This window comes from Mchenga conophoros, linkage group LG4 (genome assembly GCF_057382185.1).
Source record: "Mchenga conophoros isolate Kocher_MC1m ecotype Shallow Benthic linkage group LG4, M_conophoros_male_GT1.1, whole genome shotgun sequence".
Lineage (NCBI taxonomy): Eukaryota > Metazoa > Chordata > Actinopteri > Cichliformes > Cichlidae > Mchenga > Mchenga conophoros.
Window position 1 is genome coordinate 34,790,243 of NC_140529.1, and position 66,596 is coordinate 34,856,838.

At 39.6% G+C, this 66,596-nt stretch overlaps 1 protein-coding gene across 2 annotated transcripts; it reads right to left on the minus strand.

Annotated features, from left to right (window-relative positions):
• Positions 1 to 3,190: 3,190 nt before the first annotated feature.
• On the minus strand, positions 3,191 to 50,232 carry mybpc2a (myosin binding protein Ca). Of its 2 annotated transcripts, none has more exons than XM_085272047.1 (27): positions 50,217 to 50,232; positions 42,089 to 42,172; positions 41,809 to 41,957; positions 39,842 to 39,959; positions 39,554 to 39,602; positions 35,511 to 35,567; positions 35,241 to 35,407; positions 34,899 to 35,031; positions 29,149 to 29,273; positions 25,313 to 25,418; positions 23,344 to 23,513; positions 21,638 to 21,803; positions 20,998 to 21,104; positions 20,867 to 20,896; positions 19,396 to 19,535; positions 18,994 to 19,153; positions 18,133 to 18,237; positions 17,779 to 17,967; positions 17,505 to 17,639; positions 15,584 to 15,751; positions 15,165 to 15,253; positions 9,239 to 9,434; positions 7,985 to 8,124; positions 6,363 to 6,522; positions 4,978 to 5,114; positions 3,878 to 4,064; positions 3,191 to 3,579 (listed from the first exon to the last, which is right to left on the minus strand). In XM_085272047.1, the coding sequence occupies exons 3-27, from the start codon at positions 41,896 to 41,898 to the stop codon at positions 3,545 to 3,547; spliced, it is 3,159 nt and encodes a 1,052-aa protein (XP_085128173.1). In that variant the 5' UTR covers positions 41,899 to 41,957; positions 42,089 to 42,172; positions 50,217 to 50,232; the 3' UTR covers positions 3,191 to 3,544. The 2 variants fall into 2 exon arrangements, with proteins under 2 accessions (XP_085128173.1, XP_085128172.1); XM_085272046.1 differs by lacking the exon at positions 50,217 to 50,232 and adding an exon at positions 45,757 to 45,777.
• Between the last annotated feature and the right edge of the window lie 16,364 nt (positions 50,233 to 66,596).

Sequence of the window (66,596 nt, forward strand, 5' to 3'; positions counted from 1 at the left end):
AGTGGCTCTTTCTAATAGCCAGCAGGGGGCTAAATCTGCAGTTTCAGAAATCTTCCTGGTTGTATGGAAGCTTTGTCTCTGTGACCGCAGTAAACCCTTTCGTAATGTGACAGTCCATTTTCCACAGGCAAAGACACTAAAGGCAAAAATGCTTAGTTTAAAGAACTTATTATGCTTTCAACATCTATGAGTCTGCTAGGATCTCCTCACGTTTGAGTGGCGTGAACTTCATCATCAGATGGCATGCACGCGGGTCAGTGCAAACATCCCAATGTCTGCTTGTTTTTTGTGGATAATTTACAACACAGTGTGCAAACTATGGACACTGAGTCTCCAGTTGTCTGTGTCCATGCCTATAAGAGACCATAATGAAGTTAACATCTTTAACCGCTACCCATCTTTTATATACAGTCTATAGCTTCTGAACTGGCTTCACTTTTCAGCCCAGAAAGCTGTATCTCTCATTTACTCATGTATAACTTGTGTATGCAAACATTTCCAAGCTTTACGTTTGTTTGCTTTTTAGTGCATAAGCGAGTCGAACCTGAAGTTGATCCGGCTGGCAAAATGCCAACGTTGCAAACTCTAAGCGCTCACCTGAGCTCTAAAAATGGGAATCTTCCTTTGCAGAGGTATGACAGCGCTGTGCCACCGTTAGCAGAAACAGAGCTGTTTCTGTCAGCCGCATGCAGTCATGAAGTTGTCATTATTGTGAAATGTGAGGGCAGCTCTCTACTTTATGCCCCCCACCCCCCTGCAGATACAGTGTGCTCATTATTTGGATCATGAGCTGCGGGAGGGTTCGGGCTCTTTAATCAATGAACAGAATGACACAGGGTATAAGTCACAGTGATCTTCAATAAAGCACACTACAGTAACCAGAAGATGAAGACATAAAGTCCATGTGGTGAAATGTACAGAATTACTGTGCAATAGCCTGGATGTAGATTAAAAGTAGCTGGCTGGACCTGGTGTGACGTTGAGAGAAAACAGGTGGATGGTCCAATGTAATGTGTGTGTTCCCCTTCTGTTTCATTTAGTTCCTATACTGCAATTACACGGATGAGACTCACTGCAAGGCTTTTTCCCTCCAGTGCTCTTTCTCTCTCCCTCTCTCAATCCAAGTCTGTGATTTCATGTATAATTACTTGCATAATTATAGTTCCCTCCGTTCTACTGTTTCAGGAGGTCTGTTTCTGTCTCTCTGGTATCGCTTGTCTTTCTCGAGCACTCACACATCCCGCGCACACAGACACAACAGTGCTTGCACCCTACTGATTCTCCCACCCTTTCCCTTTGCCTGGTGGTAAGACTTGTCTTGTCACTTTTCTTTGTTTAGTCGTCGTCTGAGGCAGGCCTGTTCTAATATTGGAAAGACAGCAGAGCAGATACAGTGTGCATGAAGAAGCTGGTGCTTTACTCCTGAGCTGCCATGCTTCCTCATTAATTATTCATCCAGACATCGCAAACTTAAAGAGCCTTAAGGTGTGTCACAGGGAATGAGGGGAAACAAAATGCTCTATAATTTTTTTTGTTCTTGCTTACAACTTAAAGCTTCCCGAACTGTGTGAGAAGACAAGAGGCGCACACGCGCACACACACATAAACACTGATCGTGGCATTGTAAACCAGCACCTTCTAATGTTTTTAACGTTTCCTACGGCTTGTGGATGATGCCAGTAGATACAATTAGTTTGATTGCTTAGCAACAGAACATCACTTTTGAGACAGGGTAAGATTCAGGTGGAGTATCGAGGTTACATGCTGTTTTTTTTCCCAAAGAATCTGTTTTTCCCAAAACTTCCATGCAAAGTAGCACGCGGTGTATCTTCAGTGCCGCTTTAATGTGTCAATCAGCAGAGTAACACACCACGCTGTGTCTCGGGTTAACTGACAATACGATTATATCAACACCACACATAATCCACACACACATACTCGCAGAGTCATTTACTGCTCGACAGGGTTCAAAATATAAGCTTTGTACCGCACTGCAGGTCTACTGTGTAACCAATCATGGCCTACTTTCAGGTATCTGGAGGATTTCCCCGCTTTATCTGGCCACATATGGCCTCATCCTATTTCAACTCATCTTTATGCTGCGATGTAAAGGAGGAAATTCAATTTCTTGTACTTGGAAGTGTTTCAGGATGAGTGCCAAGAGTTACGGGAAGATTGGCACAGTTTGGGAGCCAGGTTTGGCATTTCGATAAGCGGTGCATCAGTAATGTAATGATGCTTAATAACCTGCCACTCACAATTACAGCACAGACCCTAATGGTGGTCAGTTGTGTTCTTTGTCACTGTGCTCTTACCCCCTCTGCTGGAGAGACAAGAGACCGGGACCTGATGTACTCAGCGGTGGGGCAGGTCTCGAGAGTAAAAAGTACCTTCACATCTCCAAGGGAGGGTGATGTATTTGCCCTAGTTCACAAATGTCACACCTCACACTTTCACTCTCCAACTTGAGCTTTTCCTTCAGTCAGGTGAAGTTAGGGTGTGTGTGCGTGTGAGGGAGGGCAGGCACACTTGGGTCGGAGTTGCAGCACATCGGTGAGGCTTTAATTTGGTGTGCGAGGCGAGCCGCCGCGGACTCTCCCAGCAGAGACGGTGCTGTGTTTGTTTTGCGGGTGTGTAAATTAGCGGTAATTCGTTTGCTCAGTAATGACGTGGGAGAGCTAATTAGGGCAGTGTTGATGGGTGCATTAATTAGTCTCTAGTGTGTGATGCTAATGAGACCCTGATTTGGAGTGTGTATGTTTGTGTTTGCATGTGCATGAGTGTAAACCATGTTTCTGTAAAGGCCCACCAGTATAGGTCATGCCATGAGGAATGTAGTATGAGAGCATGAGGGAATGGGTAAATACTGCAAGAGAGTGCGTTGTGAGTCAACACTGGTACTTTGTGTGTGCGTGTGGTGGAGCAGCAGGGCTATATCTGTGTATGAGAACCTCTTTAATCCTGGTTACGCCATGATGTCGGCTATGCCTGACTGAATATTGATCCCTCCATTGAACCATTACAGGCCCCTGCTCACACACCACAGCGAGGAAACAGGGGCGTGCGTACAGCCGGTCAGTCACACTGCGGTGCTTTCAGTGCTGCAGCTGCATCCCAATCATAAATTCATACCAACCTATAAAAACGTCCAGGACACAAAACAGACAACACAGGGAGCCGTAATGGATGAAAGGCTGTTTTATAAGTGTGTTCAGTGACAGGTCCACTTCACAGATAAGAAGGATCCATCTGTGTGTGTGGTCACAGCAGGGCAGCTCTACTACTCTACACTGTGGGTTCTCTCAGTCAGGGAGTGACAAGGTGGCAGCGTGCTGAAAGAATTTATGGCATATTACTGATATGGCATTCATCATAGCAGCGGTGAAAGGCAAGCATATGCATTTAGGGGGGTGGGGGGTGCACGGGGTGGCTTTAGAGCCTCACAAGTGATCTATTTTAATCATATTTATTCATGACTATCCCGTTATACATAATCCATTACTATTCCTGTTCAACTGTATCCTCTGCTGTTTCGCAGTGCCGCTCATTTCTTCGCCTCCTCCCCTTTCTCTTGTAAAACTGTGGAGAAAAAGAGAAATTTAAATCAGCACGAGGGGCCAGCAGATCATCCTGTTTAAAGTCATCTGTGGCTCTGAAACTTTCTCTGACAAATACAATAAGGTGATTTATATTTAGCACAGGAAAAGGAATTCTGCTTTCGCCTGAACAACAGCTCAGGCAAAAGGGGTTGAGGGGATGGAGATTTGTCATGGTGAGCTTTATTGAAGCCTGCCAGGGAGAGACTTGCCCTGACTTCAGGTCATGCTTTAGCTTTGAAACTACATTGTTGTGGGAAGTGAAAACTACATCGACATACCTCGAACCTCCAGAGTGCACTCCACCTCGTCTTCCCCGAGGTCATTGATGGCCCTGCAGGAGTATCTGCCCCCATCAAACAGGCTTGGCTTGCGGATATTCAGAGTCAACACTCCCTGGTTGTTTTGCATCAGAAACTTGGGGTCTTCACCGATGATCATTCTGTTCTTCATCCAAATGATCTTTGGCTAAGGCACAGTAGGATGTTGGAGGAGCAAGCAAAATTGGTGGGATGCAGGAAAGGAGAGGAGAAGGGTGTGTGAGTGTACGCGTGGGGGGGATAACACAGCGAGGGACGTCAGGAGGGTAGGAGAGAGCAGAGGGAGGAGGGTAGGAGGTGAAATTAGGTCAAAGTTTCGCCTTGACAAATCTTTGCCGATTTTGTGTGATTAAAAAAAATACATGCGCTAAAAGATCTAGCTGCTCCACCTCTTGTTCTAGCTTCCTACATAAAAATACATTCCTGCAGCAAAGGCATCAAAATCCTTTCTGACTGTTCACACACTCACTGCTTGACACTCAAAACCTGTAAAAAAAACACAAAGCAGGAAATCTGTGGCAAACCCTTGCAGTGCAGCTATCACAGGCCAATCCAGGTAAAGTCCACACACGATGGTGCTGTAGTGTGTAGTATAGTCATTTGCAACAAACAGCTGGGGGTTACCTTTTGTGCATTCAGCACTGCTTTATTGACAGCCATGACTTTTTTTTTTTGTCTTAACACAACCACACTAGGACACATTGTACTCACTTTATTTCACATTTATTTTACTCGTCATGCATAAACTAGGAAGCACACTTCTCTATATTTTATCTTTAGGTTTTCTAGATATGTTTGAATCTGTGAGCCGCACACAAACTACCATCAAAATCCACATACTGATTGGTGTCTAAATACCTAACAGTCTAAATACCTTGTTGCTTGGTTTTACAGACCAATTTTTAAACCGATTTTTAAAAATTATTTTATATCTTAAAAATATAAAAAGACAAATAATTAAGAGCAGAAGGATAAATACCTTGGGTTGTAAATGAACTCCAATCAAATGCCCAAAAAACGACATCACTGACACACACCTGTAAAAAGTAAAGTTCAGATACCTTGGGGTTGCCACGAACGGCACAGGAGATGGCGGCACTGTATCCTGCAATGACACTTCTGTCCACCAGGGGAGCTGTGAATTTAGGACAGCTGCTCACGTCTATCTCTTTGTAGGGTGAAGTGTTGTAGAGCAAACCTGGACATGGGGTGAAGACGTTGAGACACACATACACTCACACTGCTTGATGCCAACACAGATATAATGAAACATAATCAAAGTCAACATATATGAAAATAAAGTACATATATCCATAAATAAATCAAAAGGCAGGGTAAAGAGGTAAGCTTCAAGTTTATGATTAAAGATTTCAACACGTCCTCCAGCAGACTGGAGCATAAAAGCTAACGCTGACTCCCCAAAGGTTTTTGTCCTGTGCTTTCCAGCTCTTTCTATGATGAATGTGAGACTGAAATAATACCGAATTTGCTTCCTTGTATCAATAATGGATATTCAACAAATTTACCCATTGATGGGTTAAGAGGAAATTCAAATAATTCTGAGAATTTTCTGAAGAATATGATGAAAAGACAGATGAAGGCCATGTAGCTGAAAAGGCTTACATAGTGTAGTGGATGAAAGATGTTTTCATTTCGGTGGGGCATGCCTCAGTTTAAAAGACGCCAAGCTAGTTTGTACCACGCTGTAAAAGTCGATTCTGTCCAGGAAATGTGTAACACATAGACTGAAATGCATAATTATTAACCTTCAGTTGTCACTGTCCACTATTTTGGGAATGTTTTGTCTGTAATATCCACGCCGCATCCTCTCACACAAGCAACTGTTCTCAACTGGCTTTTGAGTTATCGAGGCAGGAAGCTGACTTTTTGTTTTATGCTCAGGTCAGGTGGGCACCGCGATCAACAACCCTCCAAATTTTATAGGCCAGACTGATGCTTGGAACACAAAAGAGATTGGCTGGTGGGCTGCCAAGTCTTCTGGGAGAGTAAGCAAATGCAACAACACAAAAACAGTAGCAGCATTTGGCTGGTGGCAGGTGTTAATTTCCCAGCCTGGTTGCTTTCATAATATGCGGCCAATATTAAATGGTATTTAACACTCTGTCAAAGAATATTTCTGTTAAGCGTAATCAGTGTGAATTAATTTAGTTTTAAACCATGTTCAAGCAATTAATCACAGCCGATAATTAATTATAGGTAGTTCTAATGTCGTTACTGTGTTCTACAGCGAAAATAATACAAAGCTGCGTTTTATTTAGTGTAGCTTCTGTTTTTCACTACTGTACCCTTTACAAACCACAATGCTCACTTTATCTTTCAATTGAATACAATGTGGTCTACCGCTCAGCATGCGTTAGATGTTGCTCAGCATCAAAAGCAATACTATCATGTTACAGAGAGCAGAGCTCTGCGGGGATTTCATTACCTGTTTTGGTAATGACAGCGGTGTTCTTGCTGATGCCAGGCTCATCGCTGAGGCCACAGATGTTTTCGCTGAACACTCGAAAGGAATACTCGTTCCCCATGACCAGGTCAGACACAGTGCAGCTGGGCCTGCGGTTGTGCTCATAGACCGTGAACCACTCCTGATGTATGAGAGAGAAGGAGAGGTTCAAAGAGGCTTATAGCTGAGGTGGAGCTCTATATGCTGAAGAATCTCCAGTGCCCAACATCTATGTTCTTCTAGGCCGCCTTCCTGTCGATTCATTCAACATAACGACCATGGTAGCGTACGACGGCTTTGCGTACGACGTACGACGTTGGGTTTTTTGCACATTCGCTGAGCATTGCACATTCTGACTTTGGAGTAAATTTTCTAGGAAGCCAGAGTGGGAATGCCGTGTGGAGATGACATGTTTTTCACTTGTGAAAAATCTTTCTCACTTGGAATAATGGACTTCAAAGCCTCAAAACACCTTCCCAGATTGATGGGCAGCAAATATTGTTTCTTTAACATGATAGCTGATGTCTTTGCATCTTGGCAATGTATCTACACACCTGAACGCTCCAGACTAGCTTTTACAGGAGTGCTCTCACTTATCAACTATCAGTTAATTAAATGCATTTGATTATATGCACTTGTCTTTCGCTTTCCCTTATATTTCCTGTTGACACAGTAAGGGTGTACTTACTTTTTTTGCACACTGCTTCTGCATTTTGACTTAGTTTTTATTAAATAAATAATGGCAGGGTGTAATATTTCATATGTAATTTTACCCAATTTTAACACCTTCCAAGGATCTTTATTATGTGCTGATTGACAAACTGATTGAAAAACTTAGAACTGACAGTTGATTTCTTTTTTACCATGACTGTAGTGTAAAGTGGGCTTTTAGAGGTTTACTGCTTTCAAGAAATTGTTCATAAAATTGTAGGGGGGAGAGTAACAACAATGAGCAGAAAATGCTATAATTTTATAAATATATATATAATATATATATATATATATATATATATATATATATATATATATATATATATATATATATATATATATATATATATATAAACATTAAATTGATGCTTTTTTTTTAACATGAAACTTGGGTTAGTTCAACATAGAAGCTGAAAAGTGAGCTCTGGAAGTGATCCATAGGTGCACAAGGAGGCGACCCTGATGGGCAAAATGGGACAAATCAGGTTCAGTTTTTGTTTCTGTAGTTACAGAAAGTTTAAGCTTGCATTTTTTGGGGGTTTTTTACATTCTGTTTCTTTTCTGATGATCAGACACAGTGTGATCGTTCCAAATTTATTCTGCAGCAGCTAATGTCAGCAAAAGATCCCAAAGCAGGACTGATCTTCATGGAGCGTGCCTGGCTGTTTAACATTTAGCAAACCACAATATAGAAAATGTCAGGCAAAAACAATTAAATCTAATCCCAGTGACATTAAAAACAAAACACAGAAGAATTTGGTTCAACTTGTACTTGGATGCATAATTTAAAAGACACTGTTGCTCCGGAGTTGCATGCCTCCAGCACTATTATTAGCGAATTACCTTGCTTGACAAACCCTCTCAGTACCACCTGTACACTCTGTCATGCATACCTTAGTCTTCTTGTCAGCTTTCTGAATGGTGTAGCCAATAATCTCACAGTTGCCGTCATCTTTAGGCGGCTTCCACTCCAGCGCAGCATTGAAGCCCCAGATATCTGTGACATGCACGGCGATGGGAGGACCAGGCTTTTCTGGTGGGATTGTGAGAAGTGGCAGAGTCGAGATACAGGTGGAGGATTTTGTGTGAAACTATGAACAAGACAGGTTCATTAAACTGCACAGCTCAAGGGTGGTGAAAAAATGTTCCACACATGCATAGCTGGCTGAGATAACTCTCTTCTTTGCCTAGACATAGATGTTGGCAAGGCTTTTAGAGGCTGAGAGAGGGAGAAATGTACAAACAGATATGGAGCAGGGAAGTCCCAGTGAGACAAAGAAATCAACACTTGCAGCCGTAGAGATTTGACAGATTAGACAGATTAGAAAGATTGACAGATTAGCAGAGCAAAAGACAATAGGATCAAGGGAAGGCGGTGATAGCTGCATACATTACTAGAAAAACTGTTGGCATAGACGTAACAAAGAAGAAGTGAAATGCAGTGTATTTATCACTGATCCTTCTCTGTGGCCTTCACCAAACACAGTGCAGTAAAGAAAACAGTGCAACATAGTAGTGTGTGTCTCATTAATCTTGCTGTGAACACTCTTTTCTTTTGGAGTACAGTACAAACTGTGAGCACTGCTTCTGTTTTTCCCCTTTAATCCCTCCTGTACTGTCTCCTGCTAAACGAGTACAGTGACAGATCAACTGAGGAGGGGGGGGGATCAGAGCCTCTCATTATTAGCTCAACCTTCTCAGCAGAGGAAGTGACAGAATAGCCCTCAAAATCCAAACCTAATCCAAGTCTATAAGCAAATAATCTCAGCAGAGCCCCACCAAATAATCCACCCAGAACCCTGACCCGCGGAGACGAGCAGTAAGCTGGTGAATGAGCTGGCGGCCACAGAGGCAGGAGCCAGGATTATAACAGAGTGAGAGAGAGGACTGAGCACTTTGATGATTTGCTACTTTGAGTCACAGATCCTTCAGAGTATGAAATAAGGAATTATCATCAAATTTGACAAAAAAAGACTCTTGACATGTCACAGATTCAAGCTCGAAGATTCATCCCATTTCAAAAAGGTTATTAATCATGCACTTTGTGAATTACGTGCTATGTTCTAATCTTAATGAGAGAACATGAGGTGCGAGTTTACATTCTTTAGGTGAAGCTTAGAAGGTGTTGCCATGGTGAAGGGACTGACCTACAACCTGGATGTGTATGTCAGCGCTGTCTGACATGTTTTCAATCTGAACAGACAGTGTGTACTTTCCAGAGTGGACCCTCTCGGCAGAGCGAATAAAGAGGATGGTGTCAACTTCACTGGTACGAGTTCCCACTGTGCGGTCCTCCATGGGAACACCATCTTTATACCAGGTCACAACAGGACGAGGCTTTCCCTGTAATTAAAGGAAAGGAAAGGAAATGATTCCAAATATTTCAAGGAATACAGTCTTTCCAAAAATTGGGCACAACCCTTATAGCAAAAGAAGATCATAATTTCCATCATGTCAGACAATATGTCTCTATTGTCCCATGAGACCATTCTGCCCCGCTAAGCATTTATTTTAAAATACTGAGGCAGCAAAAGAAGCAGGAAGACTTCAGCACAGAACAGAGGAATCATCACTGTCAACAAACCTGATGTTACCCACATAGCAAAATTGGTATGGCCCAGATCTGGCCCACACAATGTGCTTACACATGGCCCACATACCGCAAAGAATGACGGCCCTTTGGTGGCCTAGATCAGGTTTGCCAGATGTGGCCCACGCATGGTCAGCAATGTGTCCACAAGTGGCCTTTTGCTGGCCCTGTGCTGGCCCAGAACAGTTTCAGCTCTGGCCCCAGATGTCAGCCTAATGTGTACCTTAATCAAGCCATGTAATAACAATGTGCATAATAGTGCAAAGTAACATGACAAAACTCTGTTCAGACAGTGAATGGACTGATTCTTATATAGCACTTGTCTACTCTGTCAGATTACTCAAACACACCACACTCACTTTCTCTAAACTGAGTGCTTCCGAACTACATTTATACATATTCACACTTGACATACAGACTGGAAGAGGCAGGGATCGAACCACTAACCTTGTGATCAATAGGTGAACTGCTTCACCTCCCAAACCAAACCACAATTGAGCCAGATATGGCATGCCATCACATAGTGCCATCTATGCCAGGCCTGGCCCATATCTTGATGTCATATGTTTTACCATGCCAGAAGTCAGCCAGCAGTACCGGCTTGATACCAGATCCAGGCCAGACCTGCTTGCTATGTGGGTAGCTGGGGTAGAGGTGGGTTACAAAGCAGCTTGCAGATACAGAGATACACAGCCTGCCCAAAGATAGAGATATGCCACTGAAGTAAATCTGAATAAAGATTTGTTGGCAAAGAATCGCAACAATATCAGATGGACTGCAGAGTGAAGGCAAAAGGGCCAACAAGTGCTCAGCATCTCTGTAATATAAATATTCTGATCCTGATTTGAACCTGCTCTTTTCTCCTGCCGTACATCTGATATCTCATCCCAAACCATCTCGACTGGGTTTAGGTGACCAAGGAGTCCAGGCCATCTGGCGCAGCACTCCATCACTCTCCTTCTTGGTCAAATAGCCCTTACACAGCCTGGAGGTGTGTTTGGAGTCATAGTTCTGCTGAAAAATAAATGATGGTCCAACGAAACGCAAACCGGATAGGATGGCATGTCGCTTCAGGATGCTGTGGTAACCACGCTGGTTCAGTGTGGCTTCAATTTTGAATAATTCCCCAACCATGTCACCAGCAAAGCACCCCCACACCATCACACCTCCTCCCAGCACAGATTTCCACTGGTCTAATGGCAATTCCTTGTGTTTCTTGGTCCAAACAAATCTCTTTGGGTTGTTGCTTTTCCTTAGTAGTGTTTCTTAGCAGCTATTTGACCATAAAGGCCTGATTCACAGTCTCCACTGAACAGTTGACGTAGAGATGTGTCTGCTACTGGAACTCTGTGTAGCATTTATCTGGTCTGTAAACTGAGGTGCTGTTAACTTGCGATTTCTGAGGCTGATGACTCGGATGAATTTATCCTCAGCAGCAGAGGTGACTTTTGGTCTTCCTTTCTTGGGGTTGTCCTCATGTACGCCAGTTTCGTCGTAGCTCCTGATGGTTTCTGTGACTGCACTTGGGGACACATTCAGAGTCAAATTTCCCAGACAGACTGACCTTCAGTTCTTAAAGTAACGATGGACTGTCATTTCTCTTTACTTAGCTGATTGGTTCTTGCCATAATATGAATTCTAGCACTTGTCAAATAGAGCTGTCAGCTGTGTACCAACCTGACTTATGCACAACACAACTGATGATCTCAACCCCATTAAGAAAACAACAAATTCCACAAATAAACCCTGACAAAGCCCATCTGTGAAGTGAAAACCATTTCAGGTGACTGCATCATGAAGGTCACTGAGAGAAGGCCAAGGGTTTGCAGCGCTGTCAACAAAGCAAAGGGGGGCTACTTTCAGGAATCGAAAACATAAAACATATTTAGAGTTATTTATCAATTTTTTCTTTGGTGCATAATTCCATATATCTTGCTTCATACATTTGATGTTTTCTTTTTATACCTACAATGTAAAAAATAGTAAAAGAAAAAAAAACATTAAATGAGAAGGTGTCCAAGCGTTTGACTGGCAGCGTATCAGAATAACTAACTCAGTAGCTGAGTCTTCAGCTGATATGCCATTATTTCATCTGACCTCGATCTGGGGGCCCACCTAAACTAATGCTTTGGTTAATCTGTTGAAAATGAAACAACTGACTTGATTACTCACTAATAATGTCCTTACTAGTAAATTGATCTTTTGATTAACAATAAATTGATCTTATAGAATATTTTTAAAAAAAATTTAAACTTTTGCACATAAAATATTTTATTAAACATGTCACTGATAACTTTAGTTATGGCCTGATATTACATCAGTGTAAAAACAGCCGCGGGAACACACTCAGTCCAGCTCGTGGATGAGATGACAGAACAGTCGGTGCTCTTTTTTCCCAGGAGAACACTATGTAGCCATGTTCTCTGTCTCAGAGAAGGCTTTTCATCTGCTTCTTCAAAAGGAGACCGAGCTATGGCTCGCTTTCTTCTTGTCTATTTTTATTTAGAACAATGGTTTACCCTTTACAGCTTATGGTTAGATTCTTTTTTACCACTGCCATAATTTGCAAGTTGCTGTCAAAAGCTGTAACGCTCCCTGTGCCTTTAGAACTCTTGTTCCCCTGTTACTACCAACATTAGCACATTAGATTCCAGAAGAGGACGATATGTTTTCAAGTAGCAGCCATGGGGAAATAAGGGCTTGGCTGTTTTTTCTTCAAATTACCACTCAAGGATTCACTTAAAATATCTACAATGTGCAGTGGGATTGAGCTTGGGTAGGCTTTGATACAAATGTTACCCCATTTTTAGATTTTTAGATGCCCCGGTGCATGATATAGCCATTTGTTAAAGATAACTAAAAATAGCAAGTTTAAAGTTAAGGTAATGTGGTATTTACAGATGGCCCCAAACACCAGAAATGTGAACCAATAACTTTTGGCTGGGGATTGCTTGACTAGCTAATCATGTTTTTCTGCCATCTTTAGGTGAAATTGCATTTTCTAGTGGAAATAAATTTAGAATAGCAATTAGTAAAGATTTGAATGTATGTCTTTTTAAATCATTTTCAACAGTTAGTCATTATGTTTTCTGTCCAACCTCACAGTTTTGCTCACAGCTCATATTTCAAAGCTCATGACTGATTTTGACTCCTTCTGTATTTTTAGATTCTATAAATATTCCATAGGCAGTCGAGTGGAGGTATGTGTGATGTGAAAGCCTGATTTACAATGGGTGCAAAACATTTCTTTAATCTACTCTCTGACCACTTTACCAAAGCTAGATAAAAAATATTTTTAGGTGTCATGTGGATATTCTGCCTTTACTCTCCTTTAATTAAATATTAGACATGGGGTACTGACACTTTGTTCAAAGTTAAAGTGTATAAAATATCACCACTAGGCTTCAGTAGAGTTTTTACCCCTCAAAAAATGTTAGTGTTTGAGGGGTAAAAACAGTAAGCTGTTTACCTCAGCTGTCTATGTGTGTCCGTGTCTATTTATTCTGGAGGCTTTAAAACTCCTCCAGAAGTGAAGCTCACTTCTGTGTGATGACAGCGATACTGGGGAGAGTTGTTGAGGAAATCCTGAACTTTTCTTTTGGTAAGTGCTGCTGTTTTTTGCCACTGTTAGCTACTGTTAGTGTGTTAGTAAAAATTTCTTTAAAGTGGATCTACAATTGCTGGACTTAGTGGAGACTAAGACTGATTATAAGAGGGAAAGTGAATTCTAGAACACTTGCATGATGTTAGCTTATTTTAACAAACTGTTGTTGTTGATTAGACAGGTCATTATCAGCCGTTCGGAAACAGGAGGGTCACATTTAATGACAATAAGTAATTGCAAACATATTTGGAATAAATAAGATGGTTTTGCACAAACCCTGACTTCAGTTTGGGAGATGAGGTTTGAGGTAAAGAGAAAAAGCATGATATTTTAACCAGATGCTGATTGTGTTGTCTCTTTCCTTCACGTTTTGCATCTTTGGTGATGAGAACCCCGTCTTATGTGATAAAACATACTGTAGGTACGATCCTTCATATCTTGAGTCTGGCGTGAATAAAAGTTGCCCTGACAGCAAAAGAACACCTATGAGTTCTCTTCTCCACCGCCTTTGATGTACCACATATGCAGCTGGTCTCAAGCCACACATATAAAACACAATTAAGCAGAACAGCAGTGTCCATCTCGGGTGCTATAGTCAAGATGGCAGGGCAACGTGATAGCTTTCACAAAGCAGTGCCTGCTCCTATGTATTTTTAATGGATTATTTAAGTTTATTATATACAAGTTTATTAGATTGCATCAATTTGTTGAAAGGGATAATCATACATCACATTAATTAATGTATATTTATGAGTACAATATCCTGTTTTTCTATTAAATGAACTCAAAAAATACCTCAAAACCAGAATTTTAGCCTTGAGACATAAGAGCTGTATTTTGGCTGTTATTCCTTTAACATAATCTCATTCTCCTCAACCCTCACTGTCTACTCATATATCCCCGCACTTACTCTGATTCAAAACCAAAAATCAATCATTAAACTTTATGAGAAAACAAGCCGTATTTGCTTTCACTCCATATTTTTTCATGGTCATCTGTCCCTCACCTTTGGGGACTCTGAGCACATGCCAAATGTAGGACTCCAATAAGCAGGCAGAAGGTAGCAAAAGCAAACCTTTTATTTATATTTATGTATTTAACAAAGAAATCCAAAAGCACAGCAAATTGCAACATAAAACTTAAACGAATCCATAAACTTTAAGGGAAAGAACAAAGAGCACACAAGGGAAGATAAACAAAGACTGAGGCGAAGGACACGACTACTTCTACACAAGAGGGGAAAGTGGAAACAGGAGGGTAACAAGACACAACTGAACCAAATCTATACAATGAGACAGAAGGTTCTTAGTAAAACTAAATGTAAAACCAAAGAGACGAAAAAATTCCAAATGAGTAACAATAATTGCAACAAAGAAAACACAGAGACATGAGTGAAGGTAACAGATGGGAGAAGACGCAGAATGAGACAGAGGAAGCACTGAGGGGACCATAAAAACAAACTAGAACTAGAATCAAAACCTAAATAATAAACAGAAATAAAAACATACAAAAAAATTCATATTTCCAAAAACTCAAAATGCTGGAACCACCCAGAGAACCCACTCCACATTTAGAGAACCACTGTTCTAACATTTGTATATTTCTTAATATTTGCTAGGATTGTTTACATCTCATTTCTGTTTTTTGTTTGTTTTTGTATTTTGAAGAGGAAATATGTGCCGTTTGCATGAGGAGTGAGACTGGTGTTCTGTTTACAGTTGTTTACTGCCTGTGACTGCACCTTGTTCATTTGCATTTTATGCAGTTAAACAATAAACAAACAAACAAAAACCACATAAGAGCACCTTGTATTGTCCACTCTTTTTTTCCCGATATTGCAAATGAAGTGTAAAAGCTAAAACTCTAAAACCAGACTCACCTGGAAGGGGATGACCAAGTTCACCTTCTCGCCCACTTGTGTGATGAATTTGGTTCTCAGACGCCGAGGCAGGCGTATCTTTGGATTTTCTGGTTGGTGGACACAGAGAAGCAAAAGTTAACTTTGTGAAAGAGTGGGTGATGTGGGGGTGTATAGATATGTAAAATGTAAAACATGTAGAGCTTTTAGGTTTTCTGTATGTTCCTTTGCGTGGTTACAGTAGAAATGAATGACTCTTATTGGTTAAAAATCTCCGATATTTGCAGTAAATTTATAGTAGCTAAATTATTTTTTCCCCTCTGATTTATCCTAAATGGTTGCTGAACATGATGTCTATCCCTGAATACACTAAATATTTCTAGTGCTGTTAAACAAATGTGTTCATTAAATGCTGTGTTTGATTAAAGCTTGTTTCTGACCCACAATCTCTCGGATAGTGACGGCTTGGGAGAGAACGGCAGGAGGACTGTGGCCGGCAATGTTGACTGCGATCACTCTGAATAGCATTTTCTCCCCCACTGGGAGTCCCTTCACCCTGTAATGGATATTTCCCACCGGTTCCTCATTAACCCGCACCCACTGGTCACCTAAAAGCAATAGTAGGAATAGTGAAGAAACAGATCAGAAAACCAGGATTAGTGTGTAACTTTGAGATTAATGCTGAGAAATTAATCACGTATAAATATTGCTTACCAGTGAACAGGCAGATATACAAATAACACTAAAACACACACACAGGCACATTGGCAAATACGTCTTCACTCAAACTTTTTTCTTATACCTACTAATCTTAAAAACTCACATACAGTTTGTAAATAGCTGAATGATGATTGCTATTACAGTAGGCAGAAAGTTGGACAGTTTTCTATAGCGCACATTAATCCAGCCTCAGGTGGCCTTTTCTCAGGGGGTCACAAGCTAGTGTACTCCTACAGCCTGGATAAATGAGAAGGTTGCATTAGGAAGGGCATCTGGTGCAAAATCTGAGCCAAATCAAACATGCGGATGTGTGTGCTGTGGCAATGCTTTGGGAAATAAGGGAGCATCTATAAGTACCTCTCACATTACACCAAACACATGATTTCTTTTGCCTTTGGTCATGTTTTTTTGTTTGTTTGTTTTAAGAAGGATTTGTCATATCACTCATTTATTACTTTAACCGAAGGAATAATCATGACCATTACAGTTCCTATAATAAATAACTTTTAGGCAGAGAGGTTTAGCAAATGATCAATCGTTCTCTTTGTATGAATAATTTTTGGGTTGCCAGGATTTGAAGAATCTCATTTGCACGACTGATTTCTAATGTGTCTAAATTCCAGTGTTCAGTGTTACTGTAATCACATTACATTTTTCAGTAATGCAGTGCGAACTGAAGAAGCTTCTAAGATGAGAGGTGAAACGTCTTCAAGCAACTTAAAGAAGTCCCAACGCTTTTCTTTCCAAGCTCCTTAGACTTCTTCCTACACTTGTGCTGCGTTCAGCTGATTTTTTTTCGTGCATGACAACAGAAAAATGCTGGAGCGGTTTAGAGCTTTTGAGAAGCAGTGATATGGATTTTTTTTTTCCATCGGAAAGAAATTCCAGGACATAAACAACTATATTATACTCCAAAACTTTGGCTCTTTGCAGGCATCTACTCAAACAGCATGCTAACATAAAGCTAGCCAAGAGTGACGATAAAGCTCAGCAGACAGGTAACAAAAGCAGCAAGTAGTCAGGCTTGTAGCCTCCATTTCTCTCTGTTTGTGTTTCTACAGCAAAATCCCAGTGCCATGTAGTACATTATGAGTTGACTTGTAAAGGAAATGAATTTCAACGGGGTAATGTTGTGTTAAATCCAACATGTTAAACTTTTCAGTTTCAGGAAATAACATTTCTAATGTTTGACTGTGATCATCCCACTATCTTCTGCCTGTCATGCCTCTGGCTATACATAATTCATGTATATACACAAAACACAACAAATGCAAATATCACTGTTAGCATTTATATTGTAATGATTATCTAACCTGCTTAAAATTGTTTAGTGGCCCCTTCCTTTCTGCTGCATACCCAAGATGGCAACCACTGAGCGTGACAAGTGTTTCACACGTGTAGAGCATTTCATGCAGCCTTGATTGAGAGCCGGAAAACAATCATACACTCAGAATAGCAGGTGTAAGTATGAATTCCTCTTGCTAGCTAACTCAAAGGTGCATAAATATATATTAGCCCACAATTTACTGTTAATATCCCCAATTTGTAAAGTTCTGACATTTATCTAATGTCGTTAGTTATAGCTTACAAATCCAAAATAAATCCTTAGTATAAAGTGATATCCATTTTGGTTATTCTTACTTCCTTCTTTGCAGTATTCAATGATGTAGCCATCGATGCCACCTGCTCCGATTTTCTCTGGAGGACGCCACTTGAGTGCACAGGTAGAATCTGTCACATCATCTACTGTGAGACGAGTGGGCTCACTGGTGGGGGCTGAGAGAGACAAGAGCTAATTAATACGTTAATACGGGGTATAATGGGATGGGAAGGTAGGTTAAGCTGCTTCAAAATGAGCATTGTGTGAAAAGCCTCTGTTAATTAACCATTCTGCTAATGACAAATGGCAACGCACCAATGGGCATGAAGGGCTTTGAGCTTGCACTGGGCTGAGAGATGCCAATGTCGTTGACTGCAAACACCCTCATCTCGTAGAGTACACCTTCAATCATCTTCTTAGCCTCGTATGTGGTGGACTCGTAAACATCAAAGTTGAGCTTCGTCCATCTGGGCGAGCCTATCTTCTTCCTCTCCATCAGGTACCCTCGAGGAAGCAGGATCAACATACGGTGAAGTCGTTAAAAACAGCTCCAAGTCAGTTAGAAAAAAATATTGCAATGTAATAAACAAAATGGAATTTAAACTCCTCTTTTCTCCTGGGAGGAAGACATCAGATGTGAATATTACACGCTGCATGTTTCAGGGGTACCTTTAACGGCAACTCCACCGTCAAAGGCGGGAGGGTCCCATGTGATGATGGCAGAGTCCTCGCCAACTGATGCGCACTTGACGTTCTCAGGAGATTTTGGCACATCTGGAGAGGCAGGTTACAGTTAGAAATTGAAAGCATGGAGAGATGAAACACAGAGAGAAATGGGAGCGTTTGAGGTTTTTGATGTAGTACAGTACGTAAGACAACATGCAGATGTGATTTAGGGAGTCAACACCAAATGCACTGGTAAAGCCATCATATGTTTCACTGATCACAAATGAAAAACGTTACATTTTTTATTACCTCTATATAGACACTGCCACTTTGTAGAATAAATTACATCAGTGGTGATTACAAATCATGTTAGAGCAAGCTATTCTGTGTGTTTTATGACTCTTAAAAACTATTAATCAAATGTTTCTATGTCCCTTATTTAAGTAATTTCATCCACTGCTCTCTATTCATTGCTTACCCTAAAATCCATCTTGGACTAGAGACTAGATAATTATTATTTATTATATAAATTATGTCTTGGTCATTCTTAGTTCTATTAAGAGACAGACAAATTCCTTACAGTATGTATTTTAATGAAAAACAATATCTGAGGTGAAAGTCTAAAAACATATGTTTTTTTTAATATGTTAATTGTTCTGGGTAGAAGCTGCAAAGACACTGGACCTAAAATTCAGATGATGTGAGTTTTTAAAAGATGGCACCACTATTGAAAATTATGGATTTCCTTTTTTTTTTTACCATGACCCAGTCTCAAACTCTGAGGAACTATTGCCCTCAGTCAGACAGAAGTAATAGAAAGGGATCAAGGAAAGAAAAAGGCAAAAGTAAGAAACAGCCACTGACCCACAACTCTAACAAAGAGATCCGCCTTGTCCTCGCCGACAGGGTTAGTCACCGTGATGGAGTATTGGCCCTCGTCCGCTTTCTCCGCCCCCTCTATTACAAAGCTGCACACATTCTGCTCTGACTCCACGTGGACCCGTCCCTCAGCCTCGGACAACACCTACCACACAGGGCAGCACAGAGTGAGAGACAGAACAAAAGGAGATTGCTGAAGAGGACTGTGTCGCATGACGACAGCCACCACAAAGACAGGTGATTCAACCGTCCCACTCTAGTGTTGTTTCATTCTTCTTTTGTGCTGTTTAATGACTAACGGCGAGGTACTCTGATTGACGCAGAACATATAAAATATCTGACGCGTTTGTGATGCGAGGTGAAGGATAAGAGCCATTTCTTTCTCACTTGGTCTCCTTTCATCCAGCACACAGTGGGGGCCGGCTCTCCTGTGAACTGAACGTCCAGGCGAAGTTTGTTTCCAGCCACCACCGTAATGTTGTTCTTGCCGCCGGAGCTACCGGTGTCCAGGAAGATCTTGGGAGGATCTTTCATTGTGACCAGATGAAGACAGGAAGAAAGAGACCATTTAGTTTAGAACAATGATGTTGGTTCTTTTTTTGTTTTTTATATTTGAGATTCAAGGTGTCTCAAAGGTGGCACAAAGACTAAATTTACTGTTTTTTTATTCTATATATGGTCTTTTTGGACTCTGGCAAAAAAAAAAACCACTAGAGGGATTTGGGGGTTTTACATTTGGAACAGCATCATACTATACTGCCTAAAGCCAAACAAGCAAGTTGGAGCTTTTGTCTACTCGATGGCTTTCCAGAGCTGTGAGCATTTTCAACTTTCACATTCTTCAGTTCATTATATATTTTTAAATTGTTTCATAGAAGAGCCTTTTGTGTTGCATTTTATGAAAAGATCACACAATTTTGAGAACAAAACAGAGAGCAAAGAGCAACTTAACAGCAGCTAAAAAGCAGTTTGTTGTGATTTAACTTCACACCTTTCTGCAGGGATGTATAAATGAACTCCAGGGTACGTCTGTAAACTCTAGGGTGTTGTTGCAGGTGGAACAAAGTGCACTACAGACATACCTAAGCATCAGTCTGAGTGTGGTTAAATAAAAAAGGAAGTGCAATTTCACCAGTATTGTTCAGTTTTATGATTAAGAAATGTAAGTAAATCTGCCAATAAGACATCTGTCACTATGTCTAAAATTACAGAAAATGCTCCACCTCATGGACCCATTATAAAAAAATATAAGTTGCTATAGTAAAATGCTTCTGTGTTTTAATTGTTTTTGTTTACCTATTACTTTATTATTTGGCATAGTATGAGTAACAATAGCAGAGTTCCCTTATCAGTAGGAAAAACTGTAAATACAGTTAAGTTCAGTGATAGGTTTTCAGTCCCTCCAATCCTCTTATGGCTCAGGGACATTATAAGTGCAGCAACCAGAGCTAAGCTCCAAACAAAACCTGCACATATGAAGATTAGAGATAGCCCAGATAACTGTCACCCAGTCTATTTGTATTACCAAAGCATATAATAATGTCTGCGCTAAAAAACTGAAATGAAATCCTTGATGTGCTTCTGGGATAGATGAAAACCTGACATAGACAGAATCTGTCCCACTAACTATAACGTACGGTTAGGCATCAATCAATAAGAGTGTTACACTAACAATAAATGATCAACTATTTGATTTTTTTAAAAGGGCACAAGGACATTTTAACCATTTCCCTGTTCAGAGGGTCACTCAGTGGCATCTTATATGATATTTGCTATATTTTCTCAACAGCTGATTAGCTCAATAATGTCATACACGACAGTATAAAGTATGAATTTTGTCTTTTAAAAAAGCACCTACCTTGTCGTGGAACATATTCAATTTTTATCTCTGTGGGGAAAAATGAAACAGATCAGGAAGATTCAAATTTGCAACTTATAGGTTGAATTCAGAAGAACCGCTTGGTATTTTGATTTTTACGTCGCTCTCACCCAGGAAGTTCAGTTTTGCTGAGAGAGAAAGTGCGTAGCCATCAGGGACGAAGGTATAATCTCCAGCGTCTGAAGCCTTCACATCATTGATCGTCAGCTTGTGGATCCTGGGGACATGTCGCCAGATGTTACCAAGGAGACAGCAGTTGTTATGACCCGCATTTATGCAAAGGACAGTTGCCCTAGCAACATACTTCAAGAGACAATATCGCAGAGTGAGAAAGCTACTAAATGGCTTTCACCTTGTGTGACCGCTGTCACCTTGGCATATCTCCTTCCATAGGCAGCTCTGATGGAGGGCTTACTGAGAGAAAACCCAGACCCTTGGGGTCTGTTTGTTGTTTGTGTGTGACCATGTGTGAGTGTTTGAGGGAGCGTGTCTATGTGTTTAGAGGTTAGAGCTTTACAGATTGCAGCCTATCCCCAAAAAATGGGTCAAACAACTAAGAAAGCCCTCTGGTAATAGTTTTCCAAGCCATGTAGCAAACTGTTTATTGTCATAGCTATATGATTTTGTGAGCCTGGGTGTGTGTGTTTGCTGTTGTCATAATGCGTGCAGCTGTACATGATAGGTAGCCAAGCTGGAAACAACAGTTTTATCACAACAGAACATCAACCCACTGGAGTCTGATAGCGATACCTTCCAATGTGTGAAATTTTGATGCGATCGCTGGCCTCGACTTCGATACCATCCTTGAACCATTTTCCGGTCACGTTTTCATCAGACACCTCACACTTGAATACAGCTTGCTCAGATGCCTTCACTGTCAGGTCGGCTATGCTCTGTAGAACCTCCAGCTCCTTATCTGCACCACAAAGATCAATCAAAAGTTTAATTAATTAAAAAAAAGCCTAATTAATTAAGTGTATCCATGCAAAATTAGTGCAAATACAATGTTACAGTTTTGCGCTTGAGTATTACAACTTCCTGGATTTTATTTGTGTGTTCCCATTTCCAATCTTTAGTGTTGAGTTACATTAACTACCCATTAGAAACCTAATTATTACCAAGTATTTATAAAGTAACGTTGGATTTGGAGGAATCGCTTCCTCCCCCTTTTTTTCTTTAAAAGAAAAAAACTCTACTATATACCTATGCTGGCATTGCTACAAACTAACAGCGACCTCCACACCCAAATGAAACCATTGCACAAACGTCAAAACTGCAGTTCTGTGAATGAGCACTTGAGGCTAAAACTGAGTCAGTCTCCACAGACTCCTATGTTAGGCTGCCTCTTGCACCGCAGCAATAAACATGATCGCAAAAACGTGTCTTTAGCCATTTTCCCCCTTTTATGCATTCGTTTTAGTACAACTAATCCATACATACATTTTGTAAACCATTTCAGAGACACCCCAAACCCGCTTTTCTGGTCATCTTTTATCTGAAAGAACCCATCCTACTCGGATTGCCTAACCACCACTATGGAGTAGCAGTTCTGAGTTCTGGATGACCTAGAAGATCCCAGAATCAGTACAGAAGAAACAAATTTTCTTATATCTGCAATTTGCTTGCAGCCACAAGTGAACGGTAGGAATGTAGATCAGCTGGTAAATCAACACCTTTGCTTTCACGCTCATCTCTTTCTTCACAGTAGATCTGAGCAGTAGTCACATTACTGGACGGTGACACAGGCAACACTGACAACAAACGGGGAGTGTTGCCTCTGAGAGGAAAACTATTATCCAGCATTCCTTCGTTACCTCATAGGCTTTAGCCATGCTGGTTTTAGCCACTTTGACTGTAGTACTTTGTTTATATCAGCTACCTAATTCGCAGTTACTATAACTATACTATTTTTTCTCTGTATTTCTATCCTTCATCTGAGGGGGAAGGACACAGATTTTTTCACACTATAATCAATTTATGGGACTCGTTTGACTCACAGCGTGTAAGTGCCTGATATCTGAAGCCTGATATCAATTTTGGAGGTGTAAAACCAAATTAGTATGACGAATAGTGTGATACAACTGATACAAGAGATTAATGAAATAAAATTAATGATGACATGAGTAATGACTAATTTGTTGCTTTTCATGCTTGTCAGGACGGAAAACATCAACATGTGCTGAAGTTTGTTTCTAACTGAGGAGTCATACTGGAAATACATGTCTGTAAACTTTAAACAGCACCACAGATTTCATGGCCTTTGCAATTTAAGAACATTAATATTTTAATTATTAATTTTTATTTTAATTAATAATTATGTAATGTTTAATTTTTAATTGCTCCAATAATATATGATCATGTTGTTATTTGCTTTTCATGATCCCCATTTGTTGTCAATAAGCCCGGTTAGCCTGGATAGCAAGTTTTCAAGCACTGGTGGACTGGAGGACAAATACCTTCAACCTCCAGCTCTGCCTTTGACTCCCCACCGTTGGTATAGACGTAGTACGTTCCAATATCCTCTTTAGTGGCTTCATTTATGATCAAAATATGTCTCTTCCCATCTTTCTTTAACCTGTACTTTGAACCTGCAGTGTCTCTATTCAACTCCACTCCATCTTTCATCCTGTGAAGAAAACACACACACATATATACATCTGAAATACTTTAGCACAGGAACGCGAGAAAAGGGACTGATACTTGAGATGTTGGCAGTGTTGTAGATAGTGAGATCCTTCAGGAGTCAAAAGGCTTTGGGAAAAAGTTGTGCAGTAGGTGAGGATTTTTTGTGTACAATATCTGTACCAAAAAAAGCTGTGTATAGCAAAGAAAAAAAATGCATGCATTCATACTCATATCTTTTAGTTTGGCTCTCTAAAAATCTCTGAGTGGAATAGCCACGTCCAAAAAAGTGCAGACAAGAAGGAAGCAAGGAAGACAGTGTCCCAGTTAACAGCCCATCTAGGCTTCCCCTAATTGCTCAGACAGCTTTGATTGCTGTGTATTATTTCAACAAAAAAACAAAAACCCAAAAGACATCTTTGTAGATTTTGCCTAGAAACTGTCTGGCTTTGTACAACAAAGAAACTTAAAATAAAATAAAATAAAAGCCACAAAGATTCTTCTTTTGTGGAGAAGATTATTAGACAATGATATTAGAGTCAATTGCAAAATGTTTAGCTAATAGCAATGTTTCATATAACAATTTGGTTGAGCTTATTGATAGATGCTTACTAATAATGGTTTTGGTTTTGGGGGGGGTTTGTTATTCATTACACCTTTTGCACCGATAAATCTTTATTTTAAAGCTTTTCATCACACCATCTTGGAATAATAAACCATTACAGTACTGAAGTGACAAAACAGATAAATCTCCACCATTGCTTTTGGTAAATACTGTCTTATTTGCTGAGGGCAGTTAGCCAAAGTATAGTCACAGTAGAAATAAAGTCCACCTATTACTTAGTAGGTTGTAAAATTAGATAAATACACATCAGACTGGCTCGTACTGCCAATCTTTTTAAATCTTATCTTAAAACACATTTGTATTTACTGGCTTTTAATACAATATGAGAGTTATTTGACAATTCATATTTGATGTTTGCTATCAATATTATAAGATATTTTAATAGGTATTTTGTATTCTTGTACAGCACTTTGGTCAACATTCCTGTTGTAATTAAATGTGCTATATAAATAAATAAACTATATAAATGATATAACTATATAAATACAACCTCAGTACAACAGCAAAACATGACATATTACACTTTGTCATCATTTATTTAATCAAACTTAAGCAGACCTGCAGAAACAATACTTGAAAAACTAAGACAGGACAGAAGACAGAAAACCTGATTGAAACGCTGTGCCGTCAATAACTTCAATGAACCTCAATGAGCTCAAGTAACATTGAAAAGTGAGCCAAAACTCTGTGATGTGAAAGCCTGATAAAGTCGTATAGAAAACAGCTACTTCAAGTTACTGCTGCAAACATTCGCCCTAAGAGGAATTGAATCACTGGGTACTTTGCTTTTCACACAATGCATTTTGGATTTTGCATTTTAGTTTTTAAGAAATAGATCATAATATGTTGTAATATGTCATGTGCTGTTGTTCATATCTCGCTGTATTTACAGTATTTAATTTTAAAATGTAAAGCCTTAGGAACTGACATCTGTCCTTTTGCCATGACTCTGTTGGAGTGTCCTTATGCAGAAACCTCAGTTACACACTATTAGCCAGTATCTTTTATGTTAGCTTGTAAAAATTAAAAAAAATTGAGCTGCGTCAGCATTGCTTTATGAGGCCTGAAACGTATTGTCTCATTGGACTGTTTATTCCGTTATACAGAGAGTTTTATTAGCTGAGTAGCACATTGATGAATTTCAAACTCAAAATGAACCGAAGGGTAAATTAGCTCACCATATGACGTTAGCGCCTTCCTCAGACACTTCCACTTCAAACTCCACCCTCTCACCCACCACTGTATGAACATCATCCAGCAGCTTGGTGATGGTGACTGGAGGTTCTGAAAACAAATAGCTTTGAGTCAAACAACAGATGGGAAGTGAGTCATTAAAGAGATACGCTATTTTATGTAAATCACCAACGGGAAACTGGACATATCTAAATCACCGGAGTACACAAATACGAATGGAGAGTAAAATAAGTGTGGCGAATAAACACATCTGCAAGGAAGCAGGACTTGAGGAGAGTGACTAATGCTTTTCTACGATATTAACAGCAATAAGAATCTATCATTAAAAGATATTAATTATGTCATAATACAGTATACATGTACCTGTAGGTCAGGTTTTTTAGCATTATTTTCTTCTTTTTGAATGGTCGATACCCTACTTTAGTACCTGTTAGCAGAAAAATAGGATAGCACACAAAACATGTAAACGCTCCTTCGTATTTGAATAACAGCATAGTATATTCCTGAATTTCTTATCCAAAGCCACCAAACACACCCATCTTGTGGAGGTGGAAGGCACCTCAAGTCTCCTGAGGTGGTGGGAGTCACATTGTGTAACCACATGGTGTGATGCTTGATGCTCTACTAGCCTCAGCTATTTGTCACAGTCGGCCTCCAGTCCCCCTCCGGACGTTTCAATTCTTTCTCCCCTTAGCTGGTGTGCCCGCAAACTCTCTGAACTACACTCACAACACCACAGAAATATGTAAAAATCTGACTGGCATCACAAAAGTTTTGTGAAATGAATTTGATGTTGTCCACATAAAAGCTGAGGAATATATTCTCTCTGGAATACACAGACACAGCTAGAAGAGTATGACACTGAAATAGCCCAGTAGGTTTGTAATAGCGGCCGTACCTTCAAGTCTGGAAAAAGCAATATGTGATTTGTATTCTGATATGGAATCACCGTGACATGTTTGGAGGCTCCCAGAAACTCTAAAAGTGAGACACTGAATGCAATAGAAATGTAGATGTAGATACAAAGTCATGTAATCAATAGTTTATCATGAATTTGTCCCTTCAATGAAGTAGCTGAAAAGGCAACTGAGTGAGTGAGCTATACAGGTTTCAGTTAGGACAAGAAAAACAATATTTAATCTAGCTTTAAGGGTTTTTTCAGTTACATAATCTGTTTAGTGTTTAATAAATAATCACAAGCTTCATTTCCAACTGTTTTTTTATGTCTGTTTATCTCGTATCCCTTCACCCGTTGCCTACTGGTGGTGGTCAGAGGGCCCGGTGGCGCCAGTGTCCGGCAGCCTTGCCTCTGTCAGTGCGCCCCAGGGTGGCTGTGGCTACATTGTAGCTTGCCATCACCAGTGTGTGAATGGGTGGATGACTGGATATGTAAAGCACTTTGGGGTCCTTAGGGACTAGTAAAGCGCTATATAAATACAGACCATTTACCATTTACCATTTATATATTATCATTTTGTTAGTCTATGTATTTATGTAAGCCTGTGTTATTATTATTTATTATCATTATTATGCTATAACAAACAAATATGGGATAAATAAAATATAAACTAAAAGATATTTATTAACTTAATCTAATAACTTGTTTTATCTAAACTGTTCCAGCTGGTCCCTGATTGGCTACTTTTCTTTGATTGGGTGATATCTGAAAAGTTTATTTTTGCTTGTATATTCTGTTTGTAACCCATGTGAAATACAGGGCTTCAAAATCCCTTTTTGTAATCTAAGGCTATAGCCTGTTATTGTCACAAGGGGGCGCTGTGATGCAGTCTTGTGTTCTGATGACCTTGCGTCTAGTGCACAGGAAGTATTACCTCTCTCTTCCTGTGAGATTTTCCCTCTGATGGCGGTCAAGTACGTGTCGGAGCGCATGGAAAAAGTATCTTGGTGTGCAATACTGCAACCCGGTTAATGAGACCAGATTGTTTTACGTATAAATGCTAATAAGGTACTCTTTTATTAGGCCCCGAACTCTGACCACAAAGGGAATAACGTCTGTCAAGTTATTTGTGTCTGAAAATCCCGGTGAGTCACGTGCTTTCGTTAGCTACCTGTTAAGTTAGATAATGTATTTCACTAGCTGATTCAGCTCAGAAACCTTTGAACAAAAACCAATCGGGAGCTATGAGAATCTGGCGTGTTGTTTTACTTCTCCTGTTGTTCTTTACAGTGTGTTATAAGTGTTGAATGCTTTGAGCTAAACGATGTCGATGCTAGATGCGATGCTAGCTGCTAATAGCTGTTAGCCACCCCACCCCGCTGAAGCCATATTCTGATCGGGGAGGTATTCAAGTAGAAGCAATAGCTCTGTTTATATTAGAATGGTTATGTCTTAATAGATATGAGCATATTTCAAGTTTAATAGGGTTTGCACACTGACAATTCCCCTACAGTACACCTGTTTGGGTTTTCAACGACTTTAAAGGACAATTCAGACTGGACAATTCAAACTTCACAACAGGAACACTTTAATCTGTTTCATTCATTCCCAAGAGCTCTGATACTGTTCAGTATAAATCTTCCCTTTAAATGTCTTTATTTTGTTTTGTTTTACATGTATTCACCTTTAAAATGCACTATTAGTGTGCAATTTGGGTTATTGTGTTGTATATGTATATAAATGGTACTGAGGCAATAAAGGTCCCAGTTATTCACTTCCAAGCCAACTCCTTTTGTGAGTCCCCAAAACAAAACCTCCTCCTGAACCTAGTAAGATGTCTAGGGTCTCTATTTGAAGTGAGAGTGTACTGGTCCTGAGTAGAGGCGCTACATGTTCTTAGAAGGAAAGAGAGAAAAGAAAAATATTGGAAAAACTGGAAATTGGAATCGTCCAAGACAATCTAAATTGATGCATCTTTACAATAATGGTACTATAAAGGCCAAGCAAATCTACTTTAAAATTGTATATTGTAGTGTAGTATAGTATTCAGAATATGAATTTGAAGATGGAAATAAGCATGAGATTTCGCTTTAAGAATCTAGTGTTATTTCATAAAGAGCTCAGAGGAAAAATATATGAAACTAAAGCAAATCAACAGAAAAAAATGGGTTTCTGAGCACATCTCAAACTGATGTCTGCTAGCCAGCTTACAGAAATCACCTCTACAGTCAGATTTTGACCTGGTTTGCTGGAGCTGAAAATGCTTCCTGTCTGAGCACACCTTTATGAGTCATTTTCGATCAAGACACATAGACACATTGTAGCTGCCTGGGAGTGGTTACAGAGCTTATTTTTATGGTTCTGATGATGTAAGAGAGTAAAGTATGGGATTAATATAAAAGCAGTAGACTGAGTTACATCCATTAAAATGTACAGTAAAGTGGCATGCATTTAGTCGATCAAATAGGCCCAATTAATACCGAAAATGACATGTGTTACAAGAATACGCAAAATACAAGTGCTTCTTTCAAAAACCCTGAATACAGAGCTATCATACACCAAATCTGCCTAGCAATTTTACTATTACCATTGATCCGTATTCAAATTGTCCTTCAAAAACACACATATCAGTCAAACTCGGATAAATATGTCAGCACATTAATACAAACAGCACGGCGACAATGATACATGACAATAAACAAAGCATGAAAATTTCACTCGCCACGTACCCATTAAAAATGAGTGAGCAGACAACAGAGCGCAGCATGTTACTGCGTGGCATAAAAGCATTGAAATACACAGATGACATGAAGGGAACAGAGCTGTCAGGCCTCTCAACACTCAAATGACAGCATTTGCTAAACCAAGCAGAAAAACCGCTCCCTCCTGAAAGGATTCCTCCAAAGACAGTGACTCATATACCTTTGACAAAAAGCTCCGTGAAGCACTTCTCCTCCCCGACCACGCACTCGTATGCTGCATCATCCGACAGGTTGCACTTATTGATAGTGAGTGTCCGCTTGTTGCCCACGCTCTCAAACACATACCTGGACGCAGAGGGATGGCGGGGGAAGATTATACGAGTCGGATAAAGAAGAAATGAAGTGAGAGACAAAGAAAGGGAGAGAGAGCGAGAGAGAATAATGATTAAGTGCTTTCAGCAAATCCAACCACAGTCAGGCGAACGGGGCCTAAAGACAACAGAGTGACTCAAAGTTACAGATCGAGACAAAGAATGCACACATTTAATATATGCTCCCACACACATGCGTTGAGCTTGCTGTGAAAATATGGTGCCAAACATCAGAGAGCTACAGTAATGCCACAGTGTCATCACACACAGTGATGAGGCAGTGATGAGAAAGATTCCCATGGTTACAAGCTGCAAGCATTCACATCATCAGACCACTCAAGGTCCATTAACAGTAGGTGTAATTTGAATACTGAATAAGTACTTATTGTAAGGCTAACAGTTAAGCAGAAATGTTAGAAACAGAGTGTTCAGGATTAAAATGTATTACATTTTGATTTCATTGATGTAAACATGTCATGGTCCCTGGATTTCTTTATTATTCTCGTATACTGCTCGAGACAAATAAAGGAACACTTAGGAACACTCAGTGACGCGTTAGGAATAAAATGATGCCACATCATTTGATGGAAATAAAAATGATCACACGGCAGAGGGCTGAATTGAAAAGTACCCCAAAAATCAAAGTGAAAAATACTGTCGGCTGCGATTTCTACCCCTCACAGCAGTTTCAGAAAACCTGACCTCTGACCTTGACCTTGAGGTGGAGGTCACTGAGACCCAAACTCATCTGAGATTTTTAGTAGCTACAACTGCATTATTCATTTCAAACCACTACGTCACTTCATTCTTGAATTCTCGCATTCACAAGCTTGCATGTCTGCACCGCCAGCCCGCCACTCGGCAAGGTGACGACAATATCCCATCAGACTTTTATGAAGCAATACCAAATGTAACTCAGTAGTCTGTATGCCCCCCCTTGCTTGTATGCATGCCTGACAATGTTGGGGAATGCTCCTAATGAGACAACAGATGGTGTCCTGGGGGATCTCCTCCCAAATCTGGACCAGGGCATCACCGAGCTCCTGGACAGTCTGAGGCGCAACCTGGTGTTGTCTGATGGATTAAAACACAATGTCCCAGGGGTGTTTTGTGAGGGGGGCAGTCAGTGGTATAAAGTCCTTCATCCTCCAGGATCCTCCATGGATATGCCTCCCTACACCATCACTGATCCACCACCAAACTTGTCATGCCGAGGAATAGTACTACCACTAGCAGTGACACTGACCCTAGTCAAATGCAAAAATAGTGAAAAAACAGTGAGGAAAAAATGTCAGTGGCCTCCACATGTAAAACATTGCCTGTTTTGAGGGTTGTCTCATTGTTGCCCCTCTACTACAACTGTTGTTAATTTCATTATTGCCAAAGTAGCTGAAACTGATTAATAAGCCCCTCTGCTTGTTTTTTGAGCAGCGTATAATGTGATTATTATAATCAGTAGTAAAGGTTGTAATAAACTCCCCATTGCTTCTTTTTGTACCTTCTAATGCTGTTGCACTCATTGGCAAAACTAACAGGCAACCACGCAACCTAAAAACTAAAGCAAATGTGACCATGCCAAAAACTTGAGTAAATCCTCATAGAATCCAAAGCTATAATACCTTACTTCACAGCAAAAATAACCATGGTTACAGCCTCGTATTTAGAATAATTTTAGTCTCTACAGCATACACTGGCTATGGCAGATTAATATATGAGTGCTAACTCAGCTAATACTAATGTTAGCAAGCTTTTATAAGTTAGTCACTCATCCAAACTTGAGCTCAAATGGCTTGGATGATCTGTACCACACCACAATTTGTCTCATAACCTCAATACACCTCCTCCAGAAGGAACCAACCGCTTAAACATGGAGTGAACTGAATTTTCAGATGATAGATGATAGCTATAAAACAGCTACCCTCGATCAAATGCTCCTAAACCTTAAAGCTTACCAGTATCTAAGAAGATGAAAGTTCACTACCGTAGTATTGTTATAAAGGGACAAACTTTCCATAATGCCAACAATTGTTTATTTACCGAGCTGTGAGGGTGGTTTTTATTGGTGTTGAGTTTGGCATTTTAACACTGGTTTTTAAAGCCAACCTCAAGTGGAATTGCAGCTTGTAGCAGTTTTGCTGTGATTTAATTTTTCAGCCCTTGCTGCTCAGTCATTCTCCACAGACTCCCTTTTGAATAACCCGATTTCAGGAATCAAACTAATATGCTTATGATAATAAAATAAATTAAATCAAATAACAAAATAAAATAAAATATTTGCATCTGTGTGGCTATTTCAGGGGGTGATTTTGTATGACTCGCTCAATTAAACTCTTAAACACTTGAAGTTTTCGTTATTAGGGAAGAGTCCACTTTGACTCATAGGTGGACACCAATACTGTCTCATATAATGGGAGGCGGAGCCTTCAGCTATCAGGCACCTCTCCTGTGGAGCTAGCTCTCCATTTTGATTTGGGAAACATAAATCCTTTAGGATTGAGTTTAAAACTTCCTTTTTTGATAAAGCTTATAGTTAGGGCTGGATCAGGTGACTCTGAACTATCATTCAGTTATGGCGCTGTAGGCTTGAGCATTTGCCTTCTCTCTCCCATAATGAATGTTTTAGCATAATCTCTTTATGCTCTCTTCTCTTTCCCTTCATCCAAACAGTCAAAGCAGGTGGTTGTCCCAATCTGAGGCTTTCTTCTCTTAAAAGACAGTTCTTTCTTTTTGTTACTGCAAAATCCTACACATATGGGGTCATCTGAATTGGACCACTCAATGCTGGTTAAGAGGACCATTTTTAAAGAAAACATCAGACAACTAGCATGACTTATAGTGTAATTAATTCTACAGCCCAAGAAGTCTGTGTTTTAGTTATTTTGAGTAAAATTCTAGTATTTGTATGTTATTCTAATAACTAGCAGGTATATACGACTGTACAATGCATGCATACATACAATAGATGCACTTTGCACCGATGCACTGTCCAGATATTGTCCTCAACTGATGACAGATGAAACTTTAAATTGCAAGTACACAATCTAACAAGCCACATAATTGTAGGTACAGCCATCTTTAAAATACAGTCTGTTTGCAGAACTTCCTATGCCCATGTTACCCACAATGCACCTAACTCTGTTTAACTCTGCAGCTCCAGCTGACTCAACTAGCATCACGGGTGGTCTTTCATTGCCCATATGGAAAAGAAACAGAAAAAACTTATAAAAGACTCGCATCAGATTTGGCTTGCTTCATATAATGAATCATATAAGGCTTATATGATTTACTCATGAAAGTGGCCACTTTCTCAATACTTTCATATATTGTTTTAGGAAGTATCCAAAACATACAAGTTTCATTTATATAATTTTTCAAGGAATCTTTTATCTGTTTTCACTCTTGTATGCTTTTCATACAAGTTTCACACAAGACAGATACAAACTTTATAAGATTTATATATATCTTTTCCATATGGGTGATGTGTTATTTATCCATACTTCACAACACTCCCTCTGTAGCTACAGACGTCTTTTCATACTTTTTTCCCCAACACCTGCGAACCAACTTTCAGTAAATGTCTGTTATTCCACGACATTAGTTCTTGAAGGTATCATTATGTCATGTACAGCGTCCTGCAATCTTAAATTATGGTATTTTTTAATAGAAGAGTAAATTAAAGAAGTGCAGATAGACTAAATTTAATCAGTATGGCATTTTTTCCTCATCTCTGAGGCTTTGGTAAATTAAATGAAACAAAAAGACAACTCAGCCTTCAAGAAAAATCACTTTACCTAATAAACAATGTTTTAAGCTGCTATCAGTGAAGGAAAACACAAAACAAAATTAAATTTATTTTCTATGGTGTAACACTGAGCGGTAAAATAGTGAATCTCAGCTGACCATAATAAGATAATCTCTTTTTATATGTATTATGTCAAAAGAGTTTTTGGATTGGTTTTGGTTTTATGCTTTATCCACAGCAGTAGTAGGAGTGAAATAAAGCAACAACAAAAAAGAGCAGGGCTGTAATACCCTGATCCCAATGGCTTTTAGTCACTAACCTAAAACATTTGATTTGTTAGAGCTGAATGGTCACAGCCCACAGCCTGGAGAGACCTCCAGGGAGACTCTGCTCAGGCCAAAATAAAAGTCGCTTCTCCCGATGTAACTGTCTTAATCATAACAGGAAGAGGGCCGCCTTACTTTCCAATAACAGCATGAAGATTCATGAAATAGCAGATGGTGGAGCTATTGAAAACATAGCACTTGAAACAGCTGTAGCCTCTTCAATGAAAGACCACAAGTAGCCTTTGAAGAAGGAGGGAAAAGAGCACAGAGGAGAGCGACGCAGACACTGGATAAAGCTCAGCAGGCTAAAGAGGCTCAAAAAGTAACATATGTATTCTGTCAGACATCCCAGTCAGAGCTAAAGGATTTTGAATTAACCGTTTACACTCCCTGCACCGTGTTTTGCTTGAGGAAGGATGTGCTTGCTGAACTGCTTGAAATGTACTCTGCAACTCTTGCAGTTGCTCCAGTTGGTCAAGTTGTTATTGCTATAATGTTAGTGACATAATGAGAGCAATCAAGCTAAGCTAAACTATTTAAAGGACAATTATGTTTTATTTATAGATGTTGTATCTCCCCTTAAAGTGACTATTGTGGCTGCAATGCAAACTTTGCACTCTTAACCTCTGTTGAGATGCAGGGAAATGAGAACTCTGACAAATCTGGGACATCCTGCCAGCTGATCTAATCACTAGCATATTCATCTGCCCACGAGTTTGTTTATGTGCATGGGGCTGACCTTAACTGGCGTCATACTGTCAAAAGTTTGTCTTCTTGGGAAAGTCATCACCAAAATGGTGGATTGCCCTAAAACCAGTTATCCTGCTACGGGAGCAGTAAGTCATTCTAGATGCTCAGCCATATTAGTGAAACCAGCGTCAAGAGAACAAGGAGCTACATCAGATACAACACAATACCTGTAGGATGAAGACAGAACGATAACAGGTCTATCCTAAGACATGGTGTTGAATTGCACACAGCACTTTTCTGAGTTAGATGTGAGTTAGAGTTAGACTTACAGTTGCCACAGTTATGTGTTTTCACAGGACTCTGTGTAGTCCGTAAAAACTAAGTACACCCCATAATTAGCTTGTAGACATGTATTAAACAGCAAAAACCTGAAGTATGCATGTTCTATATCACTTCATCTTCCTCTCACATCATTATTTTGGTCCACTGTTCTTTACAGTGTTGCTTCAGTTTGGTGCAGTCCTTGTCCTGCTGAATGACCCAGCTTTAGCTGTCAGACAGATGGCTTCACACTCGATTCTGAAATGCTTTGGTATACGGAAAACTTCATTGTTGACTCAAAAACTAAAAGGTGGTCAGGTCCTGTGGCTGCAAAACAAGCCCAAATCATCACCATGTTGACAGTTGATATGAGGAGTTTGTCCTGATATGCTGCAGAAAGGGTGTACTTAGTTTTTCATTACATAGACTCCTATGAAAACTTTCTTCTTCACATAATCATAGATGACAGAAATGTGAATCTAAATACAAAAACTGGCACAAATGCAGGATAGTTGCTCACTTAGCTGATGGTTTGATTTCCTGTCCATTTTTGAACCATTTGACTGGAACGTTGGGGTCAGCCACTTCCACTGTGAGATGGATCTTCTCGCCCTTGTCCACTGTGTATGCTGGATCCAGCTTCTTCAGGAAAGCTGTAAAGACAAAGACTCTAAGGGCCAAATAATACCTGTGCCAACCAACAGCAGGCATATGCTAACACATATTCCACCTGTCGTCCCAGTAGCAAAACTGCTCCTCCTTAAAACGCTGGCCTTTATATGCTGCTGGTATTTACAGCCTGCTGCCTGTTATCTCATTCAAAGCACAAACTCTGCTTTTGCCTCATAACTCCGTCCCGTACCATCACTCTTTTTGGACTCAGCCTTCATCTTCTTCAGCCTCGTCAGCATACCCCTCAGGTCTGTGATGCCGTATTGAAAGGCAATCTTCTCATAGTCGCAGGGCTTAGCTTTCTTTAGGATTTCCCATACATCCACTTCTGGTTCCTCCTTCCTCTCCTTCTTCTGCCTGGTGGTGTTTAAGATTGATTGTGAATGAGTTAATGAGTGCAAACCAAGTTTAAGACACATATAGATGGAAGATGCTTCTCTGAAAATGTAAATTATCTTGCCTTTTCTTGAGCAGTGCACTGAAGTCTAGCTCTCCAGCATCCTCATCTGCATCTCCACTGGAATTAAAAGAAATTCAATTCTGGGATTATTATTTATTTCTTTTTATCCTGTGCTTTTTACTTTATTTGTAAATTAGGTGGCAAAAAGACATTAATAATGTATTTACATTCAATAATATACCCTTTTTTATTCCATATTACACATAGGAAATTCTAATACGCAATAATACTGAAGATGGTCGAACAGTAAACTTCTAACAAATTTGTGCCTGTGGTTAACACTTACCCTTTTACCATCCTGCATTCAGAATGATGCAAAAAAGAAAATGGGGGCAGTGAAAACATAGAGTGAATCATAAGCTCTGATCATGCCCTAAACTTGACTGACAGAAGAATCATAACAGACAAGCAGCATGTAATAAAATAAAAGTCTGTTTATATAAGACTCTTGATCTGTTAGGTCTCTGAAGTACACAAAAGCCACAAACAGAGGACCATGTGACATATCACAGATGTCCAGCAGATTTGAACCAACATTAACATTACTTATTGCAAATTCTGTGTTTCAAAATTCCACATTTTAAAAAGTTATTTAGCTATCAATACAATTTGACCATGGAAAAAAGAGCTATAATTGTGCAACCCACCTAAGTGTTTTTTAAAAGCACAATCTTTATAGTATGACTAGGCTGTACTTTGTGTAGTACCAATTTGTACCACAAGACAGTGGAGTGAATCAGTCAGACATGTCATTAAAATTGTTATTTACAGAAGCAGCTTGACTAAATGCAAAGCCTCCGGAGGAAATCGGAAATGTAAAGTGAAACCAGTCTGTTAAATCTGCATTCTTTCACATGGCCAGCAGGGGGCAACATCTCTGGTTGCAAAAGGAAGGCAGATTGTACAGAACTCCGTGTAGCTCTTGGCTCCCTTATTCTATGTATGATGACTTTACATGTAAACCTGACTATTTGGTCGCTTCTATCGCGTTCGGTGTGTAGTAAGTCTATTTTCATCTGTTTAGCAGGTCATGTCAGTGGGCGGATCCGGGGGTTTCTCTGTGAATTTCACATTCCTGTGGCAGCGTGCTAGGAGCCACATTTAATTTTTCCCTGTAGAAAGAAGTTTTCTTCCCACACAGAGTGTACAGTGGACGCTAATGTCAGTACTTTACTCGTTACTTGACAAAAGTAATCAGATTATCTTTGGTCATGATGTGATTAAAGGAACTTTATGTAAGAATGAGACATAAGCATAGTGAAAGGAAGAAGATACTCAAAAAGCGACAGTCACATGCAAAATATTTTGTTGATACAAGTAGGGGGAATTAAGCATCTGTAACCATGCATAAAACCCTTTATTACCCTTCAGATGCACATTTGCAAGTATAAAGTGATGGTGAATATGTCATGTGCTGTGGCATAATCAGTCGCTGTCTCGTGCTCAACAAGGTGACAAGCACTGTGTGTGGCACACACCAATAAATGTCTACAGGATCGAGTGCTGCTTGTTTTCCACCGTGAATGGTTTTGGCAGCTCCTTTACAGCGTGGAGAGTGTTTTCCTGGCATTGTTGAGGCTCATTGAACCCCTCAGAGATAAATGCCAGTAAATTCAGAGCCATTCTGAGTGGTAATGCTCGTCCTATGGATGAACAGTTCATCCAAGGATAACATCCATCCGTGTTATCCTTGCCATCCTAATGGAGGTAAATTCTCGCTGGGTGGTATTGTCGTCGATCACCAGGCACACATGACCACCAAATGATAAAAACGATGAGAGTGAAAGCGATGTCTGCGGTGCTGTGGTCACAGCAAATGCAGAATCTCAATCTGCTTGAGCACTTCAGAGAGCTTCTCTCTGCACAAAAGTCAAGTTATGTGAAAAACTAGACTGAAAGTTTAGATGAAAACAGAGGTGAAGAGCTCTGCTTCAGTATTTGAGCATGTGGAATGAGTGCAAAGAACGATTAATGATACCTGTTAATGTATAATAATATTATTGTGTGGTATGGCAAACAGTGATTCACACTATAAATTCATATTATGAATGAAAAAGCAGTGCTAAACACTAATAGACTGTATAAAAAAGATAAAAGACTGAAGCCACAGCAAAGCGTCATTATTATGCATCCTTTTTGATGGCAGCTGAAGGGAACTTCTCTGGTTTCATAACTTGTAATGTAGAAAAACCGATGAGAAAATGAACCTATTCAGATGTAGTTCAGTGAACATTTTCCTGTTTAGTTCATCTCAATTGCTGGTTTAAGTATTTTCTATTAAAGGGTGAAGCTCATTTTGTAAAAAGGACATAATTTATAGTCAAAAAGATATAGTGGTGCTATTCTATGCATTTAGTGTGTTTGGTTTTAAATGGACCATTAGCTTGTTTGGTTAATTTGTACTAAAATATATTCTGAGACGATGCTTGCTCAGTTTTTCTGATAAGTAGATTTTGTTTTAAACTTGTTCTAAAATAAAGAAAGATAACAGATGCACTGTAACAACCAACGTGGCTACGTGCTACCGCTAAGCTCTAAAACTGTAGTCCACAAACCAGAGCGATGGTCGCTAGAACCATCTTTTATTCACAGTATATTTAAAAAAAACACATTATGTGTATTTGACCTCCACAGCTAGTAACAACAGTATTTTATTTTTCCTTGATTTAGCGTGCAGTAATGAGATTCGTTATCACCACCTATCGCGGCCCACTAAGAAATAAATCAAAATAAAATCCGGTGTCAGAGGAATTCTTTGAATTTAGATGTGTGGTGCATCTGAATCTGTTATTTTGACCTTCATCTCTGTGCAGTAGTGCCATGGCATACTATCTAACAAATGCAGATATGCCCGTACGCATTTCACTGATAAGAATAAACATAGTGGTATAATGAGAATTCTACCTAGAAATGCTTTTAAATGCTGGTGAAACACTGCTGTGTAAACATACAGTGTGTATTTTCTGTTTCCCTTTGAAGCCCTCTCAGCTGGCCGACCAGTCAGTGAAGACGCAACACAAAGAAGAAAATAGCCTGATATGCCTGGGGCACACAATGAGGAGCTTGTGCTAATTCAGGCAGACACGAAAATCTGGTGTTAATAAAACTCCAGAAATTAAGAGAAGAGGATTGTGTATCTTAATGCATGCAGACCTTGTGTTAATGAGAGAAGCACAAATGATCCTCCTATGGGAAACAGGATCCTCTATTCTTATTTTACAGAAGCTAAGCTGCAAGACTTCCACATAACAAGTTGTTTAACGCACTCATACGCTGTTTTCTTCCAGCAACATATTTGAGTTTTAACCAACTTTTCACTTTTCATTTATCTCACTAACCTTCTCTCTCCTTCACCCTCTTGTTCCCTCCTATCAGCACTCTGCAAATAAACGCACCGACATCCTGTCTAAACCACAATATGATGCTGTCTTTTTGCATGTTGCCTTTTTCATCTTTTTTACTCATGCTCTAATGAGGGAGGGAAATTATATTTTTGATCACAGATTACAAAAAAGGGCGACTCGAGGTATCGGTGCAAAGGTGTCAGCTGATTTACCAGCACAAGGCACGTGTACATATGTACAATTTACAGGCTGAGAACAGCTGAAATCTCATTTTTCAAAAAATAAAGAAGACTACACATTCGCAGGATACATTAGCATAGACCAACTTCACACAGGCCAGAAGCAGAGACGGAAATAGACAGTGAGAGAAACAGTTACACATACACACAAAAAGAAATACTCCCTTCGGAGACTGTTACTGAGACATGTGACGAAATACATAAGATCCTAAACCACGAGGGAGTCCAGGTGAAGCAAAACACCAAGGCAGCAGATGCACTGAGACGTGACAGAAAGAGATAGATGGCAGACTGAGTGACTCGTACAAAGTCGACTACAACCGAGGGATAGACAGGCACACGGGCAGAGACGCTGGTTGAGACTGACAGATGCCCAGAGGCAGCGATCTACAGAGGAGCATATGCGAGACAGTGTGATGGGTGACATGTAGAGTAGACCCACGCCGACACTGACACTCACGATCGCTTAAATGCCTCCAAGATGTTGTCCTGCTGGTCCTCTTGTGCAGCTGAAACCAGACAGAAGGAGAAAGGCTGGTGAGAGCTCAGCTAGGTTAATTCATTACTCAGCAGGCTTGAGCAGCAAAGGAATAATGGACTGATGACCTCACTAGGCCACTAAATGATAGGACCTAATGTATATCGCACTCACTGAGTTATTGCCTGACAAAGCTAGTTACATAGTAATGGTGGATACGCCAAATGGAAGATGACAATAATGTGATTAAGTGTCTGTCTCCAGACCTACCCTGCACAGAGACTTCGAATGTGCAGCTGTCGCACTTGTCTTTGGAGGTGACCTCGCAGCGGTAGCCACCTGCGTCTCCATCCACTACTTTGATGATGCTCATCTCGTAAGTGTAGATCTGACAGAGAGAGAGAGGGGGGATGATATGCTAGGAACACACACAATTCAATGAACACCCAAACGCAAAAGCTCAAACGTACACGCACGTACGTGCTGACCAACACATGCTCGAAGTATGGATAAAGCGAGCAGGGTGACACTGATGCCTTGAAATGTTGCTCGGTTAGCTAGTCACTCACTAGACTTTGATTACGTGTTCATCATGTCCTCCGTTTTCTACACAAAGATGTCGGGGAAGAAATGTCATTAAATGGTAAGTAAACAGATTATTTCTACCAGCTTTTATGCTGTTGATTTTTGTGAGTTTTACAAATATTGACTGAAATAAACAAAACTTTGTGGGTGTGATCTGGAAAGCATAAAATCTATTAATTGCAAGTTTTATTTTCAGTTGTTCATTACTGCAATTTGCTATTAATGATGGCAGGATTTTGCACAGGCATGCCTTCGTGCCTTTGTTTGCAGTAGTATAATCCAAAAGATTCAATATGTTTTACACGAGAAGCTTTTTGTGCCGTGGTGGAATAAATGTGATTTCACAGGATTCAAAAAGTGAATAAATATTGAAGCACATTACTATTTGCTACCACTTGGTTGATCAGTATAAACAGCTGAGCTGAGTTCAGTTACAAAGTTTGGATCTTTCGTTAAAACCGTCAGTTTTACACAAAGTTTTATCCCATTTTTTTAAAAACCACCAAGAATCTGAGACAAAGCAATGAGCAGGCTGACTTGCATGCAGTCAGGATATTTAAAAACTGATATTTAGCCATTAGCACTTTCACATTTTATGCCTGAAACTTACAATGCAGGTCACTAAGGAAAAACATGTATTCACCAACCTGTTGCCAACTGGTTGCTGAAGGTTTGTTGGCTGTAATTTCACCAAAAATCTCCTTGTGATTGTTTTGGTTTGTAGCAGATTTCACAGAACAGTGACTGCTCTGTAAACGACTGCAAACTAACCACTGAGTGATAGTGAATTTTGCAAAAATGCAGTACATACTGTAAAAGGAAACCTTTGACTGTCAAAGTAAAAGTTGCTCCTTACCACTGAAACCAACATGTTTCAAAAAGTGCAACTTTGACTTCTCTGTTTCCATTTTGCATCTGACTCTTCAGTTTCACAACCACTTAGTGAATAGTTGGTAGGTGCAGCAGTTGGAGATACATTCTGCATTTCTATTTGTAGTCTATCATTTTATTCCCCCCCTTTCTCCCCGACCTCCTCGTATTAATTTTTTTAATATACATGTTTTCAATCCCACTTGTGCATGAAATGAAACACACAGCCATGCAGTATGTCATTATAAACATTTGTGAAAGTATGCGTCTTCTGTATAGCTTACTGAACTGCAACCATTGCAAGAAGTTGGGTCCAGACATTTCTTCCCTCCTACATATTCCCTGAGAGCTGTAAGTGGTATTATTACAAAGCGGAAGCATTTAGGAACCACAGCAACTCAGCCATTAAATGGCAGACTGTGTAAAGTTACTGAGCAGGGTCACCAAATGATGAGTCACATAGTCAACACGGCTCTGCTGACTCAATAATAGCCAAGTTCCAAATCTCCTCTGGCATTAATATCAGTACCAAAACTGTGCGATGGAAGTCTCATGCCATGAGTTTTCATGGTGTAACGTTTATGTAGCCCAATATTTCTGTCCATAGTGCTGTACGAAATACCATAACATACTCATATATTTTGGTCTACAATAAAGTGGTCAGTCAATCAACTGAAAGATTTGCTATAATATTCATGAGGCTATGGTCCCGTTGATATTACTGTCTCTTTATTAATACATTCACAAAAGTTATATTTAAAACAGAGAGTATAAATGCGTACCTTGGTGTTTCTGTCATAGGACTCTTTAAACTGAAGATGCTTTCCAGCTTTGCTACCCAGGTCAAGCCACTTCCCCTTCAGCCATTTCATCACCGGTTTCTTTATCAGGTTTGAGGAGTCCACTTTAGCCACAAACGTGATGTCCTTGCCTGCCAAGCACGAAGATTAAATGCAGTAATTAATTAAACTGTGTGTGTAACAACTGGAATTTAGCACTAAGTGGCCATTCCTCTCATTTCAGATATAACTCAGTTTTTATGGCCAATGATTTTTGCCAGACCTTTTGTTGCTGTAACACTCTCCGGCTTCAGCACAAACAGGCCGGTCGGCTCAGACAGCTGAGGACCCTCCCCTGGAAGATGATCTGTGACGGGAGTGGAATGAAGAGAGTAACTAAAGTATGAATTTAAACAAGAAAATGTTATCTGGGCACAGCATATAGATTTTAGATAAATAAAGGCAACCAGGCGACCAAGCAAACCCCCAAATCATCTTCTAAGTGCCTATTTGAAAGTCATTTGGGAAAATTCTGAAATTTAGTTCAAGGACACAAAGCCTCAACCCACTAAATTCTGTCTTTGCACGGTTATTTAGTGCTGAAACTGAGCAACAGTCTCTCCACAAGGCAGCTTGTTTGCATTATGCCTTTGTTGTTACACTGCATAAGCCATTTGGGACCCTCTGACAAATGACAAGCGACCAAGGAGCAGGCTGGCCCACAGGGAATATAGAAACTCCTCAGATCACCCCTGAAGACATCATATTACTATTGACTCTCTGCAATCATCTGCCACCCCGACAGAACATAAGCTGAAGCCGTACAGTCTTATCATGGCAATAAAAAATGAGCTGCTCTTTTATCTACTCGCTTGTTTCTTTTGCAAGTAAATTGATGTAACCTTTGTAAGGTGTTTGCTTGTCAGTTGATATGCTTTATAGAAATGCTAACATATTCACTTCTTTTACCATCAGGAGGCAACTCTGCATCGGAAGGGGAAAAAAGAGAAAGTGAGGAACACGTCAGTCTGTACAGTATTTGTGTTGTCCCATTAAACACAAGTGTTAATTGGCCCAGTGATCACCTTGACTTCAAGTGATGAACACTCACACATTAAATCATTGTGCTCTCACACTTCAAAAGAACACAGATTTCTTTCTCAGAGTCTAATTAACATTTTTTTCTCTTTTTTTTAAAGAAAAGTACAACTGTTAATGAGTTATTTCTTCAACAACTGTCCTAAAATCACTTCAACTGTTCTGAGGTACAGTACACAATCTACATAAACTGTCTGAGTCAGACATCCTGCAGATTTAACAAGAAAAAAGGTTCATACACAAGCAATAAGCCAAAGGTACATCGAATCACCAATCAGATAGAGTGAGTAGGACCCTGACTGGACATCCATTGGACGAGACCAGTTGCTGAGAGAATGGATCCAGGGTCACAAGTCAGATAAGGTCATGCGCTTCCATAAATTCAGAGAGCCATACTGTTGGCGCCTCTTCCTCTCTCTGCTTTTATGGGCTCAGTTAATTTGATCTTTTAATCAAAAAGTACCCCTGAGGACAGATCCAAGTTCAGATGTTCAGCGTGATTTAAAAGGTTTCCATTGGAATGCTAAGTGGGTAAAACTGATTCTGGGATAGGGCTCAGGGGACACTTTTGAATGTTTACACTCTTACGCTGTTGCACTGGATGCTGGCTGTGTTTGGGATGGGGCTTCTAAATGAAATTGACTCTAGACACTGTGGTACTTTGGCACTGGGAGTTTTAAATTATGCCAAGCAACACTATTTAACCATGCATTACTTTTAGACTCTAAAATACAACTTATAGATTTTTTTAACTGTTTGTAAAGGATTACACAGTATAAATAATATTGTATGGGGTTCTTATTTCCTCATAATTTCCTAATCTTTTCTATAGAGTTTAATAAGCTACAACTGCAACATTCTCCTGTTAAAACCTTGGTCTTAGCATTCGTGGATATTATTTTAACATTAATTGTCTTAAGTTTGCCAGTGAACATTTACAGTAAATGATTCAGAGAAGGTATGAGAGGAAGCGCCGCGATTAGAACATCATCCCCATAGTCAAGCACAGAGGTGGAAACATTATGCTTTGGGGGGGTGTTTTTGCTAAGGCTAAAAGACAACTAGATGGATGAATTTTGGATGAGAACTTTCTTTCCTCCCAGAACACTGAAAATGCATCATGTATGGTTTTTATAGCATGGCAGTGAGCCAAAACCAAGGTAACAAAGGAGTGGCTAAAGACAAAGCACATTAGCTCTCCAGCCCACAGTCCTTTAGAAAACCTGCAGAGGGAGCTGAGGTTTTTAGTTTCCAAGTGGCAGTCAAGAAACCTAAAGGAAGCAGTTACTGTAAAGAGGAGTACGTCCAAATCCCTCCTGAGATGAAACCCTGTGACAAGACAAGACAAGGTACTAAGTGATGTTTTTGGGGGGATCAAAATACTTATTTCACTTTAATTTCTTTGGAAGTGAGCAAATGTAAAAATTCAGCAGGAAATAATTATTCCCTCCCAGTGTCTTATACTGGGCCTTGGTCTTTCCCCACAGTTCATTTACTGTATGCCCTTAAGCTATCTTATTTCTGATTGGCCTCATAAATTAGAGGTATATACGGCAGGTGGGTGGGGCTTCTTTTGACATAGTGAGCACCATGTGTCTGAGATACCCACATTAGGTATATCTAATGTGCATGTTAAACTTGTGTTAAACTAAGCATTATTGTAACAATATTGTTATTGTAACAATATATACATATATTAAAGAGTGTAAAAAAGATATAGTACTAGATTCCATTTAATAATAGTTTTGTGTCAGATCATAAAAGATGATTTAGTGAAACCCATTAAAATGAATATTCTGACCAACTTAATTCACTGGTTATTGAAAACTTCATTCACTGTGTTAATTTAATTACTGAAATGCCTATGCAGTTTGTAGTGTATTTTCAGGTGAGCACTGACACTGACTAAAGAATCAACAGATACTTGGTTTCCACATTTCACACTTGGAGGAAAAGATAAGAGAGTAGTCGGGATTTCTCTAGTTCTATAAAGTCAAGTACTACACATGGTATACTACTATAATCCTAATTGTACAGTACATATTATTATTATTACTTATTAAGTGTATGAAAACATAATGAAACTAGAGGACCTCATTGTGTAAAGACATGAACAACAGAAAAATCATTATGGCTGTAAACAGTAATCAGTGCAGTGTAACACTCTTCAGCACTAGTAATAATTAGGCCATGTCACACACACAGATGGCATATATCCAGCAGAAACACAGGCGGGATATATCGCTTTTTACCAATCAGATCTCATCATTTCACTTTTAAAACAGACGTTTGCTTGGATGCTTTGGTGGAAGCAATCTAACCACTGCTCTCTGAATCCTTTTGAAAGACTTTTTTTCACAAGACATTGTCAGAAGCTTTTTTGTTATCTGCTATATTTGTATTTATTTACTCATTTTACCATCAACATGTTTCATCTGACAGTCTATCAGCTGAATTTGCCGTGCCTTGAATTGCTTTTAAGCTGCGCCTTTGCATTGATTTCTTCCTTTTGATTTAGGTTCCTTTATCTGTCTGCTGTGGGGCACTTTGTCACTTTTGTTTACTCCATAAATAAAGTTATTCTCGTCATGATTAGTGTCGTTGTTATGTTCAATGTCCAGAAATCACCGCGGCTATATGTCTGCAACAAAACTGCATCTTCATAATGTCTCCGTCTGCTGAGTGAAAATACTGAAGCTTTAAGCAACACCAGAGCAATCCCAGGCTTCAGTGAGGAAGCGTTTTTCATCTGATACCCATGTCCACTAACGCAAAAAGTGACTGACACAAAGCAAGCACAAACACGGAAAGCACAAGCAAGCTGGCATGTATTGTGTCGAGTCTTTTGCTTACCATCCCTAGGCTCATTGTTGGCTAAATGAAAAGAAACAGTTGGTACATGGAAATTAGTCTTCACAGCACAGCACAGGTCTCATCAGACTGCAGAGGGCTGTGTGTGTGTGTGTGTGTGTGTGTGTGTGTGTGTGTGTGTGTGTGTGTGTGTGTATAAAGAATGAAAATGCTTCAACAAAGATCGGATTAAAGACAATGCATAAGCCTATTCACTCAGACAACCACAGTATCTTCAGACAAACACACAAACACACAGATATAACAACAAAGCAAAGCACTTACCTAAATCTGTTAATGAAGAATAAGCACAGGTTTTGTAAATAAACAGGACTAAATAAGTGGTAATGCAGATATAATGTATTGTAAGCTTTCCATGCAAATGCATGCTGTAAATAAACACAGCATGACAGAAAAGTGCTTGGCGTCATAAACTGCCCGTGCCTCTGTGAGTTACAGTGATAATTGTAGAGATAAATCAATGTGTTTAATTTTACAGATGAGTAAGGACAAAATGAGCGCACACATATGTCAGCACACCTATAACGCTATTTAGCTGCAGGACAGTGCTTACCGTCTACAGCCGGCTGCATTTCTGCCACAGAAAGTGACATAATAGTGTAAAAGGAAACAATCTGAAAATTTTAATTATCAGGCCCCAAAACATAATAATCCCTGCGCTGACTCAAGCTGTGATGTTGCAGGCCATGAGGCATGTAGGTTGTTGGTGGCAAGATCCAGATGTTGTACAGATGTCGACTGAGACTTCCAGATGTAAACAGTGTGCCAGATTACAGATATAAGTTAAAAACAAACAAAAGGCAGCAATCCAAGGATGGCTCAGAGGTTTTTGATAGATAAATTAGGAAGTTTCTGTTATGGTGGATCTGTGAGACCCAAGTCAGGCTGGACACAAAATTGACTTGAAAAGTTGGGGGTGCTGTTTCAGATGCCCCTGGGCCGAGAAGGAAAGGCAATTTTTCCTGTAGTAGTAGAAAATATGATTTAAATTTGCAATACCTCAACAGACTGACTGGCGTCTTCTCATTGGATGATGGGTACTGCCATATTTAAACTTCTCTGCCATGCTAAAATACTGGGGGGAAAAACGTGAGTTCTCACAAAGCTGTTGGTGCCAGCTGTCTTGGGTGGCTTTTACCACCCAAGATGGTAGCATATTTCTGACTTTGGTAACCTTAGATTGTCTGAAGGACTTCTCGATTCTGTTTTGCTATTGTACTCTGGACTGGATGTCGGTCTGGGTGTTAGTTTGTCGTTGTGCATCTTAGACTCTTTAGATGCTATAATCATGTTGTCCATTATAATCACAGAATGGTAAAAATTGTGTTTCCCAGTTTAGTTGTGGTGTCTAATTCCCCCAGAAATGCAAAATATCTCCATACATGACATGTAAGGGTGAAGTTGTTAACATGCACTATGCACATGTTGTTAAAATCACAGAAATAACATCAAGCTTACAGTCACAAGGTCTGGTGAACTTTCTGCAGCACTTTTGTGTTTTATGTTTTTTAGAATAGCGAAAAAAAACACACAAAAAACAACAACAACAGAGGCTTATCAGGTTTGTTTTGTTTTTTCACATATAAATTCATACGTTCCTACACCTGGAGCGAGATCAGATCAGTAGAGTTTCCCTTTAGATTGCAAAACATCACGCCTCCCTCAGTGTTTATGTTCTCCCCCAAAGCGGGACTCTCAAATCACAGCCAACGTTTTAGCTCTGCCAACTGCAGCCAACGCTAACATGGTGGGCACAACAGAAAGGATTTGAGAAACAAATTAGCTAAGTTCACTGGCATATGGCATATTAAGCAAAAGGTCATGGAGTTAAGAACAGACTAAAGCAGTGCCAGCCATTTGCTTTGAGTGTTGCTTTGGCTTTTTCAATCATGTTTGCTTGGAATTGTCTGATTTGGGTTCTAACTGTATATTGGCCAATGTACCCCTTCAAAGACTGTGACTAAGCATAAATGAGCTGGAGTATGAGTAGAAATCGCTGCTCTACCTCATCATTGCACCTGCGCGCACACACATTTAATCACTCCCGGTGAGCTGCAGAAGGTTTATGTAATAATTCATCTTGACTGTACACACTCACACATACACGGGCAGAGAACCACGTGTCCAACTTTCTTGCTCATGCCCTCTATTACAGTTGGCCCATAATAAGAACTGACATTCAATCCAGAGAGGTGAACTCAAAGGGTGAACATATTACACAAATAGACTGTTCACATAAATGTGCAACAAAGTGTACTTCACTCTCTGGGAACCTGTTATTTAAGACTTTTTATGAGCTGCAATTAAAGGAAATTCGCATAAACATAAATAAAGACCATCGTGCAACAGAATCAAAAACATAGACTGTATAAAAGATTGCTTTTTATACTTTCTGGGTCTGAAAAGAGAAGAGCTTTGTATTCTGTGACTTCAGTAAACCCTTTCCTGATAACTTTACGGTCTTAAAGCTGCTTTCACATCTTCGTGAATACAACACAGTGCCTGTTTTGTACATTATATTTAATTCTATCAAAAAGGCAGATAAAGCCTTGTTTTTCAGTCACACACATCTCTCATCACTTTTGATTGAGGCTTGAGGTTTCATAACAGTAGTTCATAAATCAATGAGTGGCTATGTCTTTTATTTACAGGTAACACACCAGCCACAATCTATGAACATATTATATATGTAAACAACAGTTAATTATAGTTTACTATATGTTAAGTGCCTCCCAGGCCCCCCGACTTCCAGTGAAATTGCTCTAACTCTCAGTTTGAGCTGATTACATATGCACATAGAAGGGTGGGGAGGTCCCAGAACAAAGCTATATATTGCTGAACATACATTTTTTTTGCAGAGAGAAATAATTATGTTTCTTACAGATGTCCCTGATGGAAATAAGAGGAAAAATCAGCAAAAAAAAGAAAATAAAACTCAGTTTTCTTTCTCACAAATACAAAGTAGCATCTTATATTATAGAGAAGGCTGGAAAACACTAAAGGGTGATGACACAACCAGAACAATAACAACAACAATAATTAGTAATAATAATTTATATTATTGATTTGAACCCATCATCGGGCATTTCAGAAAGCGCTAGAGGTGCTGGGTATATCCCAGGTTTACTACTCCTGAATTAAAAATAAATATTAACTATTTCAGTTTGTAGTTTCGAAACAGGAAAATTCACAGGAAAATGAGCTTTTGCCGATTTTCAGAATAATTCATTATTACATGTAATAATTAACTGTTAACTGACACTTAAACAGTTTACGGTTCAATATTCCAGTTAAAAGTCATATTGAACAAGAAAATGTTAAAATGTAAATATAAAAGCTTCCTTCCACATAAAAGATGGAGGTTAACAGGTTGAGAATCTCCATTCTGTTTTCTAACATTCTTAACCATTAGTAAAACATGTATTATGTCTATTTTATAGTGGTTATTTTAGTGAACCTTTATCTTCACGAAAACAGTAAAACCTCACAGGTTATCTGACATTTGGATTAACAACTGATGTTAATGTGGAAGTTGATTAAAATCATTTCTATTTTCATGACACCAGTGTAAATTGTTTAGTCCTACTCACTGCCATAGTTTTATTTAGCAGCACAGATAGCATCAGTTCAGACTTCTGCAGTGGCTCTGCCCAACACATTTACTTTCTAAATTATTCATATCTTTATTATCGGCATTGGTAGTACAGTAGTAGTAGTACTGATGCTATTTAAAACATGAGGAAATAGGCAAGAATTTCTGTAGCCATGGCAACCTAGAGATTTTAATTTCAATGCCTTTAATTGTATTACAATTTACCTGCAGCAATTAATACTAAATTTAATGTTTTCCTCTCTGGATATGTCCCCTCTGGAAAAACCAAAAGGGGCGATTTGTCTTCCATGTTGGATTTTGTCTAATCACAAACACTTTTTTGTATATCAGCTAAACATAGATACACATGTAGAAGCTGCAAACAAAAAATCAGACACAAAACCTACTTTTTAATTAAATAAATAAACTAATATCAGGATAAATATTGTGCTGATAAGGTGCCAGCTTATCTTTTTCTAACTGATTTAAAATTGGTTGAAGTCCTCAGCTGTTCCCTACACGAATAAGATTAAATTTAGGAATGCTATATTGCTCCAGTAAATAAATGTAGCTAAAAGGCAAATATTCATCTGTATCCATTGCATGTAATCACAGATTTAAATAAAGCCAAAAATATCATATAGACGGGCTCGTGTATACACGGTGTGACACTTACCCGTGAATTAAACACCTTCTTCACTGCTCGAGATTTTAACAAGTGATTACCGAGGAATTCTGAACTGCTCAAGTGCATGTGTGTAAGTGTGTGATCATGCATCTCCACACTCAACCCCATCACCACAGAAGTTCACTGCTTCTGTGTTTGTTCGGGTTCATCTTTAAACCTTACCCTCCTCCTCTCCTGACATCTCTGAATCAGTGGAAGGAAAGACATTATTTTGATGATGAGGATGAAGGCGATGAAGCTGACAGCGATGATGAAAAGGATGAGAAAGATGAGGATGAGGATGATCTACAGACAGTCTGCGTGACACAGAGACTAACCAACACTGAACGCCGGTTTCTTACCCTTGTTATCTGTAAATGAGAGAAAAAAATTTATATTAGAAGCATTTCTTTAAATATTTGTTTCCAGTGCATGTTCTGCTTAGAGTGGGTGGCCACTGTATGCATTACTCAAAAAATAAATTGGATATCTGGAGCACAGCTAGTGGGCCCAGTTTAGATGTCATGAAGGCTCTTACCAGCAGGGGCTGCTGCATCCTTAACACCCTCGGCTGCTGCAATTAAACAACAATTATGTAAATTAATTTGCACGTCCTCATTATTTCATATCATACAACACTAGGAGCACAGCGTTTGGATAGTCTTTCAGAGCTGAGACTCGGTAAAATGTTTAAAGAGTCACATCCTGTAATCTGAATCCTCACGAGACAATAACTAATATAACCGAGGGCTGCTTGTTTATCGCTATATTTATCTAAAATGCAAAACATCATTCTGTTTCTTACATTCAGCTGTACACCGTCAACACAGATGCTTTCAGATAGGTTTTGGGAACCACTCTGCAGGGACACACTCTTTTTTTTACTAGCAGTGATCAGACACCTTCATAAATACACCACACTGCACATGAAATACACTTTAAAATAAACAGTTTCATTTTAACAACATAAACACACATTCACATGTACCCGCACAGGGAAACGGCAACCCTGCTTTGTGAACCTCTTCTTGGTTTCTGTAGGGTTTGCCGCTGGCAAAAGACAGAATATTGGATTTCAGCGAGGGAATAGTGCATGATTCAAATGAGCCACAGTTTACAGAAACAGTGAGCTTGAGATAAATATAAGCAATTTTGTCAGCGATCATGAGGAATAATTGGGCTTTAAAAAAGTCTGAAAGGGGCAGCCGCAAGACAAAAATGCTTTTGATAGGATAAGTACATCAAAGTTCCAGGATCGCAGATCTAGGTTACTTTAGAAGCTCTAGGGTGTTTAATGAGATGGCAGATTAGGTATGAATTTCTGTCTGCCAGACAAACTAAAGCACACAGTAGCACAGTAATAATTCAGCTCTGGCAGCATTCGCATCTTAACCATCCATTTAAATAATTCTGCAGGTCTGCGCCCTCATTAGGGCCCCTGTTTAAATGTTAAGAAGGTTTCACTGTGGCAGGGAGGTACAGTTGAGACGGCAAAGTTTATTAAAGGGCTGAGCCACGGAAATGAATAAGGACATCATCTTGACAGCTATCATCTCTCCGAACGACCAACGAGAAGCCACAACTGGAACGGCAGAGCGTCCCATGAGCCTACTTAACAGTGGGTCTAAGATATCAAGGCTCAGCCTTGGCACTCTGGTTGTGATCAAGGCTGGCATACCATGTGTGGCAAACTGAAGGGGAGGCAACACTTCTATTTTGGATAAGGTTTGTTTTTCATGTAGCAATCTATTAATGCCTCTCTCAGCACTTCAATCCTTGAGAGGATCTGTGGCACAGCAGGCAGTTAAAACTTTCTTTAGGCTCCTGCTGAACCATCTTTCCCACCTCTCTCCCCCTCGAAATCAGAGGGAAAGTCGGTCACTGAATTTTGCTTTATTAGGTGCTCGTCTGGTCCTCTGTTTTTCAGGGATGTTACCTTGATGTCAGTGTGTTTGCTGGCAGGATTTAATCTTTGACTCAACATGATGTAACCGAAGACGGGAGGAGGTTTTGTTTTTGAGAAACAATTCTCACCCTGAGAGACAACTGGGGCGTTAAATAAATGTCACAAAATCACCATGGAAACAGCCCCGTGCTGATTTCAGATATGTGTGATTAATAATATAACCGTTTTGCCAAAGACGGCTGGAACTCAGAAAGTGTGCGCTATGCACAGGAGTCCCGCTGGTGTCTCACTTTACTGAAGGAAATATCACAGCCTCTCAGAGGAAAATTTCATATGAAAGACTGTTCATAAATGGTTTTAAACCCCACAGAATAACATGAAAGTAAAGTGAGAGAAATTTCCCTGTTAAATTATAGTGAAATACCAGCAGCTGATTTGCCAGCAGTAAACTGTTATTTTACAATCGGACTACTGTAATCTACAATAACATTCTTTATTGTCAAGAAATCTGCATTGAATATAATCTTTACACTGTTCAGCTGTTCTTTTACTGTTTCCATTATCACCTCAGTAAACAATTTATTACACTGTTTACTCGATTAGGACACGTTACCATCTATGCATATTCGTTGTAACTCCATCATAACTTGCACAGCAGTTGTGCAACTATTGCCATCAGAGAATTTTAAAAGAAATAATCAATAAAGGGGAACTCTCAGTCGCAAACTTCCAGTTTCATAGGCAGCGTTAACAAGAATGAAGTGGACCCCAAATTTGCAACAGAAAATGAAGCGGAGTGAAGCATTTTTATGATTATTTTATTGTCTTTTTGATAGAAAGGACTGAGCAATGATGTAGCTCCATTTTGATATGTTTTACAGGGTTTTGATTGTAGCAAAGCACGAGGCAGGCGTTACTGAAGCAATCATAACCCAACAGTCTATAGAAAATGTAAAACTAAATGAATAGACAGCAAATTTTTATAGCAGTTTATTGCAAGGTACAACACACAGTACCTGCTCAAAGATCATGTCTGGGGTCTCAAATGTGCAACTACCTCTTACTAAGCCTTTCAAAAAAGAATTTCTACAGTTCTCCCACAGTTTTCTACAATAGTGTCATGGTTAACACTTCCTTCTCACAGTAAGAATGTCCTGGGTTTGACTCCACAGGCCAGCTGGTGCCTTTCTGTGTGGTGTTTGCACATTTTCATCGCGTTCCCTGTGGGTACTTTGCCTTTCTCCAGCAGTCCAATGGCATGAGTGTTAGATGAATTGATGTTTCCAAACTAGCAGTAGGTGTAAGTGTAAGCATGCATGGTGTGTCCAGGTTGTACCCTGCCTCTCCAGCCCCCATGCAACCCTGAGTTGGATGAATAGAATTGTAATAAAAAACTATATTGTACACCTGTAATTGCACATTAATAAAACCCAGGAAGGAAAGCCGAGTGTGAGTACATTTTCCTCACATTGTTTGATGGTGAAAGAGCGTTTCCTGACTAAAAGCAGTTCTATAGCTTTCTATTTTTTCTGTACAGCTTTCTTAGATGTAAAAGTTTCAGCTGTCATCGTATGAAATCTCAGTCGGAGCTTCATTCAGTGTCAGCGGAGCAGCAGCACAGCAATATGAGAGTGAATGAGAGTTTTGGTTCACTGGTGTCAAGATATGAGAGAAAGATATTGACGCTCAGAGACTCTGGTTTGACTGTCTTGAAATGTTATATGTGGTGTGACATCTTAGAACTGTCACTGCGGTTAAAGCTAAATCTGCAGTTGCAGGCATTAATGGGAGGCGTCCTAAACAACAGATGAATAAAACAAACATTTTGGTCACGTGATAAACTGGAGACACATTAGAGAGGAGATTAGATTTGCTAATTTGCATCCCAACTGACAACTTTTTCTTCCCCCCTTACATCATAACTTGAAAATACGATGACAAAACAGCACAGGCTTTTTAAAACAAACGTACGGTATAAGATCTCTTTACCCTGTAGCTGCGTGCTGTCTCACCGCAAACAAGCAAGATAGTGACACACTCACCAGTCTCTGCGCAGTTTCCTCCACTGCACCCAGCAACGTTCATTGTGCAGTAAATTAGGTTTCACAAAAGAATTTTTAGCCTTCAAGGTCACTGCCACCTCCTCTCTGCATGATTACGCAGGGATTTTATACATTATCAGGATCACCCTTTCACATCTAATTTATAAGCTTTTCACTGCTCTGGATTGGTTATTTTTTTCCCATTTAGGTAGTTTGCATCATGAGGGTAGTATCAGCAAGCGGTTTAGATTTTTTCTGTGTATCCCAGGTGAAACATTTTATGCAGATGATGATAGAGGGGTGAAAAAATGCAAATTATTACCCAGCATCCAAAATGCAGCACGGAGAAAATATTTAAAGATGTACAAGGGACGTTTTACACTGGCAGCTGCAAGTGGCAATAAACGTGAAAAAACAGACAGCACGTGAAGTGTAAAAGACACACAGATTGCTTCTGTTTCCAAGAAGTGAAATGTCAAACAGCGGCGAGACAATCTTTCTTTCAACACAATACTCCTTCTCTGCTGTTTATGAGGCCGGCCGCATTTGTGCTCATTTGTTAATATGTTGAAAATGAGAAGCTTTGAGTGCTAAGAGGCCAGTAGGATATCTTTCTTGTCGCGCTACCAGACGGGTCTCCCATTCGACAAGCCGATCTATTCATTCAGAGAGCCAAGTAATTCGCGTGCGTACCTCGGCAATCCTTTGGATAAGTAAGTGAATTATTTTTGGCACACCCCCTGAGGCATAAAATACTCACACTGATGCCAAAGAGCTGATACTGAGCAGGTTTGCAATGTACACCATCTTACTTCAGTGTGTTGGAAAGCCAAGATAGAGCATTAGCTAACATTAAATCACCTTAGAGCTTTTTTTTTCTTGTCTTGTATCTTCTTTTCTTTTCTGCCATAAGTCAAAATAAAAGACAAAATACTTTTTTATATAATGATTAAAAAGTGGGAAATTCAGCAGAGTCTTTCATGGTTATCTGACATTTCTTGACATGTTTCAAGGAGTGAAAGATAACTAAACCCATTTACATACACATCATAATAAAATGCAACCCTGAGCAGGTAAATATTATCTCTCCAGTAGATTTTTATGAAAGTTAACTAATTTTCACTTTGCTGGGTTTTTATATATGAAACATTATAACATACTGTGGAAATGATTTGATGCCCCGAGTCAAGTGAATTTATTTATGAGCAGCTTTAAAAGAAAAACAGATGACCAAAGTGCTGTACAGCTTAAAAAATAAGAAAAAATTATATTAAAACAATACAAATAAAAACAAATATAAGAACTTAGTCTGGCTTTGAATGTCAGAAGCTAAAAATAGAATGTAAAAATACCTTTTAAAATAACTCTCAAGCAAATAAAACATTTCCAGTCTGGAAGAGATGATGCTCACTTTCTAGAAAACTACCCAGCATCCATTTACTGTTTTTATTTCATTTTATTTTTGTTTTTTGGGGGATTTTTTCTGATGCCAAGCTCAAAAAGAAATCAGGTCTGCTGACAACAGGGAATAGCGAACACGACATCCAAAATCAAGCTGGGAAACACATGAAAGCTCTGGTGTTTAAGGCTTTGCTGTAATGACCTTTCAGATGACATATTATTAGGCCTACAGATTAAGCTACCCATAACTGTGTAACTCAGTTGAAATTGGCACCACATTTACCAGCTGCAACATTATTTGATTACCCGTTAAAGCTGAGCCAGGCAACATATTTTTGGCATCACTGGACACAAATATCTATAATAACCTCTGAGTATGTTTTTTTTTTCAGGCCTTAGAAAATCTAGCCCACAATGGAGAACTCTGGCCATTGGCAAGACTTTTCAGACCATATCAGTTGAGTAAAGGGAGTAAATAGTGGTGTGATAGGCTGGAAGAGCAGAATTCAGCAGGAGGAACATTCTCTAGATTTCTGTAGCATTATTGCAAATTCAAGTGATATAACATGGCTCATTCAGATCAAGGACATTCAAGGCATATCAGTGATAATCTAGATGTTTTTCATTAGGTTCAAGAGGTCCAAGAGGTAAATCCTATGACACACCTACAATCTGTCCCTGAAACAAAATTTTATGTGAAATGTACTCTTAAAAAAAGCTTTACTTTCCCACAAAACACTCATATTTGAAATGTGCAGAAAGAGGAAATCTACGGCATCTCAGTTAGTCAAGGTTAGTGACGTAGTTCTCTTTTGTAGCTCCACTTTGTGATCAAAGCTGATAAGATGGGTATATTTTATTTTAAAAAAAAATCTTGCCTAGTGCAGCTTTTAAAGAACGATTTTATCCTTTTCTAATTATCCATAAGTGACCCGTTTCTCCTTCAGCCCACGCCTGTAGCACTTCCTCTACTGCAGGTCTCTCTGTCCAGCTCTGAGAAAGCTGTGAGCAAGCCGCAAAGTCACAACCAGGATCACTGTAACCCTTGAACCCTCCCTGCTAATGCTGAAGGTAATGCACAGCTGATGAAGGCTCTGTCTGCGAGGATCCATCTGCGCTCTCATTACCATCCACGCTTCATCGACAGTCCTCTCTGGCCTAGATAATTTCACTCAACAGCCGTCTGCTTCCCTGTCTTCCAGGTATCTGTTAAATGGATAATGTCTCTTGCGGTCTCCATTCCATCTTACTTTTCACTTAATGCAAATCGTCACTCTCAGCACTTTTCGGTCCCACCAATTCTTTGTCCTACTTTAATCTGATTCCACTCTCCTCTGAAGTAAATGGCTGAGCAGAGAGGCAGAAACTAGAACTGGGAGAGAGAAGAACAATGAGCCAGACCAACTGGGGTCAAGCAGCTCAAGGATTGGGTTCTTCGGTGGAGGAGACGAGATATAGGCTACATGGTTTATATTTAACAAATACCAAGTGAGATGCGTGTTGAAAGAGGATTTACTCAGTTTTCGCTGACCCTGCCACTGCCAATACTTTCTTTAAATACACTCATCGCTTGATGCACAGTGCATCCATAATTATAGACCAAAAGCTTATCACTTATATCATTTTAACGTCTCGAGGATTTTAGCACCTCATGACTGTGGCTAAAAACTGATTAAGTCATAAAACTGAAGTCAAGACATAGGGGGGATTTTTAAGCTAAGTGCCTGGGTAGGGGGTTTTCTATCTGACCACAGATACTAAAAGACGTATGCATACCTGAGTTTTCCGTGTGCTTAGAATATAATCTTTCACCACATAGTGCGTAATAATCCATATAAGTTATGCTTTAGATATTTTACTCATCTTCGTGCACTTTAGAGCAGTTTAATGTTCTAATTTGGTTTTTGAACCAGTTATAAATTAGATTTAGCTGTTGTACATTTTCTTCAACCAGCCTGCAAATATTGCTGTTTGGTAAGATCAATGTGTCCTTTGGCACAGCTGCCTTCATGTCCTGACATATTAACACTGAGAAAAATCGTTTTTGCCTCACATTTGAGCACAACTGGTTGAGCGTCATTCTTCAGCTTTCACAGCTAATGCGATGAAGGGGAGCGTTTTAATCCAAACCACGATATTTTCCTAAACCTATTCAAGTCGGTACTGGTGCTTAACTCTTAGCCAAAAGTAAAAAGCATGTGAAAAAGAAGAAACGGAGTGAGAGAAAACAAACCAAATTAAGGTGCAACACACAAACTAAAGGTAACTTGTGACTTACTCCATCGCCACCCCTCCAGCCTCCTTCCTCAGGCTCTGTAGTTCTTCAAAAATCTTTCTTTTGTCACGCAGTGTTGCTGTGGCCAATGCCTAAGACATCAATGCCAAAGGACATTGTGCGTATGTGTCTGTGATGGCTGCAAAATCTGACATCAGCATTTTTACATCCTGAAAACAAGTTCCCTAAACCAGAGGTAATAACATTTTTTGCCAGCAAATAAAAGCCCAGCATCACTTTGTTAGCTCTACTTTTTTTTACATGCAGGTACAAGTCCCTGAAAGAACAATGAGATTGATCCAAATCAGCACCATTTGGGCTGGCAAACCAAATCTATGCTCTAATGACCCAATTCAAGAAGAATTAGTCAATGCCCATTTGTGTATCCAATTGGCTTTCCCATGGCTGCTGTATACTTGCAAGCAGCTCTGGAGTTCAACTCTAGCTCATCTCTTTTTGTCATGTTGTATCTAACTTTGTCATATTTGTGGTCTTTGATGCCTGCTCTGTTCTGTATGGGGATCTAGCTGCTGCTTTCCCTGTTTCGACCTTTCCATTTAAGGCCAGAGAAGTTCCCCCAGAGCAGAGACATGCCATCAAATATAAATTGCTACAAGGAAATATCAATCTTATTTCGACTACAGTGATCCTATTCAGCCACGGAGGTGTGTGTTTTTGATCCTACACAAAGTAAAACCAAGATGAAATAATTACAAAAATAATAAATCTGCCACTTCTTTTACCCAATGAGGTGAGGCCCTTGCACGTGCCTCAGAAAAGCATTTATACAGAATACATTTATACAGAATAAAGCTACTGCAAGCTAGAGCTTCTTTTTTTGTTTAATCAATCCTATTGACACTGACCTCAAGACAAGACTTTGTCATGGTCGAGTTCAAACTTTAGGTATTGATCTGCTCGGCACTAAAGAAAACACTCGGCTTAGTGCTTGTGTTCTCTGAAGCGCAAGTGAAACACGCAGCACTGGAGACAGTTTAAAAAACATTTATATTCCAGAGATCACTTATATTACTATTTCCCCTGTAATGTTATAATCATTACAAATCATACGCATTAGAAAATACAATAAGAACCAGCAACTTATAAGTTTTCTGGGCCGTATCGCAATTAGCCTTAAAAAATATTAGTTTCTCTTCATAAATCTGAAAACAATAAGTAGATTAATTCTGCGCTGATCCTCGACAGTCTCTCTCGCTCTTGCGCGCTCTCTCTCCCTCGCTCCGTCCGCCTCTCGCGCTCTCTCCTCCCATTTTGCTTTTGAAGGGTAACCTCTGCGGAATGTGCTTCGTTAATCTCTCTTGACATTTCCCTGCCTTCCTTTGCTGCGTGCGCCTCCTGCTTATTCAGGCAGTTAAGCCAAAGGAGTCAGGCCAAGACAAACATTTGAATCTTGAAATCTTTCTCATCACTGAACAAAGCCAAAAAGGGCATAGATTCCTCATAAGAATGTGTGTTTTGATGCTAGATACTGAACAGCTGTCTCCTTTAAACTCAGTGACTGACATATCCGATGCTGCTGCAGCTCAAAAAAGGCACCCATTACACGGTTTTGTTTCTGCTGAAGCTTCATGTTGGAGTACCGCTGAATACATTAAGCGTGTCTATAACCGTAAGCTATTGCACCAGCGGACATGTTAACCAGAAACTGGGGCTAGTGTGGCCTCCTCTCCAGCTGAGTATAATGCCAATTGGTGGTAACACAGTCCTGCTTCTCATACTTTGTTAATGCATCCTGGCACCATTCTGCACACCATCCCTGTCATAGCCCTGCAGTCTGGATGAGTGTGTCAGGTGAAACTATAAGCTCCTGTTGCTGTGCTTTTACTTTTTGGAGTCAGACTTGCTCCAGAGGCAAAATAGCACGAAGACCAGGACATAAAAACAGGATCTTTCTCCTGTTACACATTTGTAGTACTTGTGTCATTCATGGGATATAATATTTCTTTAAGATGCCAAAAGTTCATTTGTCAGCAGATGGTGATTCAAAAAATCAGACCGAAGAGAAAACCCCAAAGAGTGCAGATCTTAATCATGCAAAAAAATAACATCTGTGCCTCCTAACGGGCTGCACAACATCAAACTGTCTCATATGTGTGTCTGTGCTCATATTGAATAAAATAATTCTATCTAAGATAACTTATTGATTAGGATTACTTCCCACAAAGACACAGAATCAACAGCTTAAGGTAAACAGAGGAAAAGGTGTGATGGGACTTTGGTACATGTCCACAAGGGAACTTTTGAATGATACAGGTCAGTCCACTTACTAGCATTGTGTGCTTAATGGGCATGCCACTACACAGTACTGTGACAGACTTTTGACAATTGCTCTGCTACTCTGACTGTGCAAACTCTCGGCTGGACAAATGCCTCTCATATAACCTGTCTGATGTCAGATTTTAACAAACCAATGATTGCTTTTCTGAAAATATGGATTACATTCATATCACACTGAAACAACAACATTAAAACATTTGTTTTGGTGTTTCCAGTCATATCAAGGCAATTTGGAAACCCCTAATTTGAACAGCATAGACTTCAAATGTATGTAAATAAAGACCGAGCAACTCAGTGCATCTCAAATACAGTCAAGTGAAAAAATGACTTTTTTTTTCAGGACTTTATGCTTTCTTGTAAAAAAAAAACAAAACTAATTACGCCTTTACTGCTTCCACACGATTAAGCAAGTAAGTAGGAGTAAGCAGCAGCCAGGTGCTGCTAGTCAGAGACAGATGATCAACAGATTAGAAGCTAGTGTGAGCACCTCCAGAAGGAGACGTTTTGGTGTTTTGTTGGTCTGGAGACACATGAAGTGTGTGTTAATGCGCTACCACAATCATCCTAGGAGTGAATGTCCCATCAAACTGACCCCAAAATAAGACCATTCAAGCGTCAGAGAAACTTCAATAAGCCTAAGAGCTACACCTGAGACATTACAGGTCTGAACAAGTATGGGTCGTTTAAAAGGGGAGCCAATAGAAATGTCCTCTCCCCTAAAAAAAAGAAAAAGAAAAAGACAATAATAGCACAGCTTAAGTTTGCAAAGTTGCATCTGAACACACCAGAATACTTCTGGAAAAATCTGCTTTGGACAGATGAGAGCAAAGTTTAGATGTACAGCCCCAACACAGCATATCAGTGCAAACACTTCATACCAACTGTCAAGCACAGTGGTGGGAGGCTTGTTTTGCAGCCACAGGACCTGGGCACCTTGCAGTCATTCGTCAAACACAAAGTCATTAAGGTGGGGGAACGTTAAGAGAGCTGTGCATAAATGAAAGCCTGCAAACTTCTGTGAACTAAAGCAATGTTTTAAAGAAGAATAGGCCAAAATTCCTCCACATGAAAGACCGATAAAGTCATACCGAAAATGCTTCTTTCAAGTTATTGATGCTAAAGTTGGTTTTACAAGCTACTGAATCAAGGGGTGTACTGAATCAATGTAACGCCAGTGGGCTACGTTTCCTTAAAGAGAGATGTGAGTATGTGGGGTTTGACTTGGCAATGGATGGAAAAAGAGAAGTGCAGGACCCCCCATTTCATAACACTTTACATTTCTTTATAAGTTGACCTCAAAAAGTGGAATTTAGCCATACATTTTTAACAGTTTTAATAAATAAATGTGATTCAGGAAGTAATTAAATCATGAACCTCGGAGCAGAGACTGTTCTTTTTGAATTAGTCATATTTAACTCAACCAGTCAGGCTGCTTCTGCTCTGGGAGCAGCTCTGCTTCTTACTGAGTGATGTTTTCAGTAACTGAAAGTCCAATCCTCTCCAATTCTTACGCATTTTTCGAACGCTATTCAACAGGGAATCCCTCAATGCCTGTAAAGCACCTTAATCCCAATATAAAAGCAACTCACTCTTTTATTAATATATGCAGTAATCACATGTGGCCAAGCTGCTGCTGTTGCTACACTTTCCTTAAATCGCATGACGGTGTGACCAAAAGTATTTTTGTATTCTTTGTATTTTCCACAATATTCAGATACACACACACATATATATATATATATATATATATATATATATATATATATATATATATATATATATATATATATATATATATATATATATATATATATATATATATATATATATATATATATATATATATATAAATGCAGTGTATTAGCAGGGGAGAAATAAAAAGAAGATTAATATTAAAGCAGTCTATTTATAAACAGACTCTGTGTGTGAGTATCAATGGTATTATTGGCACTTGGCTGGCATCCACACTGGGAGCAGAGCATGACTGATGTAGTTTCACCATTTTATGATGAGGATGGAGAGCGAAGCTGTCAACAGAATCTGGGTACGCTTAAGCCTCTGCCCTCCCGATCACTCAATCATTTGCCAAGTTAATTTGACAGTCTTGATGATCTTTACAGCTGCATCACGTACTGAATAGACTGTCTCTCCATGTAGGAGGAGAAGGTAAATGGATAAATCTCGAGTAGCAATTAAATAGTTGCTTGACATGCAGGTAGTAATGGATGGTGTAAAACATCAAAGAGCAGATGTTCCCGTAATTCGAGTGATTGTCAGAATCAAAAATAATAACTGCACATCACAGAGCAGCTTTCCATGAAATCAATTTGTGACACAGTTTTAAAATAAAAAACATGCAGTTATGAAGATTTTATTGATCTTTTTCTTCTTTTTTTCTGAACTGTTGATCAAAATAACTGCAAATATAAGAAAAAAATATTACTTTGAAACTCAAAAAATCTGTATTGATCAAATGTCCACTCATCTGTAAAATGAAAGCCTCGGGAAGGGAGTTCATCTGCCTGGTAAATAGGAACTCGCAGTTTTAACTGCACTGATACAACCAGGAAATAAACAGGAGCGGTCTTTGCAAATCTAGATGACCTACTTTTTGTTTTCGGCTGCTTAGTTTTAGCTTGTTGGAGGGAAAAAAAACTATATTTAATATTTTAAGGGATTTTTTTTTCATATGAACCTTTAAAAGATGTGAAAGGTGCTTTGAAGAAGATTTAGAAGAAAATGGTTGAACGTATGCTCCTCCAGACTGTGTCTAGGTTTGAACCATTTTAATCATTATTGCCCTCCTTTTTTAAAAAGGTCACAGTTTACATAAAATCTACAATCTGAACAAAGCTTGGTTGAGCAATCTGAAAATATATGCAATAATCTCTGCATTAACTTTAACATTTGCTGCTACTAGCCTCTCAAATGTTCTTCTTCAGTAAACTGAGTGCAAGTGGGACAAAACAAGCAATTTGAAGGCGTCACCTTAGACAGCTAATCAATGGATCGAGGAAAGCGGTGGTATTAGTTGTAGCCTTACACTGTGTACAACAGCAAACCTTCCTCAATCTGTGCTTTGATGAGAGATTTGGTCCCAAGATTGTTGTGCTGTCATCCCTTTAGAGAACCTGTGTGTGATTTATGTGTTGATTTATTACAGCAGAAAGGATGAAATGATATACTTTCTTCTCATTCTTTTCAGTATTTCATCTTGATCTCAAAAGCAAGCTCTGTGCTCTATAGAGACTTTACTATAAAGAAAAAGGTCGCTAATAATGTTTCTCCCACTGAGAGAAGTTGATAAAGCTCCGACGGTGCTGACATTACCGTGTTATTCCGTTTGTACGCGTTCTGCAACGATCCTGCATTAAGCCTGTCGTGGCCAAGGACCGAGGGATTAGACGCACAAGCTTGTGGAGGGAACACAAGAGACTGGATGGTTGTATATAATACTGACTTTTAATGATGATGATAAGAATTATGGCTTGTTTGAATTGGACCAGTCATGTCTCTTTCCCCCTGCTTTCTCTTCGCTCCTTGCCACACAAAAGGATGAAGATTTATGGAAGAACAAGAGCGCAGAAAGGGAAGGATTTGGTAATCGGTTTGAAAAATGGGTGTGAAACTGAAGATTAGATTTTATAGCAGTGCTGTAAACTTTCCTGACAATTTCAATGAATTGACATTGTGTGAACAAAGCGCTCTCAACATAAGAAAACAATTACTAAATGCAATTCTAATTTAGACATGAGGAATCTGTAAACAAAGGCAGCTTTAAATACCATATTAAGCTGTCATCCACTTCAGCTTTCCATTTATTTCCTTTTGTCTTGCAGCTCAAATCAACACCAGCCTGTGCTCCAAATAGGCTAAGGCCTCTCTCTGATCAAAGAGGAAGCTTTTAGAAAAAGGGATACATTTCTGGGTGTGTATCCACTGCGCATCACACTGCTTGGGCTGCGCTCTGAGAGGCTTTGTTAATGATATTTCAGGGGATCAGTTAACTTTTCACACTCTTTTTGTAAGACCTCGTGGCACAGTTGCTTGACTCTGCATCTGTCTGCAATCCATCAAGCAGCAGGCGCATACCTGTGGGAACTTGATGATCGCCTTGGTATGAAGTAATGCTACACTCGACCCGTTGTGAGACGCGTGGTTCGGGGAGCTGAAGAGCGGAGATGTGACATAATAGACATGGGAATACAGGAAGTTTAACCTTCTGCTAAACAACTGTGAAAAAAAGAAGACAGGCTCTGGCACCAGTTTTACACACAGATACATGATTGGTCCAGGTGTAACTATCACTAAGACAGATCCTTGTTTAGCTCAAAAGAATTCAGTTGCACATCTTAATTCATCCTTTAGAGAAAGCAGTTTTATTCTTGGACTGTGCTGGAGTAGCATGATTCAGAGCTCAAATTGATGCTTATTTATCTTATACCTGGCCTTGGTGTAGCCTCTCACTTCATCCACCTGTGTGAAAAAAGCCATTTTATTTCCTTTATCCTGCTCTTTAAGCCACCTTTTTTCTGAGTGGATACTACTTGTTAATGTAAGATTTGAACAGCTGGTAGTTTGGGCTTCTGTCCTCCCAGCCAGAGCCATGTGACCATAATAATGACATTCCCTCTCTCTGAAATCAGATCAAATTTCTTAACTTTAAAACGAAATAAAAACTGAAAAATAATTTAATGGTTCAAAAAAGTGACATAGTCTCAATGGAGAACAGGCCTGCAGCAGTGCTGTGGCTCGATACTCAAATAAAAAGAAAAAAATGAAACAAACTAAAATTTATTAATGATTTTGGAGTTTTTTTGTCATCTATCTACGCTCTTTAGTCACAGAAACAAACAGGTTTTAGGCTGGTCCCATGAGATATCCTAAAAATAAAGAATTGACCCTAAAAAAACACAGCCAGCCCACTCTCAGGATAACTAAGCAGCAACCTCCTGGCTGATAAATGAAGCCAGAAGTTGCAGAAACTGTGGCTCCATGACCACTTGATGCTGGCCTCAAAAGTGAGTCTGTCTCACCTGATTTCTGTATGCATAACTTCACAGCAGAAATAAACATTTTTTACAGGTTGGTACAAAAACATCTTGATCTCTAATTCAGAGGCAAATTTCCATCTAGATCTTTAGTTTAAAATGTATTAAGTTATTGTGGCATGGCTGTTTTGACTGGAACAGGTTGATGCTGACATCGATGTCTTTAGCCACTAGCTTTCTGCTACTTTTCACCTGTTTTCAGTCACTAAACTGCACAGCTCAACAGCATTTGCAGTGTCTCTGCCTCTTGGTCTGTATTTAATTTAATTCAATTCATTATTTGACAAAAACTTGGCTTGATGTGCAGGTTTTTATTAGTGGCATTCTAATGCTCAACTTATCAAGTATCTATGTCTTTGCAAAGCACTCACTGAAACACTAGCAAGAATTAAATGCAAAAATAGAATTTACTCTAGCTACTGCTGGCTCCAAAAGACCAGGATGGCAAAGACCATTCTTCAAAACAAAAGTTCTCAAACTGACAGTTGGTCTTCTTAGCTGTTATATCCAGTCTATGAGACTAAAAAAAGCTGGCATCAGCAGACGATTTACACACACTCATAAGTAGCCGTTGAAAATGCGCAGTAGTGATAGCTGTTTTCATTTGTCTGAGCAGCATCATACTGTCTAACAGACAAGTCTGCAGAAGTTCTGCTAAAACAACTGGAGTAGGAGCCGAGCAGTTCGATGTGCTCACTCAAAAAAAGTATGGTTACTCCTACTTAAGATATTCAAGAACTTGATGCAGTGGATGAATGCAGATATCAGTCTACGTTTGCCCTTCATCTGAATCTAAGCCAGATTCAGAGTCTTTTTTGTTAAGCTGAACCGCGCTCCTTTGTATGCTAACAGGGGAGGGAGTGTTTGGGTAGAGATGGCGGCCTCTGGCAGCGTTACTGGTAATTAAAAATTGTGTTGTTATGTCTACGCGTGCTCAGCAGTGGAGCAGCGCCAGCGAACTGTCACCCTGCACCCTGCAACTATTACCATCAACTCTGGTGCACAAGGTCTAATTATTCTGTGACTGGCTCATTCCAAAGCTCCCACTGGTTCATGAGACATAACAATCCATGATTAACATGAAAACTATGATCCTACTGGGCTCCTTCCACGTGTCTTATATGGGTCAGCTAAGGTCCATCCAAGTGTGTTTCCCCTCGCTCTCTAGAGGCGCCTTTCCTTTTGTGGATCCACAAGACCACGGCCATCGCTTTTACACTTGAGAACTATTCTTGTGGCTGTTTATTGGGATGCGTGCTTCTTCCCGATCACCAAGTCTTCTGAAGCCCCAACAGCCTTAACACTGGATGAGTCACATGAGCTGTAACCAGCTGATCGACAGGGGCAGAGGGGCTCCAAAGCTGAGGATGTGTGAGGAAGTTCATGAGCGGGGCAATAATTTGGGATGGGTGGAAACACAAGAACAAGAGGAGACTGGGTGACGGCTGTAATGTGGTGTTAGGAACATAATATGTGTGATGTCAGGACGCTGGCCTGGAGACACATTGGATGCAGGGATGGAATTACTGCTTGATGGAAGAATAAAAAGGGAAAGGGTATAAGGTACACTAAAGGGGACAGATTTCAGTG

Excerpts from the sequence above, each read along its gene's own strand:
- mybpc2a (XM_085272047.1), bottom strand. The coding sequence starts at position 41,898 with ATGAAATGGCTGAAGGGGAAGTGGCTTGACCTGGGTAGCAAAGCTGGA. Across the intron at positions 23,514-25,312 it reads GAAGGCGCTAACGTCATATG|GATGAAAGATGGAGTGGAGT; the intron begins GTGAGCTAATTT and ends TTTTCTTCACAG. Across the intron at positions 5,115-6,362 it reads CGCTGTCATTACCAAAACAG|GTTTGCTCTACAACACTTCA; the intron begins GTAATGAAATCC and ends CCCCATGTCCAG.